General features: G+C 34.4%; 2 protein-coding genes across 7 annotated transcripts; one reads left to right on the forward strand and one right to left on the reverse strand.

Annotated features, from left to right (window-relative positions):
- Positions 1-28433: 28433 nt before the first annotated feature.
- On the forward strand, positions 28434-40385 carry LOC141713048 (serine/threonine-protein kinase TIO). 4 transcript variants are annotated; one of them, XM_074516257.1, is made up of 23 exons: positions 28434-28582; positions 28890-28988; positions 29085-29159; positions 29512-29604; positions 29782-29856; positions 30012-30104; positions 30411-30474; positions 30661-30745; positions 31528-31600; positions 31679-31747; positions 31837-31917; positions 31993-32092; positions 32175-32333; positions 33181-33331; positions 33879-34050; positions 34627-34725; positions 34829-35380; positions 35856-37013; positions 38096-38329; positions 38915-39058; positions 39163-39243; positions 39329-39517; positions 39899-40385. In XM_074516257.1, the coding sequence occupies exons 2-23, from the start codon at positions 28899-28901 to the stop codon at positions 40142-40144; spliced, it is 4083 nt and encodes a 1360-aa protein (XP_074372358.1). In that variant the 5' UTR covers positions 28434-28582; positions 28890-28898; the 3' UTR covers positions 40145-40385. The 4 variants fall into 4 exon arrangements, with proteins under 4 accessions (XP_074372358.1, XP_074372361.1, XP_074372359.1 ...); XM_074516260.1 differs by having other exon boundaries at positions 33193-33331; XM_074516258.1 differs by having other exon boundaries at positions 28438-28582; positions 28887-28988.
- Positions 40386-41336: 951 nt separating this feature from the next.
- Positions 41337-44473, reverse strand: LOC141713049 (uncharacterized). 3 transcript variants are annotated; one of them, XM_074516262.1, is made up of 6 exons: positions 44269-44473; positions 43459-43969; positions 42987-43229; positions 42629-42850; positions 41911-42464; positions 41337-41778 (listed from the first exon to the last, which is right to left on the reverse strand). In XM_074516262.1, the coding sequence occupies exons 1-6, from the start codon at positions 44380-44382 to the stop codon at positions 41725-41727; spliced, it is 1698 nt and encodes a 565-aa protein (XP_074372363.1). In that variant the 5' UTR covers positions 44383-44473; the 3' UTR covers positions 41337-41724. The 3 variants fall into 3 exon arrangements, with proteins under 3 accessions (XP_074372363.1, XP_074372364.1, XP_074372362.1); XM_074516263.1 differs by having other exon boundaries at positions 41916-42467; XM_074516261.1 differs by having other exon boundaries at positions 41911-42467.
- Between the last annotated feature and the right edge of the window lie 27616 nt (positions 44474-72089).

Consider the following 72089-nt stretch of genomic DNA (forward strand, 5'->3'; position numbering starts at 1 on the left):
ATAGTAAGGGTTTGAGAAGTTATACCTTCCTTGGAGAGTGGAGAATCAAGAGAATGGCTTGGAATCACCCTTAAAGTCCTTATCCAAGCTTAATCTAAACAAAACTTCAAGAACACAAATTTTAGTTCTTGAAAACACTATTCACCATCTTCTTCCATGATTTATAGAAAATGATTGGCTTGGAATTAGAAGCTTAAACTTATAGGAAGTATGTAACTATCCATGGGGAAGCTTAGATAATTACCTTGCTAAATAGTAAGTGGAGGAGCTTGGACTTTCATTTTTTAAGAAAAGCACCCGAGAGCATGAAGAAGAAGAAGAGAGATTTTTGTGTTTTGGCTTGATTTGCTTTTGGTTGGTTGATTTTTGTTGTTTGCTTTAGTGAATTACCTAGTTGCCCTTGGTTTTGTGTGGTTAAAAAGTCACCACATCTCCTTCCTTCCCATGTCATGCTTGTGTCATCCTCATGATGTCATCCTCCTCTCCTTGTCCTCTTCTCATTGGTTGGGTGACATCATCCTCTCTAATCCCTTTGATTAACTTCCTAATTGTTTGCCTAATGACCTCTGATCTGTTATACGGTTCGCTTAACTTTCGTTTTCGTTTATCGTTTGAGGGATCATACCCGGGATCTTATTACTTAGGTTCCCTTAACCTTTCTCAATATATTGTATTCCTTCTATGATCCTCTCTTATAATCCTTTAATTTAAATCCTTTTTATCCTGTTACCTTTTTCTCAATTCTTTCCGTATCTATTGGATTTCCGGGAAAAATCAAAGTGTTCGGAATTGGATTCTGACGATCTTTACATACACTTATATACCACATAGAGTACTAATAATATCCCATAAGATCAATAACAGAACCCCTACATAGTGTGGCATGAAAAGTTTTCTCGTTCAGCAAAAACACTATTCATAAGGGTTTCAAAATTTTCCCAAAAATTGGGGTTATTACACAACCAATCTAGCTTTGTTCCTGACTACTATGCCATTTTCATCCATCTTGTTTCCGAATACCCATTTGGTGTCAATTGGATTCATTCCTTTAGGCTTGGGCACCAGCTTTCATACCTTATTCCTCTCAAATTGATTTAGCTCCTCCTGCATAGCTAAAATCCAATCAGGATCCAACAAAACTTCTTCTACCTTCTTTGGTTCTTCCTTAAAAAGAAAGCTGTTGTATAGACATTCTTCTTGAGTCGCTCTTCTTATTTTAACTCTAGAAGATATATCACCAATGATGAGCTCAAAGGGGTGATCTTTTGTCCATTTCCTTTGTTGAGGTAGATTAGCTGTAACGCCCCCAAATCCGGGGTCAGAGGATTTGGTCATCACTATGAAACCTCACTCCAAATCAACCTGTTTAATCAATAAATAAATGCCAGCGCAAGATATTTATCCTTTATGACCCCAAAATAATCCAAGATCTTTTAAGGTTACAGTTTTAGAAACAAGAAATTCAAATTCCATCAATAAATTTTTCACTTTCTTTTACATTTCTTTACAACAATTCTCAATCTCAAAACTTAACCCACTAGTATAACTTCGAAATGAAGTATACTAGGCCCAACTATAAAATAACAAAACTATAATATAATATAATATAAACAAATTTATACAATAAAACTTACACTAGTCCGCAAACCCTGGACCAACCACCTTCCAAGAGCTTCTTCTTGCTTCCTCGAATTACGCGGCTAAACAGCAAGCTAATCCTCACTAGAGGTTAAATTTAAAAACAGGCAAGTATGAGCGAAAGAAATGCTCAGCAAGATCATTATGACATATATATGGTCGTTTTGATATAAAACCGACATCTGCATTAGAGCAGAACATTTAAAATCATAATTATTGAATCATAAAATTTTAGTTGAGGAATCCCAGAATTGATTCCTTAATTGTATTCGAAACCATTTTGATATTTTTGAGCAAAATGCTTCAACAATACTTTGAATCTTGACGAGAATAAAACTCATAAAACAATGTTTACGGAAATATCGTAAACAACAATAACATGAAACAATGATTATGGATTGAATTATAAACTTTACTCAAAACCGAACTCTGGAAATTAATACTTATTTTGATGTCATATCAAATTAGATATCAATACGAACTTTGATGCTCACAACATCCCATACTGAAGTCAACATCAATCATCTATACTAATACCACCTTTGATATTTAACAACAATGTAAGTATCAGCATAAATTAGAATCTGAATCAAAACCGCAATTCACTTTTAATCCAAAACAGAATTAGTTGATAAATCATTTATTCTATGATTATCAAAACAATTTAGAAACAATATTTTAGATTGGAACCAATTATGCACTATGCTGTTCCTGATGATCAGTCATGAAACAGCACCGGTATCCCGCAGCCCTACCGTCAATATAGGTACTACCCGTATTCCGCAGCCATACGGTACATATAGGGCGCCAGAAAAGGCATAACAAGCCTTGTAAGATATTACACTTCCGTATTACACTTCTGTATAATAGCTCACGCTGGACGGGTGCCTCGGCCTCTTACGCAACCAGTAACCATCCAATCTTCAAACCTTTTATTGAAAAGGGGGTCATAATACTCGACACCCGAAATAATTTTATTCCCCCAATTCTTGGGTAGGAAGATTCGTAACCAAATAACTTTTATTAAAATCCAAAACATTTATAAATCCGATAATTGGATAAGTAAAAACACTTGCCTATTCTGAACAAAGAATAGCAGAGGGTACTTGCGTAAACAGAATCATTTAATTCAGCAATATGTAAAACATTTATCGATTCTAAACTGAGAATAGGGAAAGCAATACTTGCATAAGAAGATTTAAAATAAATATCACTTGAACAATAAATGATGATAGGGATAATTGCCTTTGGGTTTTAGCAGTTAGTCACACTCGTAATGACACATCTATTCTGACATTCGGTCTTAAAACATTTCCGTCCTTATTCAACTAATCATTTGGTCTGCTGCTCATGCAGTGGTGCAACCCAAGATTCCATACTATTCAACTCTACTCTTCACCCATTCCATCTGGTCCTGATCGACTTGAGAGATCCGCATCTATAATTAAAATATAGAACTTTAATCATCTAAACGATAATAACTCGACGAACTGTGCGTCAAAACCCTAATGTCTACCTATACGATAGCCCACAAATAAAGAAGACAGTCAAATACATGTCTCTTGACCCACGTACACACGTAATTCACATAGCATATAAACACAAAAGCCACGTATCAAATAATTCATATAACACATGACTCAGACATTCGATTATGCTTGACATATCCTCACTAACAACACATATGTATTTATATAGCCATTTAACGTCCCGAGAATAAATTAAAACGGAAATATAACGGAAATATGCCCCGCAAATTATTTCCTCAAAATCTTGCCAAATATTTCACCAAATGAATTATACGACTAATTGTTTGAGATTTGGGTTCCAAAGTTTTAACTTAAATAGGTGGAACCAAATTTATTATTAATTAATTGATAATAAGATAAACCAATCAACTTATATTATTAAGTTTATCAGGGCAACGCTTAATCAATTACGAATTACGACTCAGGTTCACAGTAATCCAAAATCAGTTTCTTGTATCAGGAATTAAATTTGCAAAACAATATATATATATATATATATATATATATATATATAATAAACGGATTGATAGATAACTCCTATAATTAAAGAACATGCTCCGAGTTTCCAAAATAATCTTCCGGAAATCGGGCAGCACCTCTTCTAATTATTAACATACCGGTCGATATTACATCGACATCATCAAAATCCCCAACACCACAAATTTTCAATAATCCAGCCAAATAACTACTCCAATCAATACTTTACTAGCAACCACACATTCAAACCGGAATAAATCATCAATTTCGGGTTTGTTAAATCTAAAAATTTTAGACTTTAATATATATATCAACTATATAAAAAAAACACTGACATAAAACCTAATCAAATATACACCAAATATTCAAACGAATCAAATCCACTGAATAATTCAAGAACTCGAATCAGGACTACACAAATTAATTATTTTCAGCAAAAACTCACAACCAGAAGCATCAACCAAGACCACCGGCTCGCTGGGTTCACCGCCGGCGGTCGACTGACCTTCGATCGACCCCAAATCGTGGGTGTTTGATCGAGGTCGAGTCCCCTGACTCCCTTGAATCCTCATAACAAAATTTCATAACATCACATCTTTGAGTTCAAAACGAAACCGAGATATACATACATATATATACGTATCTATACCTGTTCAAGAAACAAATTCAGGGGGGTTTAAACTAAAGAGTGGAAGAAGAAAACGAAAAAGAAAAAAGAAAAAAGAGAAGAAGAGAAGAAGAAGGAGCGGGGTCGACGGAGTTGTGGGAAGGAGGCGGTGAAGGAAGAAGCAATCGGGGGGGTGATGTGAGAGTAAGGAGAGAGAAGAGAGATTAGATAGATAATTGATAAATTGTAGTCTTTATCTATTTTCTATCTGAATCCAACACCGCAATTAACAATTTAACGAACCAATTACGGTTAAATACAATCCTAAAATTTACTAAAATAACTTTAAAATTCCCGAAATAATTTAAAACTAATAATATAAAATTTTCATAATTTTTAAAGTATTTTTGACTTGCGCGTTATATCCGTATTTTAAAATTAACGAACCGAGCTGCACTTGAAATAAATTCAGAAAATCACGAAAATAGTCTTAAAATGTTACAAATATCCTGAAATTTATAAAAACATAAATTTTAAAATTTTAAAGCAAATTTTGAAACGTAATTTATACCCGCTTTTAACAATTAAATGATTCAACGCGCGGGTAAAATTAATCCCAAAAATTCCCAAAATAATTTTAAAATTCTCAGGATATTCCAAACTTAAATAAATATGAGTTTCGTAATTTTTGAAAGATTTTGGAATTAAATACAAATTTTACAAATAAATGAAATCGGAAAATCATGCAGGGCTAAATAATTGATGAAATATTGATTTCTAAATTTTATAAAATTTCAAAAATAATTGTTGTAATTATAAAGTCATAAAAATAATTTTAAAGATAATTTAAATATTTATGAAATTAAATTTTCAATAAAATCACTTTTAAAGACAAAAACAAAACGATACGACTCAGTAATTAATAATACAAATAATCCTCAATCACAACTAAGTCCCACACAATTAATATTACATACAACACATAGCAGACAGAATATCCATTCAATCCCCAATATTACTAAACGAACTCAATTTATCGATATCAATAAAATGATCGGTTTTCAAGTGAACTTTTGAAAATAATACATTTAAGTGAATATTTTCAGAAATCAACAAGGATCGATATAACACTTAACAGTTAACACATTACCATTTAATAACATAAACTCGTCAAACAGGAATAAAATATCCACCATTTTATTCCTTCTAAATCATAAAAGCACACATATATATGCAAATAATAATTATAATAATTCTAAAAATACGGGATATTACAATCTACCCTCCTTATAAGGATTCCGTCCTCGGAATCAGCAGAAGAGAGCACTAGGGATCTTCTGGCCAACTTTCCAATCTTGCATACTTAACTTTTCTCAAAATTTCAAATAACACCGAAATTCCTTATACCACACAATAATCACGGGAGCTTCACTCCGCACCATTATTCCTTTCACATGTCATTTGACCAATTTCTCAATAGAATCACTTTTAAAGATCGAGAGAAAAAATATTAGAGAGAAAGAGAAAGAGATAGAGAGAGAAATAAAGAAATAGATTGAATTCGTTATACGCCACTGATATCTTAATCACATCGCAGTCCACTGTTGCTATTGGTAATTTCATCCAAAAATCCTACTTTCCATTGACCAGAATAACTCAACTCAACTTGATTGGAAAACCTTCGAATATTTGAGTTAATAAAATTATGGAATTTCAAACAGAAAAGAATTTGATATCATAACTGGTGTCCCACCATTGTGGGTACCAAAGTCTGAATTTATGAGAAAGTGTTGTTGAAATGAAAGAATAACTGAGAGATCAATATGATCAAATGAACTTGATATTGCGTGTCCAAATTAAGACACTACTAAAGGTTGTTAACCTTCATGTACTCACAACACACACAAGTGATGGCGTCCCATCCAACTCCTATCACACAGACAGGTATACCTTGTGTCCCCTATAGTTAGGGTTGTTCATCTCAGTCAGAATAAAATAATATGAAAGAAATTGAAAATCAAATGAATAAAGCTGACAAGATTTCAAAGCTGATATTTCTGAAGGAAATGAAATCCAGAGAACAAAATAATGTCACCAAATGAGCAAATGGTGTCACATCATCAAGAAACTATCCACCAAATAAGAAAAGTGGAATTAAATTATCATAACTTGGCAGAGCTATCAAAACCTGAAAAATAGGCTTCATGACAGCCTCTGGCACATTTAAAACACAGTTATGATTGAAAATGAGTGTTAGGGAATATATCCTCTAACAATTACTTCTTTTTGAGAGATGTCAAAAGGAATTATAGAAATAGAAGGTATTGCCAAAGTCTTAATACTTATCTTCTATTTGAACTCTTTTGTTGACTCATAATCCGATTCTCGACACTTCTTCATATTCCAGGGATATCGATAATCTTCATCGTCGTCAAATCGTAGTAGCCTCGGAAGATTCCACAATAGATATTCACAGTTGACAGGAGTTCTATCTAGTTCAACACAACCATCTCAAACGAATACGCCAATCTTAGCTTACTCGTTGGTACTATATCCAATAGTCCAATAGGAACTCGATATGAGCTCAAACGTCCTCACATAGCTATACACACTCCTACACACTCTCGTTTCTAGTTTACTATAACCTCAGCTCTGATACCAACCTGTAACGCCCCCAAATCCGGGGTCAGAGGATTTGGTCGTCACTATGAAACCTCACTCCAAATCAACCTGTTTAATCAATAAATAAATGCCAGCAGAAGATATTTATCCTTTATGACCCCAAACTAATCCAAGATCTTTTAAGGTTACAGTTCTAGAAATCAGAAATCCAAATTCCATCAATAAATTTTTCACTTTCTTTTACATTTCTTTACAACAATTCTCAATCTCAAAACTTAACCCACTAGTATAACTTCGAAATGAAGTATACTAGTCCCAACTATAAAATAACAAAACTATAATATAATATAATATAAACAAATTTATACAATAAAACTTACACTAGTCCGCAAACCCTGGACCAACCACCTTCCAAGAGCTTCTTCTTGCTTCCTCGAATTATGCGGCTAAACAGCAAGCTAATCCTCACTGGAGGTTAAATTTAAAAATAGGCAAGTATGAGCGAAAGAAATGCTCAGCAAGATCATTATGACATATATAGGGTCGTTTTGATATAAAACCGACATCTGCATTAGAGCAGAACATTTAAAATCATAATTGTTGAATCATAAAATTTTAGTTGAGGAATCCCAGAATTAATTCCTTAATTGTATTCAAAACCATTTTGATATTTTTGAGCGAAATGCTTCAGCAATACTTTGAATCTTGACGAGAATAAAACTCGTAAAACAATGTTTACGGAAATATCGTAAACAACAATAACATGAAACAATGATTATGGATTGAATTATAAACTTTACTCAAAATCGAACTCTGGAAATTAATACTTATTTTGATGTCATATCAAATTAGATATCAATACGAACTTTGATGCTCACAACATCCCATACTGAAGTCAACATCAATCATCTATACTAATACCACCTTTGATATTTAACAACAATGTAAGTATCAGCATAAATTAGAATCTGAATCAAAACCGCAATTCACTTTTAATCCAAAACAGAATCAGTTGATAAATCATTTATTCTATGATTATCAAAACAATTTAGAAACAATATTTTAGATTGGAACCAATTATGCACTATGCTGTTCCTGATGATCAGTCATGAAACAGCACCGGTATCCCGCAGCCCTACCGTCAATATAGGTACTACCCGTATTCCGCAGCCATACGGTACATATAGGGCGCCAGAAAAGGCATAACAAGCCTTGTAAGATATTACACTTCCGTATTACACTTCTGTATAATAGCTCACGCTGGACCGGTGCCTCGGCCTCTTACGCAACCAGTAACCATCCAATCTTAAAACCTTTTATTGAAAAGGGGTCATAATACTCGACACCCGAAATAATTTTATTCCCCCAATTCTTGGGTAGGAATATTCACAACCAAATCACTTTTCTCAAAATCCAAAACATTTATAAATCCGATAATTGGATAAGTAAAAACACTTGCCTATTCTGAACATAGAATAGTAGGGGGTACTTGCGTAAACAGAATCATTAAATTCAGCGATATGTAAAACATTTATCGATTCTAAACTGAGAATAGGGAAAGCAATACTTACATAAGAAGATTTAAAATAAATATCACTTGAACAATAAGTGATGATAGGGATACTTGCCTTTGGGTTTCAGCAGTTAGTCACACTCATAATGACACATCTATTCTAACATTCTGTCTTAAAACATTTTCGTCCTTATTCAACTAATCATTTGGTCTGCTGCTCATGCAGTGGTGCAACCCACGATTCCATACTATTCAACTCTACTCTTCACCCATTCCATATGGTCCTGATCGACTTGAGAGATCCGCATCTATAATTAAAATATAGAACTTTAATCGTCTAAACGATAATAACTCGACGAACTGTGCGTCAAAACCCTAATGTCTACCTATACGATAGCCCACACATAAAGAAGACAGTCAAATACAAGACTCTTGACCCACATACACACGTAATTTACATAGCATATAAACACATAAGCCACGTATCAAATAATTCATATAACACATGACTCAGACATTCGATTATGCTTGACATATCCTCACTAACAACTTACCCCTACGATAACATATCCCGACTCATAATTTTACGAAATCAGGGTTAGTGATTTTAGCAAATTATTTCATCACATTGTATAATCAAGTTTCGTATAAAACACATATGTATTTATATAGCCATTTGACGTCCCGAGAATAAATTAAAACGGAAATATAACGGAAATATGCCCCGCAAATTATTTCCTCAAAATCTTGCCAAATATTTCACCAAATGAATTACATACGACTAATTGGTTGAGATTTGGGTTCAAAAGTTTTAACTTAAATAGGTGGAACCAAATTTATTATTAATTAATTGATAATAAGATAAACCAATCAACTTATATTAGTAAGTTTATCAGGGCAACACTTAATCAATTACGAATTACGACTCAGGTTCACAGTAATCCAAAATCAGTTTCTTGTATGAGGAATTAAATTTGCAAAACAATATATATATATATAATAAACGGATTGATAGATAACTCCTATAATTAAAGAACATGCTCCGAGTTTCCAAAATAATCTTCCGGAAATCGGGCAGCACCTCTTCTAATTATTAACATACCGGTCGATATTACATCGACATCATCAAAATCACCAACACCACAAATTTTCAATAATCCAGCCAAATAACTACTCCAATCAATACTTTACTAGCAACCACACATTCAAACCGGAATAAATCATCAATTTCGGGTTTGTTAAATCTAAAAATTTTAGACTTTAATATATATATCAACTATATAAAAAAAACACTGACATAAAACGTAATCAAATATACACCAAATATTCAAACGAATCAAATCCACTGAATAATTCAAGAACTCGAATCAGGACTACGCAAATTAATTATTTTCAGCAAAAACTCGCAACCAGAAGCATCAACCACGACCACCGGCTCGCTGGGTTCACCGCCGGCGGTCGACTGACCTCCGATCGACCCCAAATCGTGGGTGTTTGATCGAGGTCGAGTCCCCTGACTCCCTTGAATCCTCATAACAAAATTTCATAACATCACATCTTTGAGTTCAAAACGAAACCGAGATATACATACATATATATACGTATCTATACCTGTTCAATAAATAAATTCAGGGGGGTTTAAACTAAAGAGTGGAAGAAGAAAACGAAAAAAAAGAAAAAAGAGAAGAAAAGAAGAAGAAGGAGCGGGGTCGACGGAGTTGTGGGAAGGAGGCGGTGAAGGAAGAAGCAGTCGGGGGGGTGATGTGAGAGTAAGGAGAGAGAAGAAAGATTAGATAGATAATTGATAAATTGTAGTCTTTATCTATTTTCTATCTGAATCCAACACCGCAATTAATAATTTAACGAACCAATTACGGTTAAATACAATTCTAAAATTTACTAAAATAACTTTAAAATTCCCGAAATAATGTAAAACTAATAATATAAAATTTTCATAATTTGTAAAGTATTTTTGACTTGCGCGCTATATCCGTATTTTAAAATTAACGAACCGAGTTGCACTTGAAACAAATTCAGAAAATCACGAAAATAGTCGTAAAATGTTACAAATATCCCAAAATTTATAAAAACATAAATTTCAAAATTTTAAAGCAATTTTTGAAACGCAATTTATACCCGCTTTTAACAATTAAATGATTCAACGCGCGGGTAAAATTAATCCCAAAAATTCCCAAAATAATTTTAAAATTCTCAAAATATTCCAAACTTAAATAAATATGAGTTTCGTAATTTTTGAAGGATTTTGAAATTAAATACGAATTTTACAAATATATGAAATCGAAAAATCATACAGGGCTAAATAATTGATGAAATATTTATTTCTAAATTTTATAAAATCCCAAAAATAATTGTTGTAATTATAAAGTCATAAAAATAATTTTAAAGATAATTTAATATTTATGAAATTAAATTTTCAATAAAATCACTTTTAAAGACAAAAACAAAAGGATACGACTCAGTAATTAATAATACAAATAATCCTCAATCACAACTAAGTCCCACACAATTAATATTATATACAACATATAGCAGATAGAATATCCATTCAATCCCTAATATTACTAAACGAACTCAATTTACCGATATCAATAAAATGATCGGTTTTCAAGTGAACTTTTGAAAATAATACATTTAAGTGAATATTTTCAGAAATCAACAAGGATCGATATAACACTTAACAGTTAGCACATTACCATTTAATAACACAAACTCGTCAAACAGGAATAAAATATCCACAATTTTATTCCTTCTAAATTATAAAAGCACACACATATATATATATATATATGCAAATAATAATTATAATAATTCTAAAAATACGGGATATTACATTAGCTCTAGATGAAGAGGCCTCATTGTTGTCTTGATGTGTGATTGAGTTTTGATTATTAGAAACTCCCCTTGAGTTAATGGATCTTTGATTTGAGAAAGGGGAGCTTTCTGTAAGTGATCTATTCTGACTTCCGGCTTCTTTTGATGACCCGACGGATGGTGAATTTTGATTACCGATGGATGAGGCTGGTTGTCTCCCGACGGATAATGTAGATTGTCTCCCGACGGATGAAGCATTATGCAACTCGACAGATGTTGAATTTTGTGTTTCATTGGTAGTAGATTTTTCTGCATTATCCTTTGATACTGTTTCTTGATCACTTTCATAATCACTGTCATCAATAACCATATCCACATTGTCAAATTTGAGGCTCTCATGGTAATCTCCATCTTGCAGTCCTTCAATCTTTTTATCATCAAACACAACATGTATTGATTCCACAACAATGTTGGTTCTTAGATTGTAGACTCTATATGCTTTACAAACAGCATATCCAACAAAAATTCCTTCATCTGCTTTAACATCAAACTTCCCATTCTGATCAGTTTGATTTCTCAAGATATAACATTTGCAGCCAAAGACATGAAGAAAATCTAGATTTGGCTTCTTGTTCTTGAACAATTGATAGGGAGTCATGCATTTTGCTTGATTAATCAGAGAAATATTTTGAGTGTAGCATGCAGTATTTACAGCTTCAGCCCACAATATATTGGTAATTTAGATTCTTCAAGCATTGTCCTTGCAGCTTCAATAAGTGATCTGTTATTCCTTTCTACTACATTTTGTTGTGGAGTTCTTGCTCCTGAAAACTCATGCAAAATCCCATTTTCCTCACAAAATGCTCTCATGACAGAATTCTTGAACTTAGTTCCATTGTCACTCCTGATTCTTCTAACTTTGAAATCAGGATGATTATTGACTTGCCTTATGTGATTGATGATGATTTCACTAGCCTCATCTTTAGACTTTAGGAAATATGTCCAAGAGAACTTTGAAAAATCATCTATAATTACTAGGCAAAATCTTTTCCTTGAGATGGACAACACATTGACTGGTCTAAACAAATCCATGTGTAGCAGTTGTAAAGGTTCTTCAATTTTTAAATCAAGCTTCTTTCTGAATGAGCTTTAATTTGCTTTCCCTTCTGGCAAGCATCACACAGTCCATCCTTTGAAAACTCCACTTGAGGAATGCCTCTAACCAGTTCTTTCTTTACTAGTTCATTCATGGTCTTGAATTTTAGATGGGATAACTTCTTGTGCCATAACCAACTTTTATCCTGACTTGCTTTGCTGAGAAGACAAGTCACATATTCTGTATTTAATGAGTTGAAGTCAGCTAGGTACACATTTCCTTTTCTCACACCAGTGAGAACCACTTTGTTGCTCCTCTTTTTAGTCAGAACACAGGCTTCTGAGTTGAAGGTTACTGAATTGACTTTATCACAAAGCTGGCTGATAATCAACAAATTGTGCTTGAGACCATCCACTAAGGCAACCTCCCCAATGATGACATTGTCTTTTGAAATCAAGCCATATCCCACAGTATAACCCTTACTGTCATCTCCAAAAGTAATACTTGGGCCAGCTCTCTCCTTGAACTCTGTGAGCAGGGTAGAATCACCAGTCATGTGTCTTGAACAACCACTATCCAAGTACAATAGATTCTTTCTGTTTCCCTGCACACATCAAAATCAAATCAAGTTGATTTTGGTACCCAAGTTTCCTTGGGTCCTGCCTTGTTAGCTTTCTTTTTCTGTTTCTTAGGTTTGATCTCATTTGACTTGGGGATATCAGATTCATCCTTAGTCATTTGAGTTGGACCTTTGAAACCATTCATTACAGCAGAATTATCATGCATATTTTGATTAACATGGAATGGCATGCTATTAGTAAACATGTTATTCCAGTAAGGAATGCTAAATGGCATTTGTGGCATACTAAATGCAGCATAATAAGGATTAAGTGCAAATGGCATATTAGCAAACTGAGCATTAATATTCTGCGTAGATATAACATTCATAGGCATAGAAGGCATGGCATTCATGTTGGGAAAATGAGGTGGCACAGATATAGAAGTAGGCATGACAATTTTGCAATTAATAGACAAATGATTTACACTACCACACTTGACACATATTTTCTTGGAGCATATATATCAGGTGTGTAGTTGTTATGCTTGTTAATTCCTACTTTACCATTTCTATTATTTTTCCTTTTAGCCTCTGTTTTAACCTCAATCTTTTCCAGTCTGTCACTCAATTGCTTGACAGTAATATGGCTAACATTAGCCTTTTTCTCCTTCTTTACTTGATTGGATTCTCCTGGAACAAAATTCTTGGAAACTGATCCATATTTCTCATTTAACTTGGTAAGTTTGGCTTTACTCACAGGTTTGCTCACAGTCGACGGATGAGGATTTATATCACTCGACGGATAACCCTTTTTGTTATCCGACGGATGACCCTCATCATCCATAGAGTCTACATCTGTTAGCAATCCTTTAACCAGATTGGATTCCAGCTTCTCCTTATTCTTCTTCCAGGTTGCATCACAAAAGGACTCAATACCTTGAACTTTGGTGATTTGAGCATGAACATCTCTAGATGTTTTCCATGCCTTAATCACCTCCTGTTCTCGTTCAAGATGCTTCTTCAAGATCTCTTCTTTCTTCAAGGACTCGGTTAATTCATCCTTAGCAATTTTACACTCAATTCTCAATTTTTCAAATTCAATGAACTGAGACTCTAGCACATTATTCCTCTCACTTAAAAACAAATTATTTTCTTTGATTTTAGCATTTTCCTTAGTAAGAGACTTAATTGTAACACGCAAATGATATAATTCTGTAGACATGTCATTTATAGCATCATTACACTCAGCTTTAGATAAATGTGCAAGGTTAGTGGTGATTACCTGATTACTTGAAGAACTTGTCTCTGTTTCATTAGACTTGGCCATTAGGGCTAGATTGACATAGCTGACATCCTCATCCTCATCCAGACCATCTGCTACCCAGTCATTTTCTTGTATAATGAAAGCCCTTTCCTTTTATTTGAGCAACTCAAAGTATTTCTATTTATAATCCACAGGCTCAAATTTCTTTTTGCTGGAATCTGACTTTCTACACTCACTGACAAAGTGCCCTGCTAAGCCACATTTGAAACATTTGAATTTTGATTTATCCACCATGTTTCTATTTGGCTTAGCTGCTCCAAAGTTCTTCTTGAACTTGAGCTTGGAAAATCTTCTGGAAAGAAATGCTAGATGTTCATCAATATCTTCCATGTCATCTTGGCTCAAAGAATCCTCATTTTCTGCTACCAGCCCCTTGCCCTTATTTTCACAGACCTTTGAAGTTGATTCAACAGCTTCCATCTTCATTTCCTTCTCTTTCTCTAACTCAACAACTAGTGTAATGGATCCTCCTTTCTTCTTTCCTCTCTCCATCCTCTAATCTTGCTCTATTTCAAGCTCATAAGTTTTCAGGATGCCATATAGTCTCTCCAAAGTAAACTCCTTGTAATCTTGAGAGTTTCTCAATAAGACTGTCATAGGTTTCCATTCCTTTGGAAGAGATCTAAGGAACTTAAGATTGGAGTCTTTTGTCTGAGAGACCCTTCCATGCAACTTCAGAGCATTTAGTAGTTTTTGAAATCTACTAAAAATGTCAGTGAGAGACTCATTATCTTCACTATAAAAGTGCTCATATTGCTGAATTAGCAGCTGCATCTTGTTTTCTCTAACTTGTTCAGTGCCATCACAGATAATCTGTATAGCATCCCAAACTTCCTTAGCAGTTTTGCAATTGATGATGTTGTCAAATATGTCACCATCAACTCCATTGAACAGGAAATTCATGGCCTTCTTATCTTTCCTGACTTGTTCAATATCAGGATCAGACCATTCATGCCTTGGCTTGGGAACGGATGGCTCATTTCCAGTTGCAGCTCTCATTGGTACATTATCTTTGTCCAGAAAAGGAATCTTGACTTCAACATCCTTCTTGTTCATCTTGTTATTTTGTTGTGATCTTTAAACTCTTTGTTTATCAAGAGCTTGCTCTGATACCAATTGTTAGAACCTAACAATGCAACAAGAATTACGGAAGGGGGGTTGAATGGAATTCTTGAAACTTTTTCTTGGTTTAAAAGTTTTCTAACTTAAAATATATATCTGTGTGAATTGATTTGCAAAGTGCGGAATAATAACTTGGAATGAATCAAAACACAAGTAATTAAAAACACAAGTCTTTAAAAACTTTCTGGTAGATTTGAATGTATCCACCAGAGATATATATTATATCAAGAGAACTCTGTGTAGCAAGGTTTGCTCACAGCTGCTTACAAATATGAACAACTAAGTTTACAGAGAAATGCTAAAAATACAGCTTACAAATGTTTCTCTAAGAATTTCTTGCTTAGTGTTCTTGTTGTTCTATTTGCTACTTCTTGGTTTATATATGACCAAGATTAAAAATTAATAAGACAAGATAATAAAACAAAACCTATCAAGTCTAATACTATGCTGCTTCATTACTCTATTCCAGCATCTTTGAATATCTTCATAATAGCATGGAAATGGCAATGCTTCTTTGTTCTCTAAAACCCAGTTGAATAGGCTTCCACATTCATTTTGCATACACTCGATGCATGTGACTGTGTTGTCACTGTCAACTGATGTTTGAATTGATTATCCGTCAGGTACATGATCATCCGTCGGGTTGCCTAGTTAATCATCCGTCGAGTGGCATTCTTGTTTATCCGTCGGGTAGTAATCTGGCACTTGACTTCATTTCATTTATACAGAATTACAAGACATCATCTATATACAATTAATCAACCTATTCTGTATATCTAATTAAAGTCAACATGACTTGAGTGCTACTATAGAATCTAAATAAGGTGTATGCAGAAATGTGTTACAGACTCATTATTACATAAGCTATTCACTCGATGGATAATTGATCATCATCCGTTGGGACTATATTGAGTCATCCGTCGGGACTATATTCCTTATCCATCGAGTGCTACATTTTTCACTAAGTAAAATCTACTAAGGTGTTTTGTTAATGAAATCAAGTTCACAACATATCCACAACAATTTTTCTAATACCAAATGTTATAAGTTACATTCCCGCTAAAATTTCCAAGAAAATTCACCTTATTTGAAGTTCCCTCTTTCTTTTAGATATATTTTGTTAGGTTAAAGCATATCTACAGAATCATTATATGATATGGTATTTCAAAACCAATCAGTCACTGATTGGAGGATAAGATCATACTATAACAAACTTTTTTTGTTTGATCCAATAGTTTGTTACTAATTTATTCTAAACATTATCAATTAAGATCTTTAATTTTCTCACACATTTACTATATAAACAGAATCTCTCACAACATCATGTATACTATCATCCAGTGTATTTTTGTTTTATAATTATAGAATTTTACGAACTAACTCAAGAGGTTAGTATCTTTAGTTTAACATATATATCTTATTGTATTTACAAAACAAAATGATATGATTATTTATTTGCACTCCTCTTTACTTAATGTTTAATAAGAGATGGTTATGCTTGCATTCGATCGTCTTAATGCTATTGGGAAATCAATAAAGGACCGAAAGATTAGAGGCAGGGTAACAAGGATGTGGCCAACTGTTTGTCAGTAATAAAATTACTGAAGGCCATAATCTTATTCTCCCGGACGATGACATGAGTTATATACATTTTGAATTTTGTTAATATACCTTCCAGTTCATTTATGTTTTTTCTTCATTCACAGATTTTTTCTTTTGATATTTAACATATTCTTTTTATCATATTGATTTTTATAATTAGAACACACATGTTCATGTGTTTGCACATTCTGATACTTGGGATGTTATTGGGAAGAATGTGAAAGTGGGTGGTGTTTACATCATACAAGATTTTGCTATTAAGGATGCCATTGGCCTTTTGAAACCTGTATCATCGAAGCGTACTATTAGGTTCAACACTGGAACTAATTTTGAGCCTTACTTGGACAACTCGATGATCACCACGCAGAAATTTGAATTCCTTGATCTTGGAGACCTCCATAGCCAGGCTGTTATGTACGAGTCTAATGAAAATCCTGAAATTGCCGCAGATATTAAACTATCTTTGTTGTTATACTATTATTTTAGTTATCGTAATTAATCCATTATTTTTTTAAGTTTTTAATTTTTTAAATTATGTAGATCTTATTGGCATGGTTGAGGAATTTGAAAAGATGAAGATTATTAATAGAAGATACAGAGATAAGGAAATTGTGCGATTTGAGCTCTACGATGCTACGTATTTGTACTTATAAACGATTCTTTATTTTTTTGTTCGAAAATTTATTGTTATTAATTAGCACACTAATTTCCCATATTTCAATGTAGTGTTCGTCACATAGTTGATATTTGAGGAGAGCTTGCCAAGATTGTTAATAATGAGTATCATGTTGAACTTGGGAATCATGTTGTTGCTGTCTTAACAAGGACTAAGTTAGCGACTTATAAGAGTATGTTTTTGCACATTATAACACCTTGCGACTTATAACAAGCACATTTGCATATTAACAATACATATTCTTATTTGCTGAAAATGAATACTTAATGTAAAAAGTTTCTGTAGATTATATCCAAATTAGTACATTACCATCGTCCAAAGTTTATTTCAACCTAATTGATGATTATGGTACTGAATTTAGACAAATTTATGTATTTTTAAAATCTATATACTGCAATGCCTTAATGTTATGAGTCTTACTTATTTACTAAATAATATAAATCTATTGTGCATAAGGCTCGAAGATGATGGTTATAAGGGTTTTATGATTGACGATGGTCATAATTCCAAAACTAGAGATGTTCCCATATTTGAGATGATATCTCTTGGTCAACTTATGTTGAACCCTGAAGATCTGCTTCAAGTTTAGCTTATTATAAATTTGATTTCATTTGTAGTTCATTTGCAGTTAAATAATGTTAAATTTTGGGTTCCAAACTATGTTTCAATCAAAGCAGAAGAACATGCTCTCTACATTTATGATTGTGAATGTTGAAGAGTTTTCTTTCTGTTGGTACAATTCATGCAACAAGTGTCAAGCTGGAGTTACCAAGATTGATCGCAGTTACAAATGTATTGAATGTCCTCGTAGCATTCCAGTTATTGGGAAGAGGTATAATGCATAGTCTTTATCTTCCATTACACAAGCCAAGTCATATATTTCACCAGCTTACAAATTAATTTTATTTATGCATTACCATATCTTAAGTTCAAATTCAAAGTCTTTGTTGAGGATTCTACAGGTTCTTGCACTGTGTTTCTTATGAATCGCGTTGTCAAGTCATTGATATTACAATCTGCTACCAATATATAAAAGCCACAGATAATGTAATAATTTAATTTTATATTGTTTATTTTCATAAATATACAGTTGTAAATGTTTGTTATAGTTTATCACATACCTGATAAGCATATGTATAAACAACATTTTGGTAACTATTTACCTTTCAAGATCCTAAAATGGTTCCTGATTATCTCCTTTCCCTTGCTGGTAAAGAGATTACTGTTAAATATTGAATGCTTTCTGTTAAGTGGCATTTATGTCCACTTAGGATGCTCTATAAAGGCTTGAATTGATATTTTGTACTCGGGTTATTTGTGTATTTGATATGTTTTTGTTGTGTTTTTACATTTCAGGCATAAATAAAAGACTCAGGAGATTTAGCATTATTTTGGTGCTAAATTGGTGTTAGGATGATGCTCAGGAAGTTTGTTCGAGGATTGCCAACTCAAACCAGCCAAGAAAACAAGAAAATAAAGATTTTCCAGAAGGTCAGCGTGCCCGCGTTGTAGTAGCGCGCGGCCGCACCGAAGATGCAGAATTGCAGCGCGCCCACGCTGGTGAAGCGTGTGGCCGCGCCATGTCGAGTTTCAAGAATCCTGATTCTACTACAATTTTGATCTACTAAACTTCTAATCTGCATGGGCTGCTATATAATGTTAACTTAAGATCATTTTTCAATAACGAGACGTACCAGAGCTTAAGGAGAAGGCGTAAGAAGATCGTATAGTACAATTCAACCAAGGCGAAGAGGATCTAGTTTATTCTTGTGATTCTTTATTTTAAGTTGTAATCTTGGATGCTAATTTTCTTATTTGTTGAACCTATACTCTTGTTTAACGTACTTGGTTTATTATTTATTCGGTATAAAGACTACATTTGTTATACCATACTTTCATCGGAACCCACTTTGATGATGATTCCGGTTATAAGCTAATCATTATCGTGGGATTCTAGCGGATTTACTTATGAATTTCTTTAGTTAATATGTTTTGATGCCTTAGTGTGTGGTGATTTTATGATATCCTAGTATTGGTTGTGCTTATTCGTCTTAGAGCGTCGCGAACTTATAAGATAGCGTGTTAATATCTATTGAAGTGAAAATGAATTTAGGGGTTTAGAACTTGCCATGCTAGCATAGGTTCATGTATTTGATATACATGATTTGTAGGCAATTTTAACCATCTTACTTACCCTATGTAATCATGATAGATAACTTGTACATTAAACCGTTATGTTGTCAAATTTTATAGACATATAGGGTCTCAATATAATTGGTGTATATTCAGTTTCTATCTCTTTTGTGGATGTCTGATAGTAGGGTAATCGTACAACAAAAGTTGGCGTTTACTAATTTCGTGTTATCTGATTAGTGTCATCATCATTACATGCTAAGGTTAAGAACAAAAAGGCTATTGCATGAAGTAGTAATGAAACTAGAATCCCATGTTTGTGTCATACAGTAATCAATCCCTTTCAATCTCTTAGTTAATGTTCATTAGTATAATCTTTTAGTTAATCGTAGTTATAAACAATCTCAATTTGTTAATCGTCTTTGCATTGAATAATAACCATACCATTGTTGTATAAGTACATTGATTGAAATTAACCTAAACCAGTCTCTGTGGGAACGAACTAGAAATAATTATATATTACTTGCGATCGCGTATACTTGCGTGAATATTAGCGCGTGTTTTCGAACTAACACATTCAAATATAACACCTGGGGGTGAATGCGTTTCTTGGATTTTTCTTTATTTAAGCTTTTTGGATTATGGTTTGAACAAAATAGTTATAGAAATGTAGAGATATTGAAGTAAGCACAATTAACACAAATACACAATATCAAAAACTCATTTAATTGTATTAATTTAGTTTGTCTTGCTACAAATTCAGTGTTCTTAAGAAAATCAGAACTCAGATTCTATTTTGAGAGAATACAAGAAAAAATAGATCTTTTTGTTACTTGTGAACTAAGGACCTGTGCATGCTTTAAAGACTATCTGCACGGTTTTACAAGACTTGCACTAAGATGTCCTAAACTACTTTTTAAAGCAATCTCTTTTCTATTTTCATTTCTAGCTTAGAAAATCTGTGTAGAATCTTGCAGGTATGTGATCATCCTTTGTCCAGTTAATCTTGGCCCCTGATCTTGTATTCTTCCAGCTACTTTATAGACTTTTGAATCTAGTGAATAGATCATTGTTGACTGATAATCTTGAATTTTGAACTTGTCTACATTCTGAATTTTAGAAGTATGTCGAAATCTCCAGTTTGTTCTATAGAGAAGTGACATCTCGATAAGTATAGTGACTTATCGAGATCTCTAAGTTCTCTATAGGTATACTTTACTTGTCGAGGTCTCTAGATCCTTACATGTGAAATGACTTGTCGATATGTCTGAGATCTCTACATGTGAAAATGACTTGTCGATATCTCTAAGATATCTATATACATAATTTGGCTTATCGATATCTCTAAGATCTCAATATGAGAAATTGACTTGTCGATATCTCCAATTCCACACATCTTCATTTGACTTGTCGATATCTCGGGGTTCTCTACATGCAGAATAACTTGTCGATATCTCCAGTTCTCTACATCTTCATTTTACTTATCGATATCTCTGAGACTTCTCTATAAGCATTTTTGACTTCTTTACAAGTCATTCTGGACTTCTCCAATGACTTCTCGATATAACTTGATTTGTGACTTGTCGATATCTTGACTTAGAATATTTTTCATAGAACAGTTTTATTCAACTCCAAGCTTCTACATCTTTTCTCTGAGGCATGATCATGGCATGATCATGGCTTGATCTTCTTCCAAAGTTTATTACTTAGCTTGAATCTGTTCACAGAAAAATCTCCCAGTCTAATCTTCTAACCATTTTTACAGGTTCAAGAAATACAATACAAAATACAGATTTTGATTATCATACAACTTAATATTAGGGTTGTCAATGTGATTTAGTCTTGTTATTGTACAAGCATGTCTTGCATAATAATTATTGGTGTGATTACTGTTAGTGAAGATAAACACAACAAAGGTGGATTTCTGTTTCATGACAATGAGCTTTATTTAGGTTCCATAACAAGCACTTCTCTAACTGATATTTTAAGCCCACCGCAGACATTAACATATCTGATGTAAGTCTAAATTATATTTCTTAGTATCGTATTAATGTTATTCCCATTGTAAATGTATAATCAAGTTTTATATGATTATATTTTTTATTACTCTTGTAGTCCACGGATTTTACTGACTCTGGCAGAACTCCAGGATCTGCAATGTCAGTTAGCAAGCAGATCAAAGTGGTAAACATGGTCAAAATAAAAAAAAAATACATATTCATTTTATGTTGATTGATGCTCTGATTTCTGATTAGTCATATTTCAATTTTGTAGGAGAAGTAATAAATCTCTATCAATTAGAAGAATATAACTAAAACTTCTACCAGATGTATCTAATTTTTATGCCTATCAATGAAGTTTGTTGGAGTTGGTTTCCCGTTTTGTTATTTAATTCTCTCTTGGATATTATTTTAAGTTTTAGTTTCGTATTTACATTATCATATTTGATTGATGATATTCAAGTCTATATTAAGTATGTGTTATCTGTATCGATTGATGCATAATTATATCACTCCATTTTGATTATATCATAAATTTTTCAGCAGGTTCAATGTTTTTTAAGTTATTTGTGTCATTATCAATTCAACAAAAACATTATTAAACCCAATGTTATGTTTTAATGTTCTTTCTAACACAGTAAAGTCACTATGATTCATGTTTTTGGAACCACCATTTTCATTTTTTTGGTTTTACAGGATTGCAGGGATGTCATTGTTTCATATATAACTTTAAATAATATATGATTCTGCACTTATATTATCTAAACATTGTAGTAACCAGTTAGTATGATTCTACTATACATATGATCTTATTTGTCTTGCAAATATAACAGTCATTTCTTAATTCTTAGTAACTGATTGCTAACATGCGTACATACAGTTTCAGATACTTGAAGACACAGAATCAACCCTGCTTCCTGATGATTCGTTGACGAGCATCATGTCCATGTTCCAGAAAATTCATATCATTGTGAGTACCACGACACCAGACGAGTATGATGGCCACATCATTTCACCAGATAACACATAAGAAATATGTACATTTAGCTTGACCTTTCATCAGTTAATACAATGCTAATCAAGTTGTATCATGAAAACAACAGTTGTTTATAATGCAAATGTAAATGATCAACCAATGTCCCTAATGATGTTTGTGGTGTTTGATTTGTTAGTGTTTGTGCCCTAGAGACAACACTATTATGTTTATATTATGAAACATTTGGATTATTAATTATGATTCTATGGATTATTCTTTAGTAATTTATTATATCTTTATTTTCTGCGATAAAATGTTAGATTAATAAATATCCTTGGAATGTGATATGTAAATCTATATCTCTAAGTACGTTACTTAGAAATGAGATTATGAGAATAATATTGATATTCCTAAAGGTTCCTAGTCAAGAATTATTGTTAAGGGTCGATAATAAATACATTGAGACTAGTGTGTTTGTTGACTGATGATCACATCTCATTGATCATAGGTATGGTGATACTAAAGTCAAAACACAGGCACATGTATTAAATACATGGTGCTGGATTGACCCGTTGTGAGATACTACATGTTTAAAGTGTCATAAGTTAATTTCACAGTGATAATGATGTGTTGGTCCTTTGACCTTAAATCATTATATTTCTATACGAGAATTAATATACTTTAATACTATTGAAAGTTATCCTTGACCGGGTAATAATAAAAGTAGACATCGTGTATATTATGAATCGTATGAGAAATATAAATGATCTAAATGAGATTTAGCCCTCCTTTATTAAAGGAGTGATATTATTGGCCTCTTGATTGAATAAGACTATAAAATGCATGGTCGTGCTCAAATACCGATTTGTTTAATAGTTTACTCATTGATCAAGGAAAGAAAAATTAAACGTTAACAGAGGATGACACAATGCATGCCTCGAGTTTGATCTATAATATAAGGCTAAGGGGATTATATTACATTGTACATTATTCACGAAAGGTTTAATCGATCACCGATTTAATTATTATTACTTGGGTAACAATGATGTATTACTAGATGCCACTCATTGTTTATAATTTAAATATGAGATATTTAAATTATTGCCAACGTAATAATAACCTATAGGGTCGCACACAGAAAGCATGGAGGAATATTTAATTCAAATTCGGATTTGAATTAAAAAGGAAATTTGAATTATTTATTATTAATTAAGTTTGACTTAATTATTGGGATAAATGAATTTCGAAGTTGTATATTATTAAACCCGAAATTCAGATGTTTTAGTAATTGAGTTAAACTTAATAATTAAATAAATAGAATTTCAGATTTTAATAAACTCTAACTTGGATTAGGGTTAGGACTGTTTTTGGCCTCTATATATAAACATCCTTAAGGCTAAAATTAGGGTCACATTTTTATTAGATAAAACATAAAACCCTAGCAGCTAAAGGTGAGAGAGAGGGGGAAAACATGTCCGTTCTTGGTTCTAGTACACGTCTACTCCGTATCAGCTTTCGTGTGGATACCGGTGTTCGGTTAAAGTTAGGATCTCCTTTTGACAACCATAATCGTAAAGCTCTTTAAGGTAAACATCTATTCTCCGTAATTATCCGTTCATTATACATAGATCCGGCGATAGGGATTCAAATTTTTTTGTTTTTCCGTTGCGTTTTTATGCTCGAATCCCTAACATGATTATATACTCTTTTTGAGTTCATATTTCAGTTGATTGATAGGAGAAGATGATGAAATGAAAAACATTATCATTTGTAAAGATAATATACAAGTACTAATTGTGTTTGTTAGTAAATGTTGAAACTAAAAAAGTAGAAGTGTGAGTGTGTATAGGGAAATATTATAAAATTAAAGATTTAGGACATATTAATAGCTGTGAATGTATTAAGCATGTCTAATTTTTCCTAAAATTAATTTACAGTATGTTAAGGGTAAGAACTCATTTGTTTTATTAAAGAGCCGTGATAGCGTGTCTAAGCACATCTTCGTTATTACTATTACAGTACCGGATTTTATTTTTGTTACAGTCACCAAAGATAACCATTCTAGTGGTTTTTATTTAAATTTTTTCGTCTGCATAAGTTGTACACATATTTTGCACTAAAAGTCCAAAGTTTTATTATTTAGTGTAAATAGATGATTAATATTATTTTTTTTTAAAAGTAGTTTTTGAAAATGTGTTTACGAGTAATATAGAAGCTCTAAATTTATGAAAATTTTAAATTATAAATAAAAATAAAGAGTTGATTATCCAAATATTAAACTTCGCGCCTAATAAGTTAGTAATGTATACAATGTACTTAACTTACATATTTTTTAAATCATTAAGCTTAGTGAAATAGTATCAAAAATAAATATTTGCTTTATATAGATAATCATGATATATTTTACTAGATATTTATAATTATATAATAAATTTGAGTGTAATTATCATTTATAAATTTATATGAAAAAGATAAACAAAGCGTGTAACCTATTTTTAGTTAATATTAATATGATTTTTTTAATATCTGTGATATGAAACACATGTAATTAAATTTAAATCGAATAAAATACATATATGATAGAATCTCGATAAATTAGTAATATAAAAATTAATATGTACAAATGTACAATAAACATTTTTGTTTCCAATTTACTAGAGCTAATATATATTTAATTTAAATTATTTAAGTGAAATAATTTTGAAATTAAGATCACGCTTAATATATTTGTGCATAGAATATTTAATTTTTGATATACAGATATATTAATTATAGATTATAGATTTCTAAAATTGCAATCCTACATACTAGCACAATATAATTATAAATCTTGGGTTGTTTAACTATTTAAGGTCATATTGATCAATTTGACTATAAATTATACTTATATATACATATATATTATATAAAATAAAAACATACTGTTAGAAGGTATATGTAATTTAATTCTAAAAAAATAAAATGTTAAATCTTAATCATTTGATCAAATTAATTGTAAAAAATTAAAAAAGTTAACATTTACGAGATAAATCGAAACTATTATAAATGTATATGAAGTCATAATTATACTCAATTTTTTATTTAGACAAACATATTTAACTTTATTTCGAACTTATCATTTAACTGAAACTGATTTTTGAAAAATACTCAAAATTTGACCCTTTATGATATATGGTAACAAAGCCCGTCCAAGGTGAAATGTATACTTTTACTTTTGGATTTAATAGGTTTATTTGTTGGTTCTATGAAAACGTCATTTTAATGAAATGATGTGTTTCTAACATCCTATATATTTAGAGAAATTATTGTGTTAGAGACCTTTATAAGATCAAGTCAACAAATAATGTATATCAAAGTTGCTAAGTTGATTTGCGGTAAGTCGTTAGGACTTTAACGAGATATTGAAAAATATTCAGGGTTTGCTTCGAATTATCATACGATTGGGTACAAGTATGGGTGTTGTTCTCAACCTTTCAGAAATATATTTTTTTAAATATTTTTATAAATTTTAATAATCATGCTATATAATTTCAGATTTTTTTTTTTATTTTATTCTAAAACATGTTTTGTAAGATATTTCTAAGAAATAAAGATTGCCACTTAGTTTATTTTCATTTAGATGTAGGTTAATGTATATCTTGATAAATAAGTTTAGGGGGTGTAAAATAGAGTGAAAAAGTTACTTATCTATGCTAACAAACAATATAATGTATGTATACTAACAATCTATAACCCCTTATTATTATAATTAAATTATACTAACAATAACGAGATATAATTTGATATATTTAATTTTAGTTTGGTCGTGATTATCATTTCCATCACGATTGTCAGATTATTATATTAAATAATCAACATTATTAAATCTAAATGTTAAAAAAATACAAAGTTATGAGCATTAAAATTTTTATAATATTTGATCTTGACCGACACATTCAAATTAAAATTCTCATAATAAAATTATAATTCTATATCGAGTAATTTAATATTTTTATTGATTCTATAATCTTTTAGAGTTTTATTAAAATTATAAATAATATAAATAAAAAATATACGAGACAAACCGTTCGTGAGCTATTCGTGCTCAACTCGTAAAATATTCAAATTCGGCTTGGTAACAATCAAGTCGAACTCGAGTTTTTCAAATTATTTACCGATCCGAACTCGAGCATCAAATTACCTGACTCGTAAGGTTCGTGAGCCTTATCGAATTTTTATTATTTTAAAATTTTTATTATATATATATTATAATTATTAAGTATTGTTTTTATATTTTATATATTTAATTGAATCGAACTCAGACCAAACCTATTATATTTTGAGATTTTTTTAATATTTGGTGAAATTTATTCGAGTTTTCGAGTCGAACTCCAGCTATCGAACTTCGATCTTGAAATTAAAGGTTTAATCAAACTCGAAAATTAATTTTTTTAATTGAGCTGGAGCCGAACGGACAATACTCGACTCGACTTTGAAACTTTTAACTTGTAAAGCTAGCAGCCTCATCCAAAAAAAAGGAGCAGCAAATGACAAGCAAACTACCCGTTTGGAAAATATTAAAATAATTAACTTACGACATAAAATGAATAAGTGAATTATAAGTGAAAAGGAGAAAAATACTTATAAGTTAAGTAAGTGTTTGGATAATTTTACTTATAAATCAGTTTTTTTTTTGTTAAATGAACTAAAATAAATAATTATTTAATATAATTATCTTAATTCTTGAATTTTAAGTTTGGTTAACATTTAAAAATATATATTTTAAAACTGAGATTAATAAATAAGCGAAAAAATAAAATAAGTTGAGAAAAGTACGCCATTACTAAGGGCCTGTTTGGTTGTCTTGTGAAAAGTGGCTTATTCACTTATAAGCCCGTAAGTACTTATCGACGAATGTTTGTCGACCCAACTTATAAGTTGTAAATTCAAGTTATAAGCTGATAAGTTAAATGTTAGTAACGACGTATTTTTTCTCAACTTATTTTGAATTTTCATTTTCTATCAAATTTAATTTTAAAATATATGTTTTTTAAATATTAATCTAATTTAAAATTGACGAACTAAGATAGTTATATTTAAAAATCTTTTATTTTCTTTTATTTAATTAAAAAAATCTGACTTATAAGTAAAATTATCCAAACACTTATATAACTTATAAGTATTGACCTACTTACCACTTATAAGTCAATTATTTATTTTAAAATTTTCTAAACGGACACTAACATTCAACTTATCAGTTTATAAATTATAAATTCAATTTATAAGTTGTGTCAACAAACTCGTTGATAAACTGTTACGGACTTATGAGCCGTAAGAACATCTCCAACGAAGGTGCTTGCAAGGGTGCCAACATCTACGTGGTAAGCACCTTGGGGTGCCTTCCTATTGGAGAGACAATAGTGCTTAGAGATTGTCAAGAAAAGTTGCGAAACTTTTGGCAATCTCTTGGCACCCCTATTAATAGCTAAAATATATTTTGTACTAGATGCGTGTAAATTACAACTTCATTTTTTATTGTATCATATTATTTTTATTATCAAATGTGGGGACCATTTAGATAATTTGAAGATGTGCTAATTATTGGAGATAAAAGTTGTTATATTTGATATGGAAGGAAAATAAAATAAAAAATTATTATTCTTAGTAAGTTGACAAGTCTTAAGTCTGTATTGAATATGCTCTAAGTAGCTGATAAGTCTGTATTGAATATGCTCTAAGTAGCTGATAAGTTGGTTGACAAAGACGCCCCTTAGTTTTGAATAATTTGACAGATCACCTAAAATTCATGGGCGGGAAATTAGTAAAGCTAATGTTTTCAACTCAAACACCTCTCTCTCTCTCCAGCTTATCCTTCCGCCCTCAAATTTTATTCAAGAGTAAGTTTTCCATATATCAATTATCCGCCTCTACGTATACTCACGCGAACATACATCTATATTTATGATTGTACTTTTCAGTAATTTTCAGTTTAGTGCACTGTTTTTAGGGTTTCAAGTCGAACACTAATTAAAATTAGGTCTATTTTTATCTTTATCTTTTAGATCAACAGTAGATCTAGTTGCTTTCATTAGTATCCGAATCTAATATTCTGATCCATTTATAGCATTAATTCAAAATTCTTTAGTTTATAGCTGTCTAGATTACTCGCTTAGAGTGTTTTTTTTTTGATTAATTAATTAGCAGATTTGAAAAATGGGAGTTGAGAACTATCATGTGATAGAGCTTGTTGGCGAAGGCTCTTTCGGTAAGGTGTATAAAGGAAGGAGGAAGCATACTGGACAGGTAGCTATTGATTTAACTGTAATTTGCTTATGTAAGTTATAGCTTTGAATTTATGTATTTCTCGATTAATTACATTATTGTGTCATTTTGTTACAGACGGTTGCTATGAAATTTATTATGAAGCATGGGAAAACTGATAAAGACATTCAGAATCTTAGGCAGGAAATTGAGGTACTTCTTTTGGTGGTAATCGTATTAGATGATGTTATTGGTTGTTACAGAGTGTCTGGTATTTACTATGGGTTTGCCTTTTCTCAGTTGCAATATATTTATGGGTTACTTCTTGGGGAAAAACTTAATAATTGCATTTGTTTAGGCGTTCACCTATTTTATTGTGCAATCACGCCTATTGCAGACATTTTAAGTATTTATAAGAAAATTTTGGTATTTTGGTTGATGTTTGTTGTGTGAACCAACATGATGTTATGTTGAAGTGTGCAGTATGTATGGACTTTTAATCTTTTATTACATAGTTATGCCTCTGATCATATATACCACTAATACAAGTTCCCGGATGATACAGATTCTTAGGAAGTTGAAGCATGAAAATATTATTGGAATGCTGGACTCTTTCGAGAGCCCACAAGAGTTTTGTGTTGTTACAGAGTTTGCTCAAGTACTCTCTCTCTCTCTCCCCCCTCTCTCTCCACCCTTCTCTCTCTCATGCAAGCACATCGTTTAAATATTGCCCACAAATAAGAATTAATAAAATGTTGCAACTGCAGCAGCTTATATTGTTTGATGATAGATTGACTGCACTGCTAAGTGCTAACTGATTTTTGTTGAAATGCAGGGTGAATTGTTTGAGATTCTCGAGGATGACAAGTGCCTTCCAGAAGAACAAGTTCAAGCAATTGCAAAACAGTTGGTAATATTATTTGATAAGTTTTATTTGGGTAATTTCTGTCATACTGATACATAACATTTGTTGTGTGCTCCATCATTATCTCTTGTTAGATCTCCATGGACAAAGATATTGTTATGATATCTCTTTTATAGAAGTTAATTGTGCTACAATTTCAGGTGAGAGCATTGCATTACCTACACTCGAACCGCATAATTCATCGTGATATGAAACCGCAAAATATTCTTATAGGGGCCGGGTCTGTTGTTAAGGTTTGCATTTTTGAAGCTTTTATGACCTGTAGATCTTTGCGGTAGTATTTGCATTAGTTGTGTAATATTGGATTAAGATGTTTTTGTTTGAATGCATCTGGTACCTATTCTCTTAGGTAGTGCCAGCTCTTAAAATGTTTAACAGAAATGCTTTCTCTTTATGAGAGGTTGTTGCATAGTATATCCCAACCTTATGCATGCATTTATTTTTAATGCATTCAGTACCAGTTGATTCTTTAATGCGACCCATGTGTTTGAGCTTACATCAAGTCTTCCTAGGTCTTACTTGTCACTATTCTCATGCAGCTCTGTGATTTTGGTTTTGCGCGGGCAATGTCCACCAACACAGTTGTTTTGCGATCTATAAAAGGTCAGGTTGAATTTGTTACCATCTGCTTGACAGTGCTCTTAGTTTGTTACTGTGAATTTTAGTGCCTAAGTTTTCCATCTAGTTTCTGGTGACAATAGTAATAAATGGCCTAAGACTCTTTTGATGCCTTTCTTATATTCTAATTGTGTTATGATTGCTCTTTTGGAATATTATCAATTATTTCAGGTACTCCCTTATACATGGCTCCAGAATTGGTACGAGAGCAACCATACAACCATACCGCTGATTTGTGGTCTCTTGGTGTCATTTTGTATGTGTGACATCTACCCAGTGAATTTGGGTCTTTCTTGGCCAACTTTGTTTAATTAATTAATTTATCTTTTATATAGCTTTTGGTCTTGCCGTCCTGAATTTATATTAATACATACACAATAATATTTATTTTTTATTATTTAACCCTTTCAACTGTCTTTTGTTTCTCTTAATGCTACTTTTGATACTATGTTAATTTCGATATTGTTTCTATCCTTACTTGGTAAGGTGGACATTGGCTTTTGAGATATATTGTTCGTAGTTTAGTTAGATTTCTTATAGTTGTGCCTGATTGCTGGGATTGTATTTAGTATACCTGATCATGACATTGTCACTTGGCAGAATATTCATCTTCTGTTCCATTGAAAGATGGCTACACATGTTTAAAGGTTTATTTAGCACATGACTATTGACTAATCCAGTCATCAAATACATCTGAGTTCCATCAGCTGACATATATGGCCTTTTTTTTCATATACATATATCATAATACTTGTGTTCATACAGCCATAATATGCACACAGAATCAAACTGATATAGTTAGGCGCAAAATCTGCATATAAGCAGTCAAATGTTACAAACCAAAAAGTTTGTAAGTACATTCTTGTGGTGTTAGTTTACTAAAATCCGAGAATAGTGTACACCCCATTACTAAAATGATGCAGCTCGAGTAGAATTGACATTACTGAATTATGAAGCTGTCCATACTTATTTTTGTTCTTGGAAAATATTTTGTTCTTGATACTTTTTGGGGTAAATTTGATCATGGGTATTATTCAGGTATGAACTATTTGTTGGCCAACCTCCATTTTACACTAATTCAGTCTATGCACTAATCCGGCACATCATTAAGGTGCATTTACTTAAAATCTTGGTTTTATATTAAACTTTAATTGAAAGAAATCAATTCTTATATAAAAGTTCTTTTCAGGATCCAGTTAAATATCCTGAAAATATGAGCTCTAATTTTAAAAGCTTCCTCCGGGGTTTGCTTAACAAGGTTGTCACTCTTAAATCCGGTGCTAAATTATGTAATGTATCCTTTATGTTTGGTTAACATCTCGTTGTTAACCATATTATGTGGCACAGGTTCCTCAAAGCAGACTCACTTGGCCTGCTCTACTTGAACACCCATTTGTTAGGGAAACTTCCGAGGATATAGAAGCCAGGGTAAGTGATCTTTCGTTGATAATAAATTTATCATCACTATTTTAAAGATGGAACTAAATATCTGGTCATCGCCAGGAGATTCGTGCTACAACTGCTGCTGCTAGGGGATATGATGCATCTTGGAAGGGAGAAGGAAATATCCAAAAAGCTGAATTGCCCAATTCTAGTAACGATAGTGAGTTACTAATACATATCCTATATATATATTTTTTTAAATTAGAAGTTTATATAGCTAAAGAGGCCCTTGATTGTAATAGGCAAAAACCCACAATCCGTTCCTTTAACGAGAAATAGTGATTTGCATAGCCTCCAGCAAGATGTTCAATCTCAATCCAATAGTCCTAGTTCTCTGCTGGGAAATTCCTCACCAAAAGATTCACCAGGAGTTACTATTTATGAAGATAATGTTCAGTCAGGTGAGTTTCATGAGGTGTTATAAGTATTTTATCTTTTTGTCGAATTTTGCATTTTCTTGTATCATGTAGTCTTTAGAAGGCAAATAGTATTAATCCAGTATAATTTATCTCTAAGGTTTTGATAGATGGAATGTTATAAGGTCTGATAAGCGGTATGTTATAATTGACCGGTCTTCTTACTACTAGATGTGATGTATCTTAAATCCCGTGTTTCTTCCTATGAATTACCTATGAATTACTGTGGATCTCTCTCTTTATACTTTTTCTCCTGTAAAAGGTGAAACATAAAGGCCCAAGACTTATGCAACAAAATGATTCAACTTGCTACTTATCGGTTGCTCTATACTCTTTAATACTCCCCTTTTACTACTAGATTAACAACAAATAATAATTTTTTTGATAGGTGTATACTTTAATGTAGTTACTGAAAATGTTGAACAAGATGAGTGGTGAATATATAATTAATTAGTCATGGGTCCATAGGCTCATAGCTTAAATGAGTTTGGAAAAGGGGGGACATCTATTGTATGGGCTAAGAAAAAGGTAACCAGACAAAGTAAATGGGATATTCCGTGGGTATGAAATAGTGCAAAGTTGCAAGTTCGGAAGGACACCCTTAAAAGAAGATTGTTTTGAATTAAGCAGGGCTTACCGGAGTCTGACAATACCTTTCCTGTCGTGTCTTTAGTTGCGTATACCTAGATACTATTTTCTGTGCTGAGTAGAATATGAGTCGTGAGTTATTGGTAATCATGACCATTTCTGTAATTATAAAGTTTAATGCTTAATATATTGCACAGCAAGTCATATGTTGCATCAATATTCTGGTAGAGTTATACAAATCCAGTTATGTGTTCAGGTTGCCAGGTATTAGACAGATTGGAAAATAACTCCCGTACAGTTAAAGGTGCAAACGTAATTGGTCATGATAACGAGGCATTATCTGTAATTTTGCTACGATTAAAGAATGTATGCACGAATTCTCTGGATTCTGGCAGGTAAAAATACTGATATATTTGTACTTCTCATTTTATTTTTGTTGTTCGTAGTGTTGTATCTAAGCAGACATGCAAAACGAAAACTTTAGCTTCCAGGTTATGGATATGCGCACCCTTGTATTGATCTGAAATGCTTTTTTAAACCTAAAGCAATCACATTCTTTAGCAAATTATCCTCAAATTAGATATAAATTGTCTTAAGAAACCCTTGCCAATGTATGCTTCTGTTACTGCCTATAACATGTAGGAAACTCTCTTTGATTATGATTTCTCCAACTTCAGTAATTGGCACATAGCAGGGCGACTTTAAATGCTTTTGAGGGCCCAGCGCCCCTCCCCCCTAAAAGAAACAATTCTGCATTATGCTCCTTAATTATGATATCTGCAACATTACTTTTACAATCTGGAATGTAATAGTACAATTTCAAATGTTGCTTATGGCCAGCTCCCCCCACCCCACCGAAAGAAAAATACGCAAAGTTCTCTTTGTTTCCTAGTGTTTTTCTATTACAAATAATAATAATTTGCTACTAATTCCCCCCCGCAGGGATCAAGATATCATATGTTTCAATCAGTCACTGAGAATTCTTTCGAATCTAGTAGCTGCTAGTTCTATTAATTATAGTGGTGTACTCGATGAAATAATATCGGAACTTCTTAGTGCCACTGCTAGTCTGGCAAACCTAAAGTTAACAGATAGAAATGACTTGATGGCAAAGGTAAGCTTCCTTGTATACTTTTACAGTGTTTTCTTCTTATTACTTAATCTTACTGTAAAGATATTTATTTTTAGCTTTACCAGTAGTCATTATTAGTTTTATCTTTTTCTTTAGAGTATAGGGAAAACATATGTTAAATCTAGTGGTTTGTTATTATTTTTAAGAACTAAAAGACTAGTAACTTGTTTAATAGCGTTATGTATCAGAGGTATGTTCCACTATTTCCGGAGCTCCCTTGCATGTTTTTTCTTCTCAGTGGCTTCTTATCCTCATCAGTAGGATATTGTTTTCTGCCATAAAGTCTGGTGTTCAAGAGTAAAACAAACTAAAATTCTTTTGAACTGCTTAAACTTTAGACTTCCAAGTAATGTAAAATATACAAACTTATATTTAACTTCAGAATCTGCAACACTGATAACAGTAAAGAATTTTCCTTTTGGTGCAAGACAAGAGGTTCACTGCTAAATTAAGCTCTGCATTTATTTTCCTTACATCACCTTCTTTATAGGTTTAGGTTCACAGTTATCTTAAAATATGATTACATGTTGACAAATTTAAATTCTGTTATATTTGCAGAGTTTGTTGCTCACTAAAAAGTTAATAGATAACTATAGTGACACTATTGGGGGTTCGTATGTGAAGCACTGGATTTCCTTGGTAGAATTGTTTCCAAAGGTATGTATCATTCCTCAGTATGTATCATTCCTCAGTGTTGATGTTCATAGCTTCATTAGCAGAACATGCTTTTAGCTTCTGTGTTTTTTTTTTAATTTTGCAGGTTGTTGATTCCACTGATGATTCATCTGGAAGACTTTTATATGAGTCCACAGCTTGCATTACAGCTGTGTTATCGAAAGCAGCTCAGAGCCTCAATACATCTGCACTGGCTGTAACATCTGAGACGGTTTCAGGTCCTTCAGTAGTTATTGAAACTGTAAAGCAAATTTTGGATCATGCTAAAGTCTCGAATTTAGTAGAATTTTTATGTTTATGCATGGCGAATTCTGGCTCAAGCTTGATATCTGGCTCATCAAATTTGTTGCGTGCTGCTTGTGAAGCGTGCCGGTCCCTTTGGTCACTAATTGATGCTTTGGAACTCCTTTATATCAAAGAAAATACCCATTTATTTCCCCTGTACTCTTTGCGGAGCCTTTCCTTACACCGACTCGAGATAAAAAATCACGAACAAGGTTCATTGATTGGGATAGAAGCAACAATAGTAATTGATGCGGTGACAAGATCATTCCTCCGGTCAAAAGCCATACAGGTTTCTTTTTACTACTGTCTACGTCAACGCGTTGCTGAGCCTGGTCTTTTTGCTGGTACTCAGGTAGTAATTGCATGTTAAGCAGTATTCTACTTTACCTTCTGCATACACCACTCACAGCTGCACATGGATATCGTTTTTTTTCAGAGGTAGACTTACCTTTACATAGATCTTTTTCTAAATAAAATTTCCTGAAGAGTGTCAACCAACAACCTTACAAGTTCTACATGTTCTGTTGGGGGCTATTAGTAATTTGGTTTAGTACACTGTTCTAATTTTACTAATATGCATAAAGAAAAGTATGTGTATAAGGTATTAAGGTTTTTTTTATCTATTTTTTGTCCATGTTGAATTAAAGTTCTAAGATTTGCATTTAGAAAAGGAAGATGTTAACATGTTCAAAGTTTGTTTACTGTTTCCTGTATACCAGATGTTTAATGTAGTACCATACATTTATCCATAAATTACATCCTCTCAAAGCACATAGTAATTTAAGCTTTTATTCAAGCAAATTTAATACTAATGTTTCATGTTTCAGCTGATCTTGAGGTGCTGTCTCCATAGTAGCTCTATTTCAAGCATTCTCTGTGGTCTACCTAGTTCTCTGCCTGCAACGAAAGTTGTCAGTGGGGGAGGAGATGGTACTATAGTTTCAGAGATATTTTCTATACTATCTCTTTGTGCATCCTCTTACAGAGATGCACAAACTGCAGACACAAATAATCTGAAGTGCAAATTAGGAAATCCAGGTATCCTGGTTCTTCATTCTTGCCTTGTCCTTGCAACTGTTGCACAATGCTTGAAATCTTCTGGAAGAAATTCCCCAGTGTTTATGCTTACTTCAATACCAAAAAAGCAACTTTCCAGGCTTTCTGTTCTTGCTCACCATATTTCTTTAGATGATAGAACACAAAATTCCTTTCAACCTCGTTGTTCCTCTTCCATGCTAGCTCTTGCATCTATTATGTCCCTTGAAACCGGTGTATCAAGTGAATCTTTCATTTCGGAGATAGCTGTGCCATTAATCCCTCGTACTGCCACACTGTGTGACAACCTAAAAATACTATCAGTGGATGAAAATGGAATGATACCCACAATACAGAACGGTATGCTTTCATATTGGCATGGATTTAGGGACGGGTGTGTAGGTTTGCTGGAAGCTAGATTAAAATGGGGAGGAGCATTAGCTGTTCAACAGTTGTGTGCAAGTGGTATCCCTCAGCTTCTTATCACTTTGCTAGCTAACAGTATTTCAGATGTTTCTGTACAAGGAACTGATTTTACAAAAGACCAAATCGCATTATCACCTGTTGGTGTCGTCTGGACAATTTCCTCTATATGTCAGTGCCTTTCTGGTGGAGCCGTAACCTTTCGTCAGATTCTGCTTAAGAGTGAACATGTCAAGTTCATTTCTGATTTGATAACTGATGTACATCTCAACCTAGTAAGGTGTTGGACTGGACCTGGTGGAGGAAAGACAGGGGTTAGGGACACAATAAATGCAGTCATTGATCTCTTGGCATTTCCATTTGTTGCAATACAAAGTGCACCAGGCTTGGCATCTGCTACTGCCTCTGTTAATGGGGGCTTTGTTCTTAACATAAGCTCTCCCGGTGGAAGGATTTGCGCCGAGGATAAGGATATGGTAAAAGCCATAGAAGCAAGCTTGGGAAAATACATTCAAATCCTTCTGGAGGTGAATCTTTTAAACATCTTATTTCTTTTAGAAATTTAGTTGCTTTATCCTTGCTTAGGGTGTAAGCGAATAGAGCCAACCTGAGCTGAACGCTGCCAGGCTTGAGTTCGAGATGGTCTAAGAAGTTCTGGCTCAAGTTTTACGCAGCCTTAAATTTCAAGCTTGAAGCCCGGCTTGGCAAAAGTTTGATATGTTCGAGCGAGCTGAAAATCTCGAATTGATTCTACTAATACTGACAAAAGTGCCAGTATGATAAGTCCGGCCCGAGTTTGACTCGATTAGATATGTAAAATATGTACTCCCGTCGTTTTTGTTGTCTACTATTCCCATATTCCCTGTCCCAAAATAATTGTCCAATTTGATACATATGGTAAATAAAAAGCGAATATAAGTTAAATAAGAAGTACATAGCTTAAGCTCGATAGATAGCTTGAGCTCGGCGCTCGAGTAGCTAACGAGCTGTTTGACTCATTTATACCCCCTATGACCTTGCTCTCTCACAAGGCATTGAGTGATCAAGATACCTCTCTGAGTACACTCTGTCCCATATTTTCTGTCGATTGCATTGAGTGATCAAGATACCTCTCTGAGTACACTCTGTCCCATATTTTCTGCCTGAATCGACGTTTTCTTTTGTTTGTGCTTTATTAAAAATGAGAAAGTATTATTTACTTAACAACTTTTTTGTTGTCAATTTGGAAATTTATAGCTCATAGTAGACCAAATGTAGTTCCTTATAGTCACTCTCTCCGGTGTTTACAAAAATATAAAATCAGGCAGAAGAATTTGGAAGGAGAGAGGAATAACAAACCAGGAATTGGTTTCAATTTACTACAGAGATTCTTGTTTGATGATATAATCTTAACTTATTTGTATGTGTGGTATGCTAGTCTAATAATTTGATTTAGTATTGTTTGTCTTTGATGCTAATGATATTATCTTTTAAGTTCACATGTAAATGGAACGGTGAAGCATAATGATAAAATTTATGTCAGACTCGAGGACTTGCTAATTTTATATCTTCAATATAGTTTGATCTTTTAAAGTTTTTTGCTCTTATAGAGTAGTTTGTGATGTTACAGGCTGGAGTACCAGGCTATATTCTTCGGTGCTTGGAACACTTGGAATTAAAAGATTGTACACGGCTTGTTGCATTTCTTGCTAAAATGACAGGCCACCGTCCCCTGGTTGTGCAACTCATAGGCAAAGGATTATTGGATGCAGCCAGAATGAGAAGGTTGTTTGATAGATCGTCCCCAAGAGAAGTCACAATGGATGTTTTAATGATAGTTTCAGATCTTGCCCGTATGGACAAAGTATGTTTCTGGCCAATTCTTTATGATAATTTTTACAGACTTGTTCTTATGTGTTTGGTAAACTATTGACTGTCAACATTGCTCACTTCTATATGTTATGCCTCTCTTGTATGAATGACACTGATACTAAAATATGGGAAAGTGATTTCTATCAACAAAAATTTGAACCCTGGACACTGTAAAATAATCCTCCACCGTTTTTTTTCCTGTAAGTCTGCAATTAATCCCTTGTCTTCTGGATCTTAGTGAAAAACTTTTGGCCATGTTTCTTAGGTCACCCTTTTACTCTTTTGTGAATGCCTAGATTCATAATCTCTGCTTACCAAATCTGTGCACATATAGGTCTACGTCGCATATGACCAATTTAAAACAAACAATGCTCTTGCATATTTTCTTTTATGTAAGCTACCCCCACCTGAGCCCAAATGTCTTTTTTTTTCTTCTAATTATTCCCTATTCGCGTGGCTAAACATACAATAAAGCATGCATGTGTCAAAGGGCAAATACTAAAAGAAAAGGTAAAAAAAAGTTTTTGTCTATGTATATTAACAAATAATTAAAACATAAATCTAAATGTGAATGTAGGTCTTCTATGAACATCTTGATGGGGCAGAAATCTTGCCGTTCTTAAAGGATTTTCTTACCCACGAAGATCCCAATGTTCGCGCAAAGACTTGCAGTGCTATAGGGAATATGTGTCGGCATAGCTCTTATTTCTATAGTTTACTGGTGAGTTACTTGAATTGTTTGTGATGAGAATAGGACATTAAAATAAAAAACTGGCCGGATCATTCTTTTGTTTCTGACTATATGAACTTATTATTTAATTGTAGGCAAAACATCATATTATTAATCTTATTATTGATCGATGTGCTGATCCAGACAAAAGAACAAGGAAATTTGCTTGTTTTGCAGTAAGAGTTTTTAACGAGCTCCCTGATTTTATTAGGTTCAAACCTGTTTCAATATAATTTACCTAACACCTAATTTATTTTCTAGATTGGAAATGCTGCGTATCACAATGACTACTTGTATGATGAGCTTAAAAGATCTATACCACAACTAGCAAATTTGCTGCTCTCTGCAGAGGAAGACAAAACAAAAGCAAATGCTGCAGGTGCTCTGAGTAATCTTGTGCGCAATTCAAACAAGCTTTGTGAGGATATTGTTTCCAAAGGAGCCATTCAGGTATACGTGCACATCAGTTCTGAAGTTGTAATTTTCTGAATTAAGACGTATATATGTTTTACCTTGACAAACTCACCCCCAAGAATAGAAATCTAGGAAAAATAGCAATATAAGGAGGTTATGCTTGTAGTAGTTTATTTCCTCAAATTGTTTGTTTTTGCCCCAATTTTGCTAATATTTGGGAAGTTCAATTAATAGTTGAATGTCATCATTTCACTTGATACTTCGTATGTAGTAGATAAATGGAAAAATGTGCTCTTTTACTCACGACTGAATGATAAAAATTAAAATAGTTGTTTCATAGCAAGAGAACGTAATCAGGCGGCAAGTCCACACCGTTTCTCCTCTGTTGTATGATTTTTTTGTGGTTTTGCATTTCAGGCTCTACTAAAGTTGGTTGCAGATTGTTCCTTGGTTGCTTTGAATCCGAATAGGAGAGATGCCATAAACGAATCACCTTTAAAGATTGCTATGTTCTCATTGGCCAAAATGTGTGCTCATCTGCCTTGTAGACAATTTTTGCGTTCATCAGAGCTCTACTCTGTTATCGGGCGCCTTAGACAGTCTCCAGAATCAACAATTTCTAATTATGCATCAGTCATTCTCAGTAAGACGTCTGAAACTTGAAAGAGGAGAGGTGAAACCAGAATTGCTTCATTGCATCTGTTCCACTATCTTCTCAACACCAGCTGCTTTGGAAATGCTCCCCTTCACGATTTTCTTCTTCTGCAGATTGAATGCAGCGCAGCTTTAATACATCAAAGCTTGTATATAAGTTGTGTTCACATTGCCTTTATTTTTTCCCCTCTCACAGAGAGAACAATTTGTGAAGGGGAAATGATTTGGAAATGATTTGGATATAAGTTGTGTCCACATTGCCTTTTTTCCCTCTCACAGAGAGAACAATTTGTGACAGTCTTTACTGCTAGTGAGCCTAAAATTTGATTGGGAAGAAGCAACTTGCTTTTATATAAAGTTTACATAGCTATACTTCCAACATCTTTTCTCCATTCCTCTTTGAATGTCATATTTATGAAAACATGCGAGAGAAACTGCCAGATTATCAAACAAGTAACCAAATGCCATTTACAGATACACTCCCAACTTAAAAGGCATTTGGTAGGATTTGTCAATGAGGACATCTGTTGAATAGGGTTAATTATCAAGTTGATCATTATATAATTAATAAAATTTTAAATTTATCATCGACAATTTCGGAGTATCAAATTTGCCACTTTCAAGTAGTTGGGTCTCAAATTTGGCCATTTTTCAAGTTGGTCAATGACATTTCAAATTTATTATTGAAAATTAGCATTTTTGTGTGAAAAAATGGCCAATTTGAGATCCCGAATTAATCGGTGGTATATTTGATATTTCGCTAGTTATATAGTGGTAAATTTAATGCTTAACCCCGGCTGAATATGTTTTTAACTGATCAGTTCTTATTTTCTGGAAAAAATGTTGAATGCAAAAGGTGTTTTTAAAATATGAGACACGGAATCTGGAATTCTTTGATGATCTAGTTAAATTGGTGTGTTAAATTTTGTTGCTTGAAACTTGAATTATATTTATGCTTTTAGAAACTTGAGTTGAATAACTTTCTTATATCATACACTGTCGCCCTATCGTTTCTCTGTGAACCTGTGAGAGTTGGCGAACCGACAAGAAAAGGGTGTTGATAAGGATAGCATTTTGTACTTGGTAAATGGAAAGAAAGACTCTTGAGGCTGAGGTCTGTAAAGAATGATACAGAACTTGCACCAGTTTCACCACAAATTAATTTTAAGTTCGAACATTTTATAAATGTAAGGATGAAGACTAAGATTAAAATTTCGTTATATATGATATATTAAGTGTACTTCATTATAGCAATCATTTTTTTCCCAGCAAACAGTTTCTCCCATGTATTAATAGCATTAACACATTACACATCCCTATCAAGGAGCAATATCCAGGGGATGACCCGAAAAACAATAAAAAACTACAAGAAACTCTTAAGCGGGGTAATCGACACTTCAAGGAGCAAACCAAAGATTACACCCTATCATAACTATTTATTACTTCACTTGTCAAATTTATCGCTGGCAGTTATCTTCAAGCTTCTGCAGTATTATAACTAGTTATTACTTCACTTGTCAAATTTATCGCTGGCAGTTATCTTCAAGCTTCTGCAGTATTATAACTAGTTATTACTTCACTTCTCAAATTTATCGCTGGCAGTTATCTTCAAGCTTCTGCAGTGCTGATCTTTCCTTCATCACCTGTCCATCAGTAAAAAGCATTAAGTATAAATACTATGGATACAGTATTAAGCTGAAGTGCTCAAACTAAAAAAAAGGTAATTTGAGAATGTTGTACTGCAACCATTGCAGATAAAGCAGATATGGCCTCACCTTACCAGTCTCATCAGCAGTGTTGTTTGAAATTTTTAGCTTCTCTTTCAACATCTTGGTCAACTCCCTGAGACTTTTATCATGCAACTTATTTTTCTTTGTTTCCTCTTCTGTCGGTTCAAATTTCATTCCATTGCGATCAATGTTTTCCTTGTCATCTGAAATACAGTTCAATCCTTTGACAGATGGTGTCTTTGTAACAGGCTTGTTCTCTGTTTCACCAGAAGAAACAAAGGGATCAACAGAACTAATTTCTGTTCCGGTAGCAATTTCTTTAGGATAATGTTTGTTGATAATATCGGCCTTGGACTTCTCAGAGTCCAATTCATCTTTTGTCTTATCAGCATTTTCTTTAGGATCATTGTTGTCAAGAATGTCATCCTTGGGCTCATCAGAATAAGTCACATGTTCTTCAACAAGATATGAATCACCACAGCCTGACAACTCTGCAGTAGCTAAAGCAACTGATTTTAAGTTCTTGTTGGTTTCATATTCTTCGCCAGACCCCAACTCCAATTGCTCATGGGAATTGTCAGAGTCCATCAAAGATATTTCTACTGTAAAAATTAGTCAGATCAGATTCGGTAATCACTTCATGTAAGAATAATATACCTCCGTTGATAAACAAAAGTAAACAAATAACCGTGACAAGCATATACCAATTATAATTGAACATCTTAACGAACCTATTACATAAGGGTGAAAAACAAAAGTATACCTTTACCATCCTCATCCTCAATCATCATATTGTTGGCATTCACTTCATGAACAAAATGTGTTTCATCAAGAGCATCAAAACACTGTTCTGACTTTTCTTTCCGTTCATCAACTACAATTTCCTGAGCATCATCTTCTACTACTTCCACTCCACTTTCTGGTGTTGTCTCATCTGGTTTTGTTTGCTCATGCAAATTCTCATTGTCCATTGGATACCCTAGAACTGTAAACAGAAGTCATATGAGATATCATTGCATGCACTTAAATAAACTATGCCATAAATATATAAAATCCTGGTCAAGAACAAATTACAACAATTGAACACCATTACCACTTTAAGATAGGACAGAAAAACTTACCCTTGTTCTCATCGGCAACAGACTGTGATTCATCAAGTTGCTTGGATTCTTCTCCAAGTTCATCAACTATCTCCTCCTGAACATCACCTTGTTTTTCATTCTCAATCACCAAGCTCTTAGTACTACTGTCTTCTTGAAAAGTATTCACCACATCAAGAGCTTCATTGTCTTCCAAATTGTTTACCGTTGCCACCACATCAGATTTGTCAACTGGCTCTTGCAACACTACTTCTGCATCATTACCTGAGTAATGGATGTATCAAAGACACAAAGATTAAAAAATGAAGTTATACTTCTGCAAATCTATGCTTTCCATATAATCAGATCATTTGACAACAGAAAAAAACAATTACTTGCAGATATATGAAGTACAGTTCTATTACTACTACCCTTGAATCTGAAGAGCAAATGCAATTTAACCCTACAAAAACTCATTAAGAATACAACAAAAGTAGAAAATAAACAAACATACCAGACAAGTTCTTGTTATCAGAACCATCTCCCAGATCAATTCTCGAAAGCTCTGTAACAAGTGCGTCCATCTTCTCTTTTTTCTCCTCCCCATGTTTGTTCTCTGTCAACCTTGCAGACCTCCTGGTACTGTAAACTCTCTGTACAGTACTCACTTCCTTCACACTACTCTTGCGAGCCACCTGACTTCTCCGGCTAGAGGCAGCCAAAGCCGGAGTACCAGTCACACCTTTCTTTTCCACATCCCCGATTCCCTCACTCTCAGTCTTCGGTAATTCTACTGTCTTCCTGCTGCTACGAATAGCAGAAGTCTTCGATTCGTGCATAATGTCATCGGAAATAACTCTTCTGGTGGTAAGCCTAGTACCTTTTGCCATCGGTTGTACACTCTCAGATGCATTTGCAATTGGCTTGCTCTGGGTACTAGCCCTTGGTCCCGTACGAGGAACCTTGGCCGCAGTCAGTGCCTTCCTTTCCGGTGACCTATTCAAAAAATCTTCAAGCCCTTCAACCTAACACAAAACACAGTCAAAAACAAAATTAGTACATGATACACATAATCTGCAAACAATTACATAATATAAAACATTCAAATCAGTACACTATAAATTAATATAAAATATGTAAAATCAAAAGAGTTTTGAGTTTTGATGATAATAAACAAATGATATGGGGAGATTTAAGAAGAGTCAAAATGAAAATCAGTAGATCTTAAACATAAAACACGAAACAATTCATATATAAAAAAAACAATTAAATCAAATGAGTAGACACATATAAAATCGAAATAGATTGGTGATTGAAAACACACGGTATGGAGAGAAGAGAGAGCATCAGCCATAGCAACATTAGTGATATTAGCTGGAATAGCATTGAGCTTGCATAGAGCTTGGAGATCTCTTCTTGGGAGGCTATGAAAATCCATTTGAATTGGGGTTTGAAAATAGAAATGCACACAAGGTGTTTGTTGAAATGCTTAGAATATGCGGAGGCTTGGTTTTGATCAAGTAAATTACCAAGCTTTAAAGGGTCTATATATAGTGTGTGTGTAGGGGTTGGTTTGTACAAACCCTTCCTTGCCGACCGTTGGAGGTGGTACATTTTGAATTTTGGGATCTTTCTTTTTCAATTAACGGGAGCGTCTATTGTGTATGGGCTCAAACAAATATAGTAATGGGCCTTGTCTTAATCCAAATTGTGCCAATTTGGTCCAACACTATTTTTGACAAGGCTGAGTGACAGCCTGTTTGCCTCTCCTTTTAATATATTTCATCCCACGTTAAGTTTTTTTTTTGCTAAATAAAATTTTTAATGAAAAAAGGAATAAATACAGACTAAAAGGTGCACAGTGCATACAATTACTAAGAGGTAAAACTCGAACACAACTCGGGCGGAACATTCGGTCATTTCAATTAAAAATTAAATCAAACCAAATTAATTGAAAATTGAAATGCTTATTTTTCAAAATCGAACTGATTTTATGTATAAATCAAATTAAAATATTTCAGTTTACTCGGTTCGATTTCATAAAACTGAAATATTTTTAAAAAATTGTATTTTATAATTACAAATATAAATGCATACAAGAAATATCTATAATATCTTAACGATAACTAGCATAAACTCCCACAAATTTGAACTAAAAAGGGTACTTCAGTAAATATAAATAAGACCCATGATTTTGTAATTTGACCAATGGATCGAATCATTTTCCTAAACATGTTATTTTCTATACAAATCAGTCTAGATCCATGAACTATCCAATACTAAAATGGGTTTATAATAATAATATAAATTAAGAAATACTTCCCTAGTGTTATTCCTTAACAATCTAACAATAGAATTACAAGGGGGGGTTGAATGTAATTTTTGGTTTGTTTATCTTTGAAAACGAAGAAAATTATTTACCAAAGTATATCAGTGTTTGAATATGCAAGTGTGTAGAATGAAATATGAATGTATTCAAAATACAAAATAATTTAACACAAAGATTTAAAAATATTCTGGTGGATTGATCTTTCCACCAGAGATATATATTAATTAAGAACTCTGTGATGAAAGAATGCACACAGCTACTTACAAGTAAATTTACAAAAGAGAGAACATAGAAATTCCTAACATATGTTGCTTTAGTTCAATCAGTTATTTTTCTACTTGCTACTCTTGGTTTATATATATCACCAAGTTACACATGAAAAAGACAAACAGATAAAATAAAGTTTTTAGGTCTTCATCACATGTTTCTTTATTTCTCTATCCAGCATCTTTGTATTTCTTCAAGTAAGCATGAAAATGAAAATGCTTCTTTGTTCTCAAAAACCTGCAAATAGGCCGCCATATTCATTTTGTATACAATCAACCCATGTGACTGTCAAGTCACTATCAACAGCTATTTGAATTTGTTATCCGTTGAGACTTTGTAGATTATCCGTTGAGTCTCTATTTGATCATCTGTTGAGAGACTTAGTTCATCCGTCAAAGCTTTGTAGGATCATCCATTGAGAGTGTTTCCATAGCAGTTGACTCCATTTCATTTATGCAAAATTGCAAGGCATCTAATATTTATAATTAACCAACCTATTTTGCATATCATTCTAATAGTCAACAGGACTTAGAATATACTTCAACTTCTAATTCTCTAAGACATTTAAGTATACAGTAATGTGCTAAAAAATTATTTAAACATAAGTTACTCTATCAACGGATGAACAAGTGTGGTTATCCGTTGATAGTTACAAAATTCACTTAATTAAATCCACTATGGTGTTTGGTGAGTTATCATCAAACCTATAACATATTCCTAACAATCTCCCCCAATTTATGTCTACTAGAATTGTAGGCATAAATTTTAGGAGGACCCGATGATAACAAAACACCTTATACAAGATATTCATTTAATGTTAGATAAAATGACAAGTGCTGTAATTTATTGAAAGTTGATAAAAGAAAGTTCACAGAAGTCTCACAAGTTTTGTTCAAGGTGCTCCTATAGGCTGAGCAAATTAATAATTTCTCCTTGAGTGTCTAGTCTTCTTTCCCACCTTTTCATTGTTCTTTTCTATCTGGTGTTGGAGTTATCTATAGAACTCAAATTCATCTTCATTATATAGATTCAACATCTCCTACATTTCCTTGAGAGTTTCATTACTTGATATTTTTAGTTGGTCTTCTAGTTTGAAAAATCTTATGGTATTCCTTTCATCCTTGAACTCCATCAACCAGTGTGGCCTCAAATGCACTTTACTTCCAGTATAAGGAATAGTCAAGATTCTTGGTTAAACATTTGGGTCTCTCCGGCTTTGTCTTATTTGTTGAATTTTGTTAAGTATTTCTGTTTTGGCCACTTTGGTGAATCCAAAATCTTTCTTGATTGCAGAGAATGCTTTAACTAAGACAGAGTAACCTTCATTGAGAATCCTATGAAGAGGCCAAGTGGCTTTCTTTCAACCATTGTACGTGAACACTAACCTTTCTGGAAGTCTGTTATGGGCATCAATTGCTCCCATTTCATCTAGTTCATCCAAATAAAGATTAATATCTGAAAACTCCTTTATGTCACATAAAAAGAGTTGATCTCCTTTGTTAACTGTTGGCTTGGGTTTAGATAAGGCTTTGGATTTGGATGAGACAAACTTAATTTGCTTGATTGCAAATATTTTTCTTCTTTTTGAAGTGGTTGGAATTGGGATGTTCATCTCAGGAATAGGTAAATTTTCCCAGTCTATTGGTTCATCCTTGGGAATGATTGGCTCATCATGAAAGTTCACACCAGGATGACCCTTTCAACTTGCTCCATTATGGGCATAGTTGGTTTATTTATGGAAATAGACTGAGTTTTCTTTGGTTCTTCCTTATCTTCTTCTTCTTTAAATATTAGCTCCCTTACGGCTCTCTCTTTCTTATACCCTTTTCTTGATTTCTTTGGTTCCTGCTTTGGTTTCTCATTCTTCTCAGTTCCAGTTATGATAACAGGCTTTTTAGTTTCTGACTTGGTAGCAGGCTTTTCATCTTGTTTCTTTGCTTCTAAGTCAGCTAGCCTTTTCTGAAATTTGAACCTTAATCTTTATTCTCTTTTAGCTTCTCCAAATTGAGGATGTCTAGCCATTGCACAAATTAGTTTTCCATGCCTATAGATCTTTGCTATTCTTTTCTTCAGAACCGAGTCTCTTGGATCTTTGTGATTTGCAATAGAGTGACCAAGCGGCTTATTTTCATCAGGTTTAGGAGTTGAGTAGACTTGGTCTATTGGATTTTTGCTTGAGTATTTGGATGAGTGTTTCTTAGGCTTCAAAAGCACAATGGCATGTTGATGTCTTTTAGATGAGGGTTGACTTTTCTTCATGTTTCCCAACTTCATTTCTTCTATTGGAATTGGTCTCAATTGAGTGAAGCGCTTCACATATTTATCTTTATTGACAATTGGATCAAATACCTTCTCAATTCTTTCATCAATTTTCTTTTGTTGCTCTTTCAGCTTGAGTTCAGCTGCTGCCATGTTGATTAAGTCAATACTATCTAACACTGGTGGATTTGAGTAGGTAATGACTGGAACAATTACCTTACTGACTTGAATATGCACATCCTTCTCCCCCTTTTTGTTATCATCAAGTGGAGCAAGGTTGAAGTTTGTGCTGCCACCAGTTGCTGTAGTGGATGAGTTTGAATTTGTTGATTGGTAAGAATTTGAGCAACTGAGTTCTCCACTTTTGACAGCCTTGAACCCAATTCCGTAACTTTCCAATTCAAGTCATATTCCTTCCTGAGGTTTTGATTGATGGTTAGTATGGTGGAATCAGGAAGTTTGGCATCCAGTCTCTTGGTGAGATCCTCCTTGACTTGCTCAATATCTTGCTTGAGTTCATCTACAGTTTGATTATGTTGGTGTAATAACTCGAATTTTTGAGACTTTATAAAATGTTTGATGAATAGTAACCCTGAAAATCGGGAAAAACTTTTTAGCCCACACTATGTTATGCATGGGAAATTTAGTTTCCGAGTCGATAACATGATTATACGTACCAAATAAGTGTATGTAAACGCTATTAGTTTTCGAAGAAAATGAACTTTGGAAAACGACTGTATCTACGAACCGTCAAGGAATACGAGAAGCACAATATAATTACAAACCAAAAATCCTACAAATTCAAACCCAAGTACAAGGCTTCAAAGTATAAAGGACGTATAAGAAAGGAATTACCCCGCGAACCGCTTACAAAGATTTATTACAAAAATGAATAAGCGACCGAGTGAACGCGTAAGCGAATAAATAAAACGTATCAAGCCATACTAACCATGCAAGCTAATTAAGGTAAGAAAGTAACCATGGTTAACGACCATATAGTAGCTAACCTAACAAGAATAGTAACCAAGATAGTGCATAGTAACCTAGATAAGTAAATAGTGACATGAATAATGGTGAGAGTACTTAGCTAGCAACTAGCTTTGATTATTAGTTAATCTAGCAAGATTGTGAGAGATTGGCTTATCCTAGAATATATATACACATATATTACACATTATTTCACAAGAAGCATCCAAGAAGCCAAGCAAAAACTCTCTCTTCTCTCTCCAAAAGCCTCCATTCGGCAAAATGTTAGGGCAAAAACACGCGCTAATATTCACGCAAGTATACGCGTTCACAAGTAGTATAAGATATAAATCAGATTCGTTCCCACAGAGACTGGTTTAGGTTAAGTTTAATTTATGCACCTATGCAACAATGTATGGTTATCGCTCAATGCTAAGACAAATAATAAATTGGGTTTTTATTAAACTAAGAGATTATACTAAATAACATTAACTAAGAGAATTGAGGTTGAATTATTATATATGACAAACATGGGATTCTAACTTTATTAAATACTTCATTCAATAGCCTTATTGTTCTTAACCTTAGCATGTAATGGTGATGACACTAATCAGATAACACAAAACTAGTAAACGCCAACTTTCGTTGTACGAATACCATACTACCAAGCATCCACAAAAGAGATAGAAGTTGAATAGACACCAATTATGCTTAGTCCTTATATGTCTATAAGAATTGAAAACATAACGGTTTAATACGCAAGTTCGTGATTATATAGGGCAAGTAAGATGGTTAAAATTACCTACGAATCATGCATAACAAATACATGAACCTATGCTAGTATGACAAGTTCTAAGCCTCTATACTCACTGTCACTTCAATAGAGATTAACAAACTATCTTATATGTTAGCTACGCACATAAGACGAATAAGCACAACCAATACTAGGATATCATACAATCACCACACACCAAGATATCGAAACAAATTAATTATTAAAATCCATAAGTAAATCCGCTAGAATCCCATGACAACGATTAGCCCATAATTGAACTCATCGTCATCATTGGTTCCAATAAAAACATGGTATAAAACAAGGTCTTATTAACTGAATAATAATTAAAGTACGAATAAACGAGATCTAGGTTCAACAAGAACGAAAACGAGCATCCAAAGTTACAACTAATTCAAAGAATCACAAGTTGAAAATAAGATCTTCTTTTTCGAAGTTATTTTGTGCTTCTAGGTCTTCTTCTTGGCATCCCAATCTTCCTGGATGATGAAAACCCTTTTTTTAAGTATATATAAGCCCATATTGGACCTGGACCCTTAAAATCGTCAAATTTCACTCAAAAAAGGCTTTTTCAGCGAAATCAGCGAAGTCAGCCGCACATCAGCACGCGGCCGCGCGGCACCAGCAGGCGGGCGCCTCCGAGCAGGCGGGCGCCTGACACCAGCAGGCGGGCGCCTGCAGCCTTTCTGGAAAATTCTGATGAATCTTATTTTACCCATAACTTGAGTTCTACTCGTCAGAATTAGGCGATTCAACTGCCCACGCGAAACTAACGAGATTCTCTACAACTTGACAATGTCCTTGGCTTTCAAATATGATCACTTTTAATCATATTTCCTTTGAAAGCTCCTTTCTTCATTTAACTGATACCTGAAATACAATAACACAAAAACATATCAAAATACCAATAACTTGAGTCCAAAATACCAATTCAAGCTTGTAATAAAGCGTTCCAAGTGGATATAAAATCCACTTATCACACCCCCAAACTTGAATCGATGCTTGTCCTCAAGCATAAACAGACTCAAAACTACAAAACAAACCTAATGCATGAATGCAACTACATGAATGTAACTCAATGATAATGCAATTGATCCCCCCAGAATAACCATAACCAAATGAATAAGCCAATGCCTCTAAGAATGCAATGACTTAAAACAGAGTTCGAATAAATTCCATAAACCAACTCACAAACCAGAAACGTGCGTGTGTGAAATGCTTAACAGATATCTCTCGATACTAGATCAATAACCATAACTTATCTATCATCGAAATAATCAAAAGTTTATAAACAGAATAGACAATAAATGCAATATGACTCACAAAACCTCCTTTCTACTAGAGTTATACAAGGATCCACACTATTATTGAACACATAACAAAGATGCTTATTTGACCGTGCAATGAATGAGGTCCCAAAAGACTTATGCAATAATACCCATGTATCGAGCGTTAGGTTAGCGGATCCCAGACTATAAAAGCCTTAGGTTACTAGGCACAAAATCCCCTAAAACTTAATAACTCGAGTATTAAAGAGCTCACTCTTGATCAATTATGCATAAACATGTACTTTTTTTTCTTTTTTTTTTCTTTTTTTTTCTCTTTTTTCCTTTTTCTTTTTTTTTTCCAATAATTTCTGAATGAGTGTGTTTCGCTCCATCTCATTCAACCCTAGACTACTCATAAAAATATGAGCCGGCTACTAGCCATTTGACGCCTAGCCTTACAACAACTAGCAATGAAATCCAAGTTTTTCTCCAGATAAAAAAATTTAGTGTTTTTACGTCATTACGAGAATATCACAAATTCAAAATATAACCAAGTGATTAAATCTCAACAACAAACAAGTATGATCATGATCTAGATCAAAAGCAACCCTATAAGACTTTGTGAAAATATTTGTTTCTAGCATGCAAATCAATTCATTAGGACTTAAACATCCCTCTATTCGTCATCGCCGCACTCAAATCAACATCAAGTTATCAAATATCATAGTTCATCTTAAGGGATCATGCTAAATATGCATGCAAATGCAACTATATAAAATCACATAAAAACAAACAAATATGTCCTAAATGAACAAATCATGCAAAAATATGAATAAACTACAACTAAACATGGAAGATGAATCTATATGAATCTATATGGACACACACACACACACACACTACTAATCCTTACATTATCACCCCCAAACTTAAAATTTTCAATGTCCTCATTGAAGGTAATAATAAGGATTTCAGGCATACCTAATTAGCGAGAGAGTCACCCTCGTCGGGTGGAGGATCAGGTGGCCAATCAACCTCGCCACCAGTGTCTCGAACAACAATACCGAAAGCGTGTTTCAAATCTTCAGCAAAATATCGGTGGATGACATGCATGGCCTCCATACGCCTAGTCAATCTTCTATACTGTGCATCACCAACACCAGTCCTATCAACTACCTGTTGCACATGAGAAGAACCCTCTGTAGGCATGAGAATATCCGTCCAGCCTTTCTCTATATGATCAAAAATATATCTCAACCCCTTATTATGGGGCGCACTTAAGAATGAATAACTCAAGTGATCTGGAATTCGGTTGAGCTCAAGTGTGGGAACTTCTTGAATAAATGGTTCAAAACGCTCCTGAGAAATTTTCAGCTCTGCTAACCCAAGAAAATCGAATGACAAATCCAACTTCCTCATCCACGGAGGTGCATTCAAATCCTGCAATTGCTCTGCTCATTCTTTATCTTCAGAATTTCCTACAGAGTCGACCCACTCTACTTTAAAGCACTCCTCTTTAGTCGTGGGTAACTTTATTTCCTTGAACACATTAAAAGTGACCTTTTGATCGTAAACCTTCATCAAAAGCTCTCCTTTTTACACATCGATCATAGTTCGGCCTGTAGCCAAAAATGATCTTCCCAAGATAATGGGAATCTTCTTATCCTCCTCAAAGTCAAGAATTACAAAGTCAGGAGGGAAGAAGAGTTTATCCACCTTGATCAAGACATCCTCCACTATACCTCATGGATAAGCGATGGAACGGTCATCTAGTTGCAATGACATGTATGTTGGTTTCAGATCAGGAAGACCAAGATTCTTGAAGATAGATAAGGGCATCAGATCAGCTAGCTCCTAAATCACATAAACACTTGTCGAACGACAAGTTTCCGATGGTGCAAGGAATAGTGAAGCTTCCAGGATCTTTAAGCTTCGGAGGCAACTTCTGTTGCAGCACAGCACTGCATTCTTCCATTAGAGCAACGGTCTCTAAGTCATCGAGCTTCACTTTCTGAGAGAGAATACCTTTCATAAACCTCGCATAGCTAGGCATCTGTTCAAGAGCTTCAGCGAAAGGTATGTTGATATAAAGTTTCTTGAACACCTCCAGAAACTTAGCAAATTGCTTATCCAACTTCTGCTTCTGCAGCCTTTTAGGAAAATGAGGTGGATTATAGATATGTTTCTGTTGTGCATATGTTGTGTACTTGATGATTACATAAACAAAACACCTAAGTAGATTTTACTTAGTGAAATAATGTAGCACTCGACGGATAAGAATTTTAGTCCCGACGGATAACTCATTATTATCCATCGAGTGAGTAGCTTATGTAATAATGAGTCTGTAGCACATTTCTGCATACACCTTTGTATAGATTCTGTAGTAGCATATAAGTCATGTTGACTTTAACTAGATATGCAGAATATGTTGATTAAGTGTACATAGATGATGTCTTGTAATTCTGCATAAATGAATTGAAGTCAAGTGCCAAAATAGCTACCGACGGATGATTAACAAAGCCATCGACGGATGATCAAATAGCTATCAACGGATGTTCAATATAGCAGTCGACGGATGATCAATAAAGCCATCAACGGATGATCATAAACTCGACGGATGATCATGTACTCAACGGATAAAGAATTCAAATATCAGTTGACAGTGACAGCATAGTCACATGCGTCGAAGTGTATGCAAATGGAATGAGGAAGCCTATTAACTGGGTAATAGAGAACAAAGTAACAAAGCATTAGACCCGATAGTTTTTATAATGATCCTGTCTTTTGACTTTGTAATATTGGTAACATATAAACCAATAAGTAGCAAATAGAAACTAAGATCTGAGATAAAAAAAGGTGAGAAACATTTGTAAGCAGAATTATTAGCATTTCTCTGTATTCTCAGTAGTTCATATTTGTAAGCAGCTGTGAGCATTCTTGCACACAGAGTTCTCTCGATATAATATATATCTCTGGTGGAATTGTTTAAATCCACCAGAAAGTTTTTAAAGACTCTTGTTTTTAATTACTTGTGTTTTGGTTCACTTAAGTTTTTATTTCGCATTGTGCTAATCAATACACTTATATTTATATTCGAGTTTGAACATTTTTATTTTAAGAAAAAGGTTCAAGAATTCCATTCAACCCCCCTTCTATAATTCTTGCTATATTGTTAAGGGACTAACAATTGGTATCAGAGCAAGCTCTTAACTTATAAAGAGTTTAAAGATCAAAATAATTCAGCAAGATGAACAAGAAGGATGTTGGAGTCAAGATTCCTTTTCTAGATAAAGATAATTACCATCTTTGGAAGGTAAAGATGCATCTTCATATGCTTTCTCAAGATGAGGCCTATGTGGACTGCATAGAAAGAGGCCCTCATGTTCCAATGAGAGCTGCAACAGGAAACGAGCCATCAGTCCCCAAGCCAAGGCATGAATGGTCTGATCCTGACATTGAACAAGTCAGGAAGGATAAAAAGGCCATGAATATTCTGTTTAATGGAGTTGATGCAGACATGTTTGACAACATTATCCACTGCAAAACTGCCAAGGAAGTTTGGGATACTATACAGATAATCTGTGATGGCACTGAGCAAGTTAGAGAATATAAGATGCAACTCTTGATTCAGCAATATGAGCATTTTCACAATGAGGAAAGTGAGTCTCTCACTGATATTTTCAGTAGGTTTCAAAAACTACAAAATGCTCTCAAGTTGCATGGAAGGGTCTATCAGACTAAAGACTCTAATCTGAAATTCCTTAGATCTCTTCCAAAGACCAATGACAGTCTCATTAAGAAACTCACATGATTATAAGGAGTTTACTTTGGAGAGACTGTATGGCATCCTGAAAACCTATGAGCTTGAAATAGAGCAGGATAAAAGGATGGAGAGAAGAAAGAAGAAAGGAGGATCCATTGCACTAATTGCTGAGTTAGAAAAGGAGAAGGAAGTGAAGATAGAAGTTGTTGAATCAACTTCAAAGGTCTGTGAGAACAAGGGCAAGGGGCTTGCAGTAGAAAGTAAAGATTCATTGAGCCAAGATGACATGGAGGACATTGATGAGCACCTAGCATTTCTTTCCAGGAGATTTTCCAAGCTCAAGTTCAAGAAGAACTTTGGAGCAGCCAAGCCAAATAGAAACATGGTGGATAAGTCAAAATTAAATGTTTCAAATGTGGCTTGGCAGGGCATTTTGCCAGTGAGTGTAGGAAGTCAGATTCCAGTAAGAAAAAGTTTGAGTCTGTGGATTATAAGCAAAAATATTTTGATCTACTCAAGCAAAAGGAAAGGGCTTTTATTACACAAGAAAATGATCGGGCAGCAGATGGTTTGGATGAAGATGAAGATGTCAGCTATGTCAATCTAGCCCTAATGGCCAAGTCTGATGAGACAGAGATAAGTTCCTTAAGCAATCAGGTAATTACTACAAACCTTGCACATTTATCTAAAGCTGAGTGTAATGATGCCATAAATGACATGTCTACATAATTATATCATTTGCGTGTTACACTTAAGTCTCTTACTAAAGAAAATGCTAAAATCAAAGAAAATAATTTGTTTTTAAGTGAGAGGAATAATGTGCTTGAGTTTCAGTTTATTGATTTTGAGAAATTAAGAATTGAGTATAAGATTGCCAAGGAGGAATTAACCGAGTCCTTGAAAAAGGAAGAAATTTTAAAGAAGCAGCTCGAGCGTGAACAAGAGGTGATTAAAGCATGGAAAACATCCAGGGATGTCCATGTTCAAATCACCAAAGTTCAAGGAATTGAGTCTTTCTGTGATGAAGCCTGGAAAAAGAACAAAGAGAAACTAGAACCTAATTTGGTAGATGGACTGCTAACAGATGTAGACTCAATGGATGATGAGGACTATCCATCGGATAACAAAAAATGTTATCCGTCGAATGATGAAAATCCTCATCCGTCGGCTGTGAGCAAGCCCATTAGCAAAGCCAAACTAGTTAAGCTGAACGAGAAGTATGGGTCTGTTTCCAAGAACTTTGTTTCAGGAGAGTCAAGTCAAGTTAAGAAAGGGAAAAAGGCTAATGTTGGTCACATGACTGTCAAACAGTTAAGTGACAGACTTGAGAAAATTGAGGTAAAAATAGAGGCTAAAAGGAAAAACAATAGGAATGGTAAAGTAGGAATTAACAAACACAATAACTTCACACCTGATAAATATGCTCCTAGAAAAATCTGTGTCAAGTGTGGTATTGTAAATCATTTATCTGTTAATTGCAAATCTGCCATGCCTACTCCCATGTCTGTTAAGCCTCAATTTCCTAACATGAATGCCATGTCTCCCATGCCTGTTAATGCAATGCCTACACAGAACATGAATGCATAGTTTGCTAATATGCCATTTGCACCTAATCCTTATTATGCTGTATATAGTATGCCATAAATGCCATTTAGCATGCCTTACTGGAATAACATGTTTACACCAAGCATGCCATTTCCTGTTAGTCATAATATGCATGATAATTCTGTTGCAATGAATGGTTTCAAAGGTCCAACTCAAATGACTAAGGATGAATCTGAAATTATTAAGTCAAATGAAATAAGACCTAAGAAACAGAAAAAGAAAGCTAACAAGGCAGGACCCAAGGAAACTTGGGTACCAAAATCAACTTGATTTGATTTTGATGTGTGCAAGGAAACAGAAAGAATCTTTGGTACTTGGATAGTGGCTGTTCAAGACACATGACTAGTGATCCTACCCTGCTCACAGAGTTTAAGGAGAGAGCTGACCCAAGTATTACTTTTGGAGATGACAGCAAGGGTTATACTGTGGGATATGGCTTGATTTCAAAGGACAATGTCATCATTGAGGAGGTTGCCTTGGTAGATGGTCTCAAACACAATTTGTTGAGTATCAGCCAGCTTTGTGACAAAGGCAATTCAGTAACCTTCAATTCAGAAGCCTGTGTTGTGACTAATAAAATAAGCGATAAAGTGGTTCTCACTGGTGTGAGAAAAGGAAATGTGTACCTAGCTGATTTCAACTCATCCAATGCAGAGTCTGTAACCTGTCTTCTCAGTAAAGCAAGTCAGGATGAAAGTTCGCTATGACACAAGAAGCTATCCCATTTAAACTTCAAGACCATGAATGAGCTAGTAAAGAAAGAACTGGTCAGAGGCATTCCTCTAGTGGAGTTTTCAAAGGATGGACTGTGTGATGCCTGCCAAAAAAGGAAGCAGATTAAAGCATCATTCAGGAAGAAACTTGATTCAACAATTGAAAAACCTTTGCAACTGCTTCACATGGATTTGTTTGGACCAGTCAATGTATTGTCCATCTCAAGGAAAAGATTTTGCCTAGTAATTGTAGATGATTTCTCAAAGTTCTCTTGGAAATATTTCCTAAAGTCTAAAGATGAGGCTAGTGAAATCATCATCAATCACATAAGGCAAGTCAATAATCATCCTGATTTCAAGGTTAGAAGGATCAGGAGTGACAATGGAACTGAGTTCAAGAATTCTGTCATGAGAGCATTTTGTGAGGAAAATGGGATTCTGCATGGGTTTTCAGCAGCAAGGACTCCACAACAGAATGGAGTAGTGGAAAGGAAGAACAAATCACTTATTGAAGCTGCAAGGACAATGCTTGAAGAATCTAAACTGCCAACATATTTCTGGGCTGAAGCTGTAAATACTCCATGCTACACTCAGAATATTTCTCTGGTTAATCAAGCAAGATGCATGACTCCCTATCAATTATTCAAGAACAAGAAGCCAACTCTAAACTTTCTTCATGTCTTTGGCTGTAAATGCTATATTCTGAGAAATCAAACTGACCAAAATGGGAAGTTTGATGCTAAAGCAGATGAAGGAATTTTTGTTAAATATGCTGTTGGTAAAGCATATAGAGTCTACAATCTAAGAACCAATATTGTTGTGGAATCAACACATGTTGTGTTTGATGATAAAAAGATTGAAGGACTGAAAGATGGAGATTACCATGAGAGCCTCAAATTTGGTTAGTGATGAAAGTGATGATGAAAGTGATTAAGAGAATGTATCTAAGGATAATGCAGATAAATCTACCACCAATGAAGCACAAAACTCAACATCTTTCTAGTTGCATAATGCTTCATCCGTCGGAAGGCAATCTACGTTATCCGTCGGGAGACAACCTGCTTCATCCATCGGTACTCAAAATTCACCATCCGTCGGGTTATCCAAAGGAGCAGGAAGTCAAGATAAATCACCTATAGAAAGTTCCCCTTTCTCAAAGCAAAGATCCACGAACTCAGGGGGAGTTTCTAGCAATCAAAACTCAATTACACATCAAGACAACAATGAGGTTTCTTCATCTAGAGCTAATCTACCTCAACAAAGGAAATGGACAAAAGATCACCCCTTTGAGCTTATCATTGGTGATGTTTCTTCTAGAGTTCAAACAAGAAGAGCATCTCAGGAAGAATGTCTATACAACAGCTTTCTTTTCAAGGAAGAACCAAATAAGGTAGAAGAAGCTTTATTGGATCCTGATTGGATATTAGCTATGCAGGAGGAGCTAAACCAATTTGAAAGGAATAATGTGTGGAAGCTGGTACCCAAGCCTAAAGGAAAGAATCCAATAGACACCAAGTGGTTATTCAGAAATAAGATGGATAAAAATGGCATAGTTGTCAGGAATAAAGTTAGATTGGTTGCCAAAGGCTACTGTCAACAAGAAGGAATAGATTTTGATGAAACATTTGCTCCTGTTGCAAGACTTGAAGCCATCAGAATCTTCTTAGCCTATGCAGCCCATGCAAATTTCAAGGTCTATCAAATGGATGTCAAAAGTGCCTTTCTGAATGGAGATTTGGAGGAAGAAGTTTATGTCAGTCAACCTCCTGGTTTTGAAGATCCAAATTTTCCAGAATATGTCTATTATCTTTTGAAAGTACTTTATGGACTGAAGCAAGCACCTAGAGCCTGGTATGACACTTTATCAAAGTTCCTTTTGGAAAATCACTTCACAAAAGGTACTGTAGATAAAACTTTATTTTTCAGAAAGGTTAATGGCTCTAGTATACTTGTTCACATTTATGTAGATGATATTATTTTTGGCTCTACAGATGAGAAACTTTGCAAAAAGTTTCCCAAATTGATGCAAAGTAAGTATGAAATGAGTATAATGGGAGAACTAACTTACTTTCTTGGTTTACAAGTTAAGCAAGTTAGTGATGGAATATTCATTAGTCAAACAAAATATATTTTTGATCTTTTAAGGAAGTTTGATCTAATAGATTGCACATCTGCAAAAACTCCCATGGCCACATCAACTAAGCTTGAATTAAACACTACTGAAAAGTCTGTGGATATTACAAGTTATAGAGGCATGGTTGACTCACTTCTGTACTTAACAGCTAGTAGGCCAGATATAATGTTTGCTACATGTTTATGTGCTAGATTTCAGGCTGATCCTATAGAATCTCACTTAATAGCTTTTAAGAGAATTTTCAGATATCTCTAGGGAACACCAAACCTTGGTATTTGGTATCCTAAAGATTCTGGTTTTGATCTAACTGGTTATTCAGATGCAGATTATGCAGGTTGTAGAATTGATAGAAAGAGTACAACAGGAACCTGTCAATTTCTAGGAAACAAGCTTGTGTCCTGGTTCAGTAAAAAGCAAAATTTAATTTCTACTTCTACAGCTGAAGCTGAATATATTGCTGCTGGCAGTTGCTGTGCACAGATTTTATGGATGAGAAATTAATTGCTGGACTGTGGTTTGCAAGTTGAGAGGATTCCTATTTTCTGTGATAACACAAGCGCAATTGCCATCACTGAAAATCCAGTGCAACATTCAAGGACAAAGCACATAGATATCAAGTACCATTTCATAAGGGAACATGTAATGAATGGTACTGTGGAGCTACATTTTGTTCCAAGTGAGAAGCAACTGGCAGATATCTTTACCAAGCCACTGGATGAATCCACCTTTTCAAGGTTGGTAAGTGAGTTAGGTATGCTTAATTACTCTTAAATCTATCTGAGTTATTTTGCAAGTTGATATGCAGCCAGAAATTTAATTGATTTTTCAGTCTTGGATGAAATTTTGGCTAAGTCAAAATTTACATCTCGACGGATGACCCTTATCCATCGAGTTTAGTCATCCGTCGATATACAATTTGCTAATAAAAATCAATTACTTTTCTGGAATATTTTATATCTCGACGGATAACAGTTTATCCTCATCCGTCGAATTGTCTTAATCTAAGCCGTTAATTCCCTGAACATTATCCATCGCGTATACTTATAGTTTGTAAGCATTATACGACGGATAATGGGTGGAATTTTTACAGCTTAATTTTTAAATGGCTATTTTAGGCAATTTCTATTGGTTACTTTATTTTACTTTATTATTTTTATCAGTTATTTTTGAGATAGTATAAAAGCTTATTTCATTGCAATTGCTTTTCTTTTATCATTCTCAAATTCAACTGCTCTAATTTCATCCTCTCTCAAGCACCTACTCTCCTTCTCTTCAAGTTATTATTCTCTAACAATGGCACCTGTAGTAAAGATCATGTCTCAAACTGGGTTCATTTATGAGAAGAACAATTTCACTGCATTAGTTAACAAGGGTATTCAGCAGTCGGATGACTATCACAAGATGATGGACTTTGTGAAGCATTGCAAGCTCAATTATGCCATGCTGGAATCACCCACAATCTTCTGTGAAGTTGTTGAAGAGATGTGGACCACTGCTACCTACAACTCTACAGATAAGACCATCACTCTAACCATCAAAGGTAAAGAATTCTGTATCAACAGTGATGTGATAAAAGCATGTTCCAAAATTCCTGATAACAATGTGACTTCACCACACAATGACACTGATATTATCAATATGCTTAATTCCATGCACTATGCTCATCCTACTTCTAAACTGAGTGATATTAGGAGAATGGGTCTTAGGAAGGAGTGGAGTTTCTTATGTGATGTAGTTACAAAGGTTTTCTCAGGAAAGATCAGTAATTTTGATTCAGTGAATATTTCCATGCTTAACATGCTATACATGCTAGTTACAGATAAATTTTATAATTTCAGTGACCTTGTCTTGTTTGAGTTAGGTTTTAAATTAGGTGAGTTAGCTAAAAGAGGTAAGAATGTGTATTATGCTAGATTTCTTATGTTATTGGCTAACCACCTTTGTGAAGAGATTGTGCTTGAGAACCCTAACAATAAATTGGATTGTTGGGTTCAAGAGAGAAGGCTCATTGTAGATCTGAACAGGGCCAATCATCATAAGGATGTGCCAATGTTCTACTTTCCTGTAATGCAAGCACCTCAGGTAAGTGAGGTAAGTTCATCCATCCCTACAACTATTTCAACCTCCACAATTTCTTTGAGTTCAGGAGTAGCTATGGCAACTGTGCCAATGACCAAACAACTGCCTACCAAAGCTGCCAGACCTACTACTATTTCCAAATCCAAATTAAAGAAAATTCCCCCTGGTATCTCTCAAAAGATGCCAGTTGAAAAATCCACAAAAGCCAAATAGGGGAGTGTGAAGGAGGGTAAGTCAGGTGAGGAAAGGGGTGAACATAAAAGAAACCCCAAGAATAAGGTTGGAGAGTTGAGTGAATCCCAGCCTAGCCACACTACAGTTTCCCAACAAACTGCAGTGCTTAAAAAGGACAAAAGCTCATTTCTAGCTGCATCCTCCCAAAAGGATGTAGCTATTGAACAAAGCTCTCAACCAAGAGCACAAGCCAAGAGGGTTAGGGACACAAGCTCACCCCAAACTTATGTCAGAAAGAAGAAATCAAAAACATTTGGGGATGCACAGGGTTCACACACAGTGCAAACTGGTGCAACAGACACAGTCACTGCACCTTCTCAAATTTAGTTTGATGTGGCTCCAATAAATGTGGAGTCACAGCCAAAATCTCTAGTTATAGAAGCACCTCAAACACCATACTCACCAACAAACTCTCTGGATGTGGATATGATAAACACATCAATCCCTGATTCCCCTTCTTTAACTCTGTTGGGGAAGCCAAAATCTAGTACAAGTGAGCATCATCTTTTAGATGATTTGTTGGCTCACTTGCCAATTCTTTCAGGAACTGTTGTGTCATCAGTGCCTAAAATATCTTCAATCAGCACAGAGTCAACAATAGTTTCTATTCCCACCTCATTCATTTCTACTCTCTCGACGGATATTGCTCATCCGTCGAGTAGTGATTGTATCCCGACGGATAAGCCTAACAGCAGTTACCCGTCGGATAACAAAACCACTCACTCGATGGATATCACTCATCCGTCGAGTATCTCTGCACAACTTCAAACTTCAATTATTTCAAGTGCAGAAGATTTAGTGGTTGTACAGTCACTCTTAGGATTGAGAGAGTAGAGTGTTTTGAGTGAGAGTCTGGGTTGCTTACAGGAAAAAGGAGAGGAAATGAGTGAAAATCTGCAATCCATTTCTTCAGGATTGGCAAAAGGGAGTGAAAGGAGTCCTACCTTAGTAAGTGAAGGTGAGGGTGTGAGGGTGGGGAGCCAGGGTGAGATCCTGATGCAACAAGAGAGAGAACATGAGAGAAAAATAGGTACATAGGGTATAAGGGTGGATCCAGCCATTGCTCATGAGTCAATGATTGTGGATGATACTGAAAAGGAAAGACAATTTCAGCAACATTACAAAGCTGTAATTGATAACATTTCCTTGGATGCTAACACTTTTACTCATCCTGTGTCAGCCTATCAACTGTTGGCTACTCAGGGCAATGATGAGGAAGAGAAGACTTTAAATCTAGTACATACTTCAGAATCTCTACAAAGGGATAAAGCTGCTGTCAATTTGATGCCTCCTACAGCTGGTGAGCCATCTGAAGAATTTGGAGTAAATTCTAATGATGATGACTCTGTTTCATTTGATGGAAGCATGAACTTAGAGGGAGATGAAGGCCCATGTTCTATTCCAGATCTACCTGAATGGGCATTGACAAAAGAGTCTACACCAGGACAATTCAATGTATCCTTAGTCAAACAAATCATGTCTATCTAAAAGGCCATTCAGAACACCTCAAATGCTGGTACCAAGGCTATTCTTCAAGCCCACCTAGATTCTCTACATCTCATGAAGCTACAGCAATTAAGACAGAATATGAGTGTGGATGAACTCAAAAAGGATATAGCTGACTTGAAGACTTACAATTCTGAGAAGCTGGATTCAATCATGCCCTATGGCACCATGCAGGATCTGCTACTGAGACTGAGAAGAGAATCAGATGCTGAAAAGAAGCTGGCCAAATTGGAGGACAGAGTTCAAGTTATTGAAAACTCTGTGGTCACCATTCTTCAAAATCAACAGTCTCAGACCAGTCTTCTAATGCAACTGGCTAAAGCACAAGGCTTGACTCCTCAACTTGATGATAACAAAAAAAGGGAGAAAGGACCAAGTGAGGGGGAGAAACTTTAGATACAAATAAGTAAAGTAATTGTGCCTTCAATTACTGTCTCAAAGCCACCAGTTGCAGATGGTATAGATCTGATTCAAGCAGCAGCAACTAACTTGAAAGTTGTTGAGAAGGAAAAGTTGAGATTGGTCAACTGGGAGAAAATTGATGAGGAGATACAGAAGAAGTTCCAACTTGTCAAGGAGCCAGCTAAGTCAGCCATCCATCACTCTCAAGTCAAGTAAATCAGTGTGAATGAGATGAGCATGAACTATCTGGAAAGAGGACAATCTTCCTGCATGTAACACCCCCAAATCCGGGGTCGGGGATCCGGGTTGTCATGAGTTCCATTTCCCTTAATAATACTTAATCTTAATAATCAACCAACTACTGCGTACTGTGACCCCACAACATACACATACACACAGCACAAGTTATAGTCTCACAGATGAATACCAAAAATAACACAAGTCAGTTCATTCCACAATTATAAGTCGTTATACCTCGAAAGGGGTTTCTGAATAAATTTACATTTACTTGCCATTATTACAATTCATATAGATACATAAGTCTGGAACACCAAAAGTTGAAAGCCTAGCCTATTGGTAATTCCTACCTCAGCTACTGCGACATTAACGCCTCTAGAAAACTGCGGAACGTTTCCTAACCGCTTGTGAATTGGGAGCTTGGTCCTGTTCATCTTTTCTATCTGTTGTTGTGTGATGAAAGAAGAAAGCAAGGGTGAGCAACAAGCCCACCGAAATAATATGTATAATAATTAACAATATATGAGCATTCTCATAGTACTCATGAAAGTCTTGGTCAAGAAGAAATGAACCAAGTTTGATATCTTAACGCGACCAAGTCGCAAAATATTCAGTATATATGTATATATACTTTTCAAAATCTTGGAAGTCCTCTTTCATGCATAATATACACAGAGTTCCAGTTTATAACTGTATAAAAATATCGTTGCAAGGTGATCTCATATATCTAACCTTGTCTCAACGTTTTTGTGAAAATCTTTGTCATGCATAAGATAATCATTAACCAGATATAAATTGGAAAGATGAAGTTACAAGATACTCCAATATACTTATATCTTTTCCGTATACTACTTGAACTACCATCGTACAAGGTATCATCAGTTTCAAAAGTTCATCACATAGATGAGACTACAAGAAAAGACTTGAATAAATTCAATCTTTGAAATGTCATTATAAATAATGAAGTTAAGAGATACTTCATTAAGTCCCAATATATATACACCTATATATATATATCATACTTTCCTTGGAAACCTCTGTTATGAAAAATATAAATAGAGTTATAATATCCAATGAATTTGGAAAGAAGAAAACCTTGGCATAAACCTGATATCTTGCTGATTAGGCAAAGATACCAATAAGTAACCTTTTCGACTAATAGATGGATGAATCCCCCACCGGTCATCACCCTGGCCGTATTAGGACCTTGTGCTGGACCGCCACCCGGCCTCTTACGCGTTGATGGACTGCCACCCAGCCACTTACACTTTGATAGACCGTACCCCAACCTGTCGCTTATGCCGACTCAATTAGATGGGTTACTTCCTGAACATTGGGCAAGTAATCAAATTGTTTTCTCAAAACAGGAACCTCGTTGCGAATGTAAAATACACCACAGAGCCGGATCCCTCAGATTTTGAGCGAGTATTTAAATCCCCTTCGAAAGGAGGATCTTAAATAGAAAAATGAGTTTTGGGATCCGCCCTAACTTTTAAAAATCATTTTGAAGACTCGAAAACATACTTGAAATGAATAATAAATAACCAAATATATACTTATGCGAAAGTATGATCTTTATTTGAATAATCAAAAATAAGTTTGATTATCGAAACATTATTCTTTAATAAAATAAAGAATATTATTTAATAAATAAGCGGAGTCATAAGTCCACAAATGAATATTCAAAATAATATTCATTAAATAAAATAAACGGAGTCATAATTCCTCGAATGAATATTCAACTAATAATATTCATTAAATAAAATAAACGGAGTCATAAGTCCTCGAATGAATATTCAACTAATATTCATTAAATAAAATAAACGGAGTCATAAGTCCTCGAATGAATATTCAACTAATAATATTCATTAAATAAAATAAACAGAGTCATAAGTCCTCGAATGAATATTCAACTAATATTCATTATTTAAAATAAAGTTATCGAATAAACCTTATTCGATTAATAGTTTTGAAAACTATATCTATATATATATATATATAATATACTCGGGAACATCGACTCCCGGTTTAGAAAATGTTCACCTTTGGATCCCCTATACTAAGGGTATACGCAACTACTGTTTATCTCTAGCATAGATATTATGCAACTTATAAGCTTTTGAATCAACAATTAGATATCAAGATTACAAAACAGGCATGCATATAAATATCATATCACATGCTCCAATATATCGCAAGACTTTGCTAATAATAATCATGCACTTATCACAAGATAGTGCATATACATATATACATCACAACAACTGTATAACGGGTAGAAAACTTGCCTGAGCGACTGGGGGTGATAAATGGCTTGGGACGAGTCTGGTAACCTATAAACAATATATAAGTTGGAATTAAACCAAAGTCGCTTATGAATCTATACTTTAACCAATTAGACCCTAACATTCGCTTTTGCGCTTAACGATTCACTTAAGTCGCTCGAGTACCCTCGACTCCACCATTTTTAATAAATTAACCATTAAGATTTTTAAGGCGATTCTTTCGCGAGTACCCTACCAACTGTCAAATCCACTTTACATAATTGTTTCATATCCCAATTAGTCATTTAAGGGCCTTAACCAAGGTTTCAAAATAAGGCGAGGGGTAAAGGTTCGTTCGCGAAACACCGTTACTTAAAACGGTCGTTTCTCCTAAACCGTACATCGGATTCAAGAAAACCACATATCAAAATGAAGATTGAAACATAACCTATCTAAGCATGGAAGTGGTTAGTTTATAGAAGTGGGTGTTCGGGTCCAACAGTTAATCATAAAACAGTTTATAGAAAATCGGGCATTACGACGACTATAACCTAACGATTTCCAAAGTTTAAACTATACCAAATCATCACCAATTCAACAACAATCCAACATCCATCAACATCAAACTAAACCCATTAATCTAAGCACTATTATCATCCAAACAAACCAAACTTAAAACTAAGGGTTCAAGAGTTTATACCTTCCTTGGAGAGTGGGTAGTCACTAACAAGCCTCTAGGAACCTTGATCTATGCTTAATCAACCTTAAGCTTTCATGAAAATCAAGAAAATCAAAGTAAGTTACTATTCACTACTATTCATCATCATCTTTGATGAGTGGATTAGCTAAGCAAACCATGGAATCTTGATCTTAAACTCATGGTATAACTAAGTTGTGAAATATAGGATCCAAGGAAACAAACCTTGTAATTTTCCATGGCCTAGAACTTGAGTTTTGAAAATCTATTTCTTCATTTCTTGAAAAGGCCGAATGGAAGAAGAAATAAATGGGGGAGAGCTTTGCTTGCTTGTCTTGCCTTGATATTTGTGCAAAGAATGCATGGTTGTGGTTAACTATTGGCTAAATATCTTGTTTTCACTTGCTTATGTCATTGCTTGCATCACTACTTTGCCACATGTCTCATTCTTATGGTGTGATGATGTCACCTCGCTTCTAACCACATGTTTTAGCTTATCTTAGAAGCTTCCTTCTCGTGTTACTTGCATGTGCTTGCCCCTTGGACGTTTATTTGTTTTACGGTTCGCTTAACTCTCGTTCTCGTTGATCGTTTGAGGGATCATATCCGGGATCTTATTACTTGGGCTTCCCTAACCCTCTCTTAATATTTTATAGTCCTTTAATGATCCTTGCTTATAATCCTTGAATTTAAATGCTTTTAATCATGTTACCTTGTACTCAATTATTTCGGTATCTGGTGGATTTTCGGGAAAAATCAAAGTGTTTGAATTTGGATTCTGACGATCTTTAAATACACTGATATACGTTATGGAGTACTAATAAGATCTCAGAATATCAATAAAAGAATTCCTACATAGTGTGGCATGAAAAATTTCCTTAATCAGCATAACCAGCAAGATCACTATTCATAAGGGTTACAAAAAGTCCAAAATTTTTTGGGGTTATTACAGTCTCCCCTCCTTAAAAGGATTCCGTCCCGGAATCGGATAGAAAATTAATAGGGATGCTCTCTTAGCATTGCACTTTCTAACTCTCAAGTAAATTTTCCTACATTGTGGTTCTACCATCAAACTCTGACTAGTTTTATAACCCTTCTCCTAAGCACTTGTTCCTTTTCAATCTATAACCCTTCCTGGTTGCTCCATATAGGTTACGTCTAGTTGCATGTCTATGCGCTCATATGCCCCTATTTTTCTGGCATCCGAATTACACTTCCTTAACATTGATACGTGGAACACGTTATGAACTTGCTACATGTTCGGGGGTAGGGCTAGCTCATATGCTAACTTCCCAATACGTCTTAATATATCCAAGGGTCCAACAATTCGTGGGCTTAGCTTTCCTTTCTTTCCGAACCTCATCCATCCTTTCCAAGGCTATCCAAGGGAATACCTTTAACAACAAAATGTCCCCTACTTCATACTCTTTGTCCTTTCGTGTCAATTCAACATACTTCTTATGTCCATCTTGGGCTACTACCAGCCGTCCTCTGATTAGATCTATTATATCCCTGGTCCCTTGGACTACTGCGGGTCCGAGCATCTTGCGCTCTACAACTTCATCCTAATATAAGGGAGATCGACATTGTCTTCCCTCAAGGATCTCATAAGGCGACATCTCGATATTGACATATGATCTATTATCGTGAGAAAACTCAATCCGCGTTAAGTGATCATTCCAAATTCTTTCAAGTCTATTGCACAAAATCTCAGCATAGCTTCTAGCATTATAGCTTTTGCTTCTCAATACCCATTCTTTTCCAGTTCTTAATCGCTACTATCTTCCGTTACTAATATTATACTGGTTATACTTTTGCTCGTTAGCGTTCTATAACCTTTTAATAACCACGTCAACCTTAGTATCACGAACGCGTTAGAATCGGAATACCATCGTACTTGGTACCACTTCATCTCTAGCTGCCTCCATCTTCGAAAGCTTGGTCCTTCGTATAGAAGTAAAAGAATTTATTGAGAGATCACTATGATCATGAACACTTGTTCTATTGCATAGTTAGTACAGAAGGTGGCCAGTCTTTAGTACTTGACAAGCAATTAAACAACATGTGGTATCCTACTAGGCTTCTATCACACAGATAGATAGTCATTCAGAAATACCTCCCCTTCTGGAAGGTTTGTTCTTCTCAGCTTATATGAAATGAAAAGGAGAGAAAAGAACGAATTGAAGAGAATTGTATATATATAAAATATACCGCCACAAAATATCTGGCTTGGAATCTACCTCTAAACTATAGAGGTTTGTCATAGGAGAACAAAACATATACGTATATATATCAACATCAAGTATTATAGCATCGTATTTCACGTGTCTGAATATTTACTATTCCGTCCATCATTCTATGGACCCATGCTCTTGCTCGAGCTTATAAACAATCACCTTTGAAACTCCCTCGACATCGAAAATCGAATCTGGGATTTCATTCTAGACGTCATCGTTATTAGAATTCTATGCTTGCATCGCAACCTTCCTCATATAGTAATACGACCCTCTATTGATAAGAAGGAATAAATATTCAATAGGTAGATAATCGACTTAATTAGCCTATCAATGATAACTTATACACCACCACGACCCGATTAGTGGTACTCACTCTCAACATCCATTACACTACAACTCTCCCGGTTGTAATCGGCTCATTATTCGAAGAATCGTTGCTGCATTACTATGGTCCACCACTGACCTACTGTCATCATTCATTTTCCTTGGAATCTTAATAGCTAACCATACGGAGTCCATACCTGTCGTATCAAATTCTTCTAAGGAGTTAACATAATCACCATTCATGATTCATGAAGAACACTCCAGATCCTGATGTACATTCATGACATGAAGCAGATAAAATTGCAGAAGAGTTTTAATCAAAGCAACGATATCAGGTTAATACCATTCTTAATCATATGCCTTAAATAGAAGACTTAACTCAAAGGTTCGTTTAGTCCTTTTTGAAACATAATCCTGGCTTATCTCAAGATAGTACCTTCTGAGATAGATAGCCCGCTCATGGCGATTACACGAATTAAACCTTTACCAACTACTGTTACGGTTGGGTATTGCACAGTCATCAGAAGGAATGTCAATCTTCCAAACCATAATACAACCTTCACAACTTTAACCATCATCACTGTATTCCTCTGGCACGAGCGCCTATAATTATCCTCTTACCTTTAAAGTGTCGGCCACCTCTCTGGCCTTTCCTGATAGTAAAATTTCCTTACAGTCAATGTCATTTTTACCACCTCCAAATAAATTTTCTACCTTATTTCAATCACTGCTTATGTGAAGATGCTCTTCCTTACGCTTTGGTAAAAAAATATATCACTATTTTTTTTCCATAAGTCACTGCCTTAGTCTTTAGATATGAACATTGCCACGACTGACTCTCGATCATACTTAGGATGTCTCTTATCTTGGGTCCTTCTTGTTTTCACCAATCTCGATCCTCATTGGATCGATCTATAATTTCTTATGGTTCAACACGTGCCCCACCTGGCATTATTATAATTACGTCATATTTCCTTCATCGAAATTTCTATTCTTGAGAACTTTGAATATTACCTTTCTCCTTGTAAAACCTCTAAGGTTATCCTTAAATCCTTCATCAGGTACACCCTAGGTACAGGGCATATCAAGATACCATTTACCAATACCAGAATCATTGTCTATATAGTTCTGCAAACTTTCTCCACTGATCTTTAAAGGTTTTTGTTACTTTAGTCCTTCATTCCATACTACCCAAACTCATAATGTCCCTATTAAGGGTGAAATGCCAACCTTTATGCATTCCCCTAGGGTTCATCTCAAGTTATCGAAGTTATATCCTTAATTCCACCTTTAAAAAGGTACATGCATCCTTTCATGGATAAATCAAGTCATATATCCCTGATAAGGGTGTCTTATTCAATCATTCCCACCTCGATAGTATATGCCTAATTTCATAATAACATCTATATTCAAAATGAGGTCAATCAATATGGCCTCCAAAAGATAACAACGGTTATCTACTTTTCTTGCCTGATTCAGTAATGATAACAGGGATGTTCTAGAAGATATTGGTCGTGTTCAACGTGAACTTCTTTTTTTTACTAAATCCTCATTTACTTTTGTTGTTTATCTCAACAGTCATCTCAATGTTGAGATATCTTCTATACTTAGTGTCTCCCTTTTTGGGTATCAATTCACATGCGTTACTTACACTTCACATTCTTGAAGGTCACTTCCTTCATCCAATTTTCCTAATTTCTTACTTTCTTGTCTCCTCAGTCCATCCGTGTTTCCTTATTAATCAATCGATCAATCTCAAATTTTAATCGAATACTGTCAACTTCAAGGGAATTAACTATACGTATCGCTTACGCCTTCAAACCTTGAATTTATCTCATGATCAGTCACCATCGCGCTGATGATGACATACTCCTCTATATTTATTGCAAGGGTTTCTTAGGGTTTCCCATACCTAACTCCCTTATCACTTCTCAACTCTATTTCCTTTATATCCCTTTATACTCCTTCCCTTTTCAGTCTTTTATTTTCGTTTCCATTACAACCATTACATGAACCATCACAACATAAGCATTGATTTCAAACATCCCGTCATTCTGGATTCGTGTCCTCAGAACGAATCTTGATAACTTTTACAACTTAGATTCATAATTCATCATACTCGTCCGCTTTTGTTCTGGCTCTAAAGCTTTTACACTACCTCCATTACCTTGGGAAGTACTTTCCCGAAAACAATTGACTGAACTTTAATCAGTTTATTATAACCTCTGGCTCCGTGCCTTTCTTGGCCTTTCACCAGCGGGTGGCCTCTCTCTTAGGAGGGCAAGTGACAAAAACAGTCTTTTGTGACTCGTCAATCATTTAGAATCTCAAACGATTCCTGTATTTCCTTTAGCCAGGCTCTCGCCTCTACCGGGTTTGCTTGTTCCTTGGAACTCTGAGAGCTTAGCGACTTAAAGGTCCTGAAAGAATTTCCCACCGCACTGTCTCCTCAGGGTGGTGGTTGGGGATAATAGTCTAAGTTCTTTTTAGACAGGTCCATGAATTGCCGTATAGGAGTACCGTCTCGGGTCTCCTTTCCTTACTCGACTTTCTGTTTCCTTAGTATGAAATGTTTTATCCTTCTCCCATACTTGGGGTTATCTTATACGTTAAAATCCTTATTTTCCACTTCATTATTTTATGGGCTTCTTCTTTCTTAATGGCAACCTCCCTGACTATCACATTCGGGGTTTGCCCTAAATCTTATTCCTCGAGCTATGGATTTCATCTAAGATCTCGTCCTTAAGCCCTTGAACGTTTGGAACCCAAATTCTGTAGGAATACCTCATTATTCCCTTATCATCTTTCTCAGTATTAATCTCTTCTCCATTCATTGGCTTTCTGCCTTCATTCATCATTTTTTTTGGCACCATATGATCTTTTCCAATAATTCGGGCTGCATTACAATCTCAAACAGCTTTTCAGTACCGGCTCCAGTTACCTTCACTTCTATTTCCATTTTTTTTTCAAAATCTCTTATCAACTCTCCCAAAGACATTTTCAGCTTGAGTCTCTCTTTTATACTAAGGGCATTAGCCACCATTTTGGCTTTCCCTGGATGATAAAGA

This window comes from Apium graveolens, chromosome 3 (assembly GCF_009905375.1).
Source record: "Apium graveolens cultivar Ventura chromosome 3, ASM990537v1, whole genome shotgun sequence".
Classification (NCBI taxonomy): domain Eukaryota; kingdom Viridiplantae; phylum Streptophyta; class Magnoliopsida; order Apiales; family Apiaceae; genus Apium; species Apium graveolens.

Excerpts from the sequence above, each read along its gene's own strand:
- LOC141713048 (XM_074516257.1), top strand. The coding sequence starts at position 28,899 with ATGGGAGTTGAGAACTATCATGTGATAGAGCTTGTTGGCGAAGGCTCT. Across the intron at positions 29,160-29,511 it reads ATCTTAGGCAGGAAATTGAG|ATTCTTAGGAAGTTGAAGCA; the intron begins GTACTTCTTTTG and ends CGGATGATACAG. Across the intron at positions 39,059-39,162 it reads CTTATTTCTATAGTTTACTG|GCAAAACATCATATTATTAA; the intron begins GTGAGTTACTTG and ends ATTTAATTGTAG.
- LOC141713049 (XM_074516261.1), bottom strand. The coding sequence starts at position 44,382 with ATGGATTTTCATAGCCTCCCAAGAAGAGATCTCCAAGCTCTATGCAAG. Across the intron at positions 42,851-42,986 it reads TGTTGCCGATGAGAACAAGG|TTCTAGGGTATCCAATGGAC; the intron begins GTAAGTTTTTCT and ends TTCTGTTTACAG. Across the intron at positions 41,779-41,910 it reads CTGCTGATGAGACTGGTAAG|GTGATGAAGGAAAGATCAGC; the intron begins GTGAGGCCATAT and ends ACTGATGGACAG.